This window comes from Lolium rigidum, chromosome 7, assembly GCF_022539505.1.
Source record: "Lolium rigidum isolate FL_2022 chromosome 7, APGP_CSIRO_Lrig_0.1, whole genome shotgun sequence".
Taxonomy (NCBI): domain Eukaryota; kingdom Viridiplantae; phylum Streptophyta; class Magnoliopsida; order Poales; family Poaceae; genus Lolium; species Lolium rigidum.
The window spans coordinates 37,027,892-37,099,980 of NC_061514.1; the positions used below are offsets into that span (position 1 = coordinate 37,027,892).

General features: G+C 42.5%; 1 protein-coding gene across 1 annotated transcript; it reads left to right on the top strand.

Annotated features, from left to right (window-relative positions):
- The first annotated feature begins 28,659 nt into the window (after window positions 1–28,659).
- LOC124676889 (achilleol B synthase-like) lies at window positions 28,660–52,178 on the top strand. The gene is made up of 18 exons (XM_047212905.1): window positions 28,660–28,863; window positions 33,975–34,157; window positions 37,035–37,124; window positions 37,212–37,406; window positions 37,571–37,655; window positions 37,762–37,928; window positions 45,167–45,355; window positions 45,431–45,544; window positions 46,032–46,154; window positions 46,249–46,368; window positions 46,496–46,594; window positions 46,917–46,973; window positions 47,483–47,529; window positions 47,622–47,765; window positions 47,843–48,020; window positions 51,406–51,480; window positions 51,606–51,689; window positions 52,062–52,178. The coding sequence occupies exons 1-18, from the start codon at window positions 28,660–28,662 to the stop codon at window positions 52,176–52,178; spliced, it is 2,271 nt and encodes a 756-aa protein (XP_047068861.1).
- Window positions 52,179–72,089: the final 19,911 nt, after the last annotated feature.

Here is a 72,089-nt window from a genome sequence, read left to right on the forward strand (position 1 = left end):
AAAGCTTCATACATCCCTAGGAGCTTACTAGGTATTGGCGCCTTAATTTCTCTACCATCATTAAAATTATTAGTATACTTAATTCTATCCATATCCATCTTTTTAAGGATACCAGCAAATTGGTGTAAGAACCAAGCATTTTATATTTAGTAAAGACTTTTCTAGCCTCTCTTGCTACACCACCAAATTCTTTTAGAAGAGTTTCTAAGACAAAATCTTTCTTTTCTCCTTCCTCCATATCAGAGAGTGTAAAAAATATGTGCTGAATTATAGGATTAAGATTAAAAAATTTAATTTCCAACATGTGTACTAGAGAAGCGACAGCAATTTCATAAGTAGGAGCAAGTTCTACCAAGTGTCTATCTTCAAAATCTTCAGCTATACTAACATGAGTGAAAAAATCTTCTATATTATCTCTTCCAATTATAGACCCTCGGCCTACCGGTATGTCTTTTAGAGCGTACTTAGGAGGAAACATGATGAAATAAACAAAAAGTAAACTAAACAAGTAAAGCAAAGACAAGTAACTAATTTTTTTTGTGTTTTTGATATAGAGAACAAGACAGTAAATAAAGTAAAACTAGCAACTAATTTTTTTGTGTTTTGTTTAAGTGCAGCAAACAAAGTAGTAAATAAAATAAAGCAAGACAAAAACAAAGTAAAGATATTGGAAGTGGAGACTCCCCTTGCAGCGTGTCTTGATCTCCCCGGCAACGGCGCCAGAAAAGCAGTCTTGATGCGCGTAGATGTACACGTCCGTTGGGAACCCCAAGAGGAAGGTATGATGCGCACAGTGACAAGTTTTCCCTCAGAAAGAAACCAAGGTTATCGAACCAGTAGGAGCCAAGAAGCACGTGAAGGTTGTTGGTGGAGGAATGTAGTGCGGCGCAACACCAGTGAAACCGGCGCCAACGTGGAACCTGCACAACACAATCAAAGTACTTTGCCCCAACGTAAAAGTGAGGTTGTCAATCTCACCGGCTTGCTGAAAACAAAGGATTAAGCGTATCGAGTGGAAGATGGTGTTTGTTTGCAAAGAACAGTAAAAGCAGTAGAATGTATTCAGATGTAAAAGAATGGACCGGGGTCCACAGTTTACTAGTGGTGTCTCTCCAATAAGATAACTAACATGCTGGGTGAACAAATTACAGGCGAGCAATTGACAAATAAAGATTCAATACATATCAACGATGATTACTATGTGATTTAATCAGGGCATTACGACAAAGTACATAGACCGCTATCCAGCATGCATCTATGCCTAAATAATCCACCTTCAGGTTATCATCCGAACCCCTTCCAGCATTAAGTTGCGAACAACAGATAATTGCATTAAGTATGGTGCGTAATGTAATCAACACAAATATCCTTAGACAAAGCATCAATGTTTTATCCCTAGTAGCAACAGAACATCCACAACCTTAGAACTTTACGTCATCGTCCCAGATTTAATGGAGGCATGAACCCACTATCGAGCATAATTACTCCCTCTTGGAGTTACAAGTATCAACTTGGCCGAGCCTCTACTAGCAACGGAGAGCATGCAAGAACATAAACAATACATATATGATAGATTGATAATCAACTTAACATAATATTCTATATTCATCGGATCTCACCAAACACAACATGTAGCATTACAATAGATGATCTTGATCATGTTAGGCAGCTCACAAGATCTATAACAATGAAAGCACAAGCGGAGAAGACAACCATCTAGCTACTGCTATGGACCCATAGTCCAAGGATGAACTACTCACGCATCAATCCGGAGGCGGGCATGATGATGTAGAGCCCCTCCGGTGATGATTCCCCTCTCCGGCAGGGTGCCGGAGGCGATCTCCTGAATCTCCCGAGATGGGATTGGCGGCGGCGGCCTCTCAGTAATGTTTTCTGTATCGTGGCTCTCCGTACAAGGGGTTTCGCGACGGAGGCTTTAAGTAGGCGAAAGGGTAGGTCAAAGGGCGTCACAAGGGCCCCACACACCAGGCCGCGCGGCCAGGGCTTGGGCCGCGCCGCCCTGGTGTGTCGCCACCTCGTGGCCCCACTTCGTCTCCTCTTCGGACTTCTGGAAGCTTCGTGCAAAAATAGGACCCTGGGCGTTGATTTCGTCCAATTCCGAGAATATTTCCTTACTAGGATTTCTGAAACCAAAAACAGCAGAAAAACAGCAACTGGCACTTCGGCATCTTGTTAATAGGTTAGTGCTGGAAAATGTAAAATAACGCTGTAAAGTATGTGTAAAACACTCAAGTATTGTAATAAAAGTAGCATGGAACATAAGAAATTATAGATACGTTTGCGACATATCAACATTCATCCACAATCTCTTATGAGAATATTATTTGTTGTTGAATGCTTATGCATTAAAGAGGAGTCCATTATCTGTTGTCTATGTTGTCCCGGTATGGATGTCTTAAGTTGAGATCTATTAAAAACGAGAAATCAAATGCAATTGATCTCCTTGGACCTTTGTACAGGCGGCATAGAGGTACCCCTTTGTGACACTTGGTTGAAACATATGTTATGCAATGATAATCCATGTAAATCCAAGCTAATTAGGACAAGGTGCGAGCACTATTGGTATTCTATGCATGAGGCTTGCAACTTGTAGGAAGTATTATGCATAACACATATGAATTATTACTACCGTTGACAAAATTGTTTCTATGTTTTCAAAACAAAAGCTCTAGCACAAAAATAGTAATCCATGCTTCCCTCTGTGAAGGGCCATTCTTTTACTTTATGTTGAGTCAGTTTACCTACTTCTTTCTATCTTAGAAGCAAACACTTGTGTCAACTGTGTTCATTGATTCTTACATGTTTACTTATTGCACTTGTTATATTACTCTATGTTGACAATTATCCATGAGATATACATGTTACAAGTTGAAAGCAATTGCTGAAACTTAAACATCCTTTGTGTTGCTTCAATGGCTTCTACTTTGAATCTATTGCTTTATGAGTTAGCTCTTATGCAAGTATTTTTGATACTTGTATTGAAAGTACTATTCATGAAAAGTTTTGCTATATGATTCATTTGTTTAGTCATTATCTCTTTGTTAGCAATCTATTGCTTCAGATCACTCCATTCATCTCATATGCTTTACAATAATGTTGATCAAGATTATGTTGGTAGCATGTCACTTCATAAATTATTTGTTGCTATCGTTTACCTACTCGAGGGCGAGTAGGAACTAAGCTTGGGGATGCTTGATACGTATCCAACGTATCTATAATTTCTTATGTTCCATGCTACTTTTATGACAATACTCACATGTTTTATACATACTTTACATCATTATTATGCATTTTCCGGCACTAACCTATTAACAAGATGCCGAAGCCCCAGTTGCAGTTTTCTGATGTTTTTGGTTTCAGAAATCCTACAAAGGAAATATTCTCGGAATTGGACGAAATCAACGCCCAGGGTCTTATTTTTCCACGAAGCTTCCAGAAGACCGAAGGGATTACGAAGTGGGGCGACGAGGCGCCGCCACCATAGGGCCGCGCGGCCATAGGGGGGCCCACGCCACCCTATGGTGTGGGCCCCACGCTCCGCCTCCAACCCTACCCTTCCGCCTACAGATGACCCACAAGTATAGGGGATCGCAACAGTCTTCGAGGAAAGTAAAACCCAAATTTATTGATTCGACACAAGGGGAGGTAAAGAATACTTATAAGCCTTAACAACCGAGTTGTCAATTCAGCCGCACTAGAAAAGCACTAGTAACAGGGGTGATGTGAAAGCAGCAGTAATATGAGAGCAATAGTAACAGCAAAACAGCAGCAGTAGCAGTAATATGAGAGCAATGGCACCAGAAAATAGTTGACACTACTTCCAATGACATGTAGAACGAGTATATGATAATGAGAGATGGACCGGGGTTCCCAGCTATCTACACTAGTGGTAACTCTCCAATAACAAGTGTTGGGTGAACAAATTACGGTTGGGCAATTGATAGGATTGAAATAGCATTAAGACAGAACATCAAGTCTATTAATCATGTAGGCATGTTTTCCATATATAGTCATACGTGCTCGCAATGAGAAACTTGTACAACATCTTTTGTCCTACCAGCTGGTGGCAGCCGGGCCTCAAGGGAAACTACTGGTAATTAAGGTACTCCTTTTAACAGAGTACCGGAGCAAAGCATTAACACTCCGTGAAAACATGTGATCCTCATACCTACGCCTTCCCCTCCGGTTATCCCAATTTCTGTCACTTTGGGGCCTCGGGTTCCGGACATAGACATGTGCAAACAACTTGTAGATACAATCTAAGCAATAAGCATAGAGCTTAAATCTAAGATCATGCCACTCGGTCCCTAGTGACAAGCATTAAGCAAAACAAGATTGCAGCAACAATAACTTCACAAACTTTATAGATAGAGTAATCATAATGTAACAATCCATCGGATTCCAACAAACACAACACCGATTACATCAGATGAATCTCAATCATGTAAGGCAGCTCATGAGATCATTGTATTGAAGTACATGGGGGAGAGAATACCAACTAGCTACAGCTAGAACCCGTAGTCCATGGGGGAACTACTCACGGAGCATGATGGAGGCGGTGGCGTCGATGGAGATGGCTTCCGGGGGCACTTCCCTGTCCCGGCGGCGTGCCGGAACAGAGATTCTGTCCCCCGAATTGGAGTTTCGCGATGGCGGCGGCGCCCCTGGAGTCTTTCTGGAGTTTTGTCAATCCATATCGCGTTTTTAGGTCGAAAGGGGTCTTATAGGCGAAGAGGCGGCGCATGAGGGGCACCAGGGCGCCCTCCCCATAGGCTGGCGCGGCCAGGCCTGAGCCCGCGCGGCCCTATGGTGTGGGGGCTCCAGGCCTCCCCTCTGACTCCCCTTCGGTGTCCTGGTCTGTCTCGGTGAATTATGATGTTTGGTCTTCGTTTCGTCGAATTCCGAGAATATTGCCCGAACAGCCTTTCTGGAACCAAAAACAGCAGAAAACAGGAACTGGCACTTTGGCATCTTGTTAATAGGTTAGTTCCGGAAAACTCATAAAAACATTATAAAGTGTGAGCAAAACATGTAGGTATTGTCATAAAACAAGCATGGAACATCAGAAATTATAAATACGTTGGAGACGTATCAAGCATCCCCAAGCTTAGTTCCTGCTCGCCCTCGAGTAGGTAAACGATAAAAAGAATAATTTCTGAAGTGACATGCTACCAACATAATCTTAATCATACTATTGCAAAGCACATGAGATGAATGAAGTGACTCAAGGCAACGATCTATATTTGCTAACGAATAGATAACATATAGCAAAACTTTTCATGAATAGTACTTTCAAGACAAACATCAAAAGTCTTGCATAAGAGTTAACCCATAAAGCAATAGATTCAAAGTAAAGGCATCGAAGAAACACAAAGGAAGATATAAGTTTCAGCAGCTGCTTTCAACTTTCAACATGCATATCTCATGGATAATTGTCAACACAAAGTAACATGATGAATGCAAATAAGCAAGTATGTAAGAATCAATGCACAGTTGACACAAGTGTTTGCTTCTAAGATGGAAGGAAGTAGGTAAACTGACTCAACATAAAGTAGAAGAAAGGCCCTTCGCAGAGGGAAGCAGGGATTAAATCATGTGCTAGCGCTTTTTAAGTTCTGAAATCATATAGAGAGCATAAAAGTAAAGTTTTGAGAGGTGTTTGTTGTTGTCAACGAATGGTAGCGGGTACTCTAACTACCTTATCAACCAGACTTTCAAGAGCGGCTCCCATGAATGATGTTATCTCTACCAGCAAGGTAGATCATCACTCTTCTCTTTTGTTTACACATGCATTTTAGTTTCATTATTTATGGTTGACACTCCTCCCAACCTTTTTCTTACACAAGCCATGGATAACCGAATCCTCGGGTGCCTTCCAACATTCACATACCATGGAGGAGTGTCTATTTGCAAAATTAAGTTGCTTACTGATAGATCAGGGCAAAACACGTGAAGAGAATTATTAATGCAAGTTAATTAATTGGGGCTGGGAACCCCATTGCCATCTCTTTTTGCAAAATTATTGGATAAGCGGATGAAGCCACTAGTTCATTGTTGAGAGTCTACCAGAAGTAAATGACAAGATCGAAAGATAAAACACCACATACTTCCTCATGAGCTATAAAACATTGACACAAATAAGAGATAATAGCTTTTGAATTTTTTAAAGGTAGCACATGAAGTATTTACTTGGAATGGCAGGAAATACCACATAGTAGGTAGATATGGTGGACACAAATGGCATAGGTTTTTGGCTCAAGGTTTTGGATGCATGAGAAGCATTCCCTCTCAGTACAAGGCTTTGGGCTAGCAAGGTTGTTTGAAGCAAACACAAGTATGAACCGGTACAGCAAAACTTACATAAGAACAAATTGCAAGCATTATAAAACTCTACACTGTCTTCCTTGTTGCTCAAACACTTTTACCGTAAAATATCTAGACCTTAGAGAGACCAATCATGCAAACCAATTTCAACAAGCTCTACGGTAGTTCTCCACTAATAGGTTTAAACTACATGATGCAAGAGAAACATGATCTACTTGAGAGCTCAAAACAATTGCCAAGTATCAAATTATCCAAGACAATATGAAGCATTTTCTGTTTCCAACCAAATAACAATAAGTGCAACAGTTTTCAACTCCGCCATGAACATTAAAAATAAAACGAAGAACACCAGTGTTCATATGAAAAAGCGGAGCGTGTCTCTCTCCCACACAAGGATTGCTAGGATCCGAATTTATTCAAACACAAACAAAAATAAGGATGCCCCAAGTAAAGAACATATGATGTGACCGAATAAAAATATATTTTCAATAGAAGAAACCTGATAAGTTGATGAAGAAGGGGATGCCTTGGGCATCCCCAAGCTTAGACGCTTGAGTTTCCTTCAAATATGCAGGGATGAACCACGGGGGCATCCCAAGCTTAGACTTTTCACTCTTCTTGATCATATATCATCCTCCTCTCTTGACCCTTGAAAACTTCCTTCACACCAAACTTCTCATAAACTTCATTAGAGGGGTTAGTACTCAAAAAACTTTAATCCACTTTATTCCTGTAGTGACACATTGCAAGAAATCAATAAAACATTAGCTACAGCTCTCCACGTCTAGAAAGCCTCACTTAAAGTCCACAAGAGACAATGCAAAAAACAGAGACAGAATCTGCCAAAATAGAACAGCCAGTAAACACGAATTTTTACGAGGTACTTCCGTTGCTCAAATCAGAAGACTCAAAACTAATGAAAGTTGCGCACATATCTGAGGATCACTCACGTAAATTGGCAGATTTTTCTGAGTTCCCTACAGAGATTTCTGCGCAAATTCGTGACAGACAGCAATTCTATTTCTGCGCAGCAATCCAAATCTAGCATCAACTTTACCATAGAGACTTTACTTGGCACAAAAACATGATAAGGAGAGGTTGCTACAGTAGTAACAACTTCCAAGACACAACAAAACAGTAGCAAAATAAAGACATGGGTTATCTCCCAAGAAGTGCTTTCTTTATAGCCATTAAGATGGGCTCAGCAGTTTTAATGATGCTCACATAAGGATGAGAGTTGAAGCAAAGAGAGCATCAAAAAGCAAGTATGAAACAAATTTAAGTCTAACCCACTTCCTAAGCATAGGAATCTTGTACACAAATAAATTCATGAAGAACAAAGTGACAAGCATAAGAAGATAAAACAAGAGTAACTTCAAAATTTTCAGCATATAGAGAGGTGTTTTAGTACCATGCAAATTTTTACAACCATATTTTCCTCTCTCATAATAATTTTCAGTAGCTTCATGGATAAATTCAACAATATAACTATCACATAAAGCATGCTTTTCATGATTCACAAACACATAATTTTTATCAAGCTCAGAAATAATAGGATTAAAACTTTCAAACCCACTTTTATCAATAATATAAAAAGATGATTGATCAATCTCAAAAGATATGGGACTCATAGATAAAGTCAAGAACTCTCCAATCCCATTTTCATTAGTAGTACAATTAATATTATCAAGTAACATAGGACCATCATCTAGAGATTTATCATAAACATTTGCCAAGCAAAACTCTTTAGTACCATGCATTTCGACATCGGGCACAAACAAAGCATTATCATAAGATTTATCAAAGTAGCATGGATTATCATAAATGACGAGTAGCATAATTATTCTCACAAGTTTTACTCATAGGGAATATTTCAAGAGAATCCACAGGAACATAACATTCATCCTCTTTCGGTAAGCATGGAGGACAATCAAATAGTGTAAGAGATAAATAGTTACTCTCATTAGAAGGTTGGCATGGGTAGCTAATCCATTCTTCCTCCTTTTGTTCATCACTCTCCTCCTCTTTTTCATCCAATGAGCTTTCAGGTTCATCAATTTCCTCCTCTTTTTCATCCAATGAGCTTTCGAGTTCATCAATTTCTTCTTCCACGGGTTCCTGCAAATTGTGAGTGCATTCTTGTGCATTAATGAGTCTCTCTTTATAATCAATGATATAAGGATTATCGCTGTAACTTTCTATGCAAAAATTAAGGATAGAAGAGACATAATCTTTAAGGTCCTTACAAACAGCACAAGTTTCATAATTTTTAGACATGAATGATTCTATCTCAGAGGCTCCCATAAATAAGACAAATTGTTCTACCTCTTCGAACCCAAAATGAATATAGCTATTCCAATTATAGTTCTTAATTAAAACTTCCTCACTAAAGCCACATTGAAATTTAAGATGTTTAGTATCCTGTTTAGAGCAACAGTTTATATCATGACGTTTAAGCAAGATTTTAGCAATTGTATTTAATTTTTCTATCACATCACTCATAACTTTTCCCGTTCTTGATTCTCTTAAATTATTATATAATGCTATAAGCTCCAAATAGGTTGTGGGTTCTCCCATAACAACAGTTTTTAATTTTTAGGTTTTTCAAATTTTTATGGATTTTCGGGTATATAGGGAAAATAAAACAAGACATAAATAAACTAGACAAAAGTAAACTAAGAAAAACAAAATAAAATAAAACAAAAACAGAGAGAGAGGTAGAGTGTACTCCCCAGGTGAACTTATGAGTAGAGCTATGCCTCCCCGGCAACGGCGCCAGAAAATAGTCTTGATGACCTACAAGTATAGGGGATCGCAACAGTCTTCGAAGGAAGTAAAACGCAAATTTATTGATTCGACACAAGGGGAGGTAAAGAATACTTATAAGCCTTAACAACTGAGTTGTCAATTCAGCTGCACCTGGAAAAGCACTAGTAAGATGATGTGAAAGCAGCAGTAATATGAGAGCAATGGCACCAGAAAATAGTTGACACTACTTCCAATGACATGTAGAACGAGTATATGATGATGAGAGATGGACCGGGGTTCCCACCTATCTACACTAGTGGTAACTCTCCAATAACAAGTGTTGGGTGAACAAATTACGCTTGGGCAATTGATAGGATTGAAATAGCATTAAGACAGTAACATCAAGTCTATTAATCATGTAGGCATGTTTTCCATATATAGTCATACGTGCTCGCAATGAGAAACTTGTACAACATCTTTTGTCCTACCAGCTGGTGGCAGCCGGGCCTCAAGGGAAACTACTGGTAATTAAGGTACTCCTTTTAATAGAGTACCGGAGCAAAGCATTAACACTCCGTGAAAACATGTGATCCTCATACCTACGCCTTCCCCTCCGGTTATCCCAATTTCTGTCACTTTGGGGCCTCGGGTTCCGGACATAGACATGTGCAAACAACTTGTAGATACAATCTAAGCAATAAGTATAGAGCTTAAATCTAAGATCATGCCACTCGGTGACAAAGGATTAATTTGTCAATGCCTACAGATTGTAGACTAGGGTTTTGCTGGAAGTAGAGGGCAAGTAGATCTCGAAGGTTTCAGCCGAAAAGTACTCGCTGATTTTAAAGACTAAGGTTCTGTTGACAATAGATTCGATCCTTTCTTCGTCCCTCGACTCCCCCTTATATAGGAGGTGGAGCCGAGGGTTTTCGTAATACACAAGTTACAGAGTTCGGAGGGTTTCGTACCCGTCCCGTAAGATTACAAGTTTCTATATTTCCTAATACAATCTATCTTTCCTTAACACTAAATGGGCTTCCGAATCTTCTTATTCTTTGAGTCCTGGGCCTTCAGTAAACCCCGGGTACCATCTTCGGCAAGCCTATTGGGGATGCCTATGTCAGTAGCCCCCGAGATTTTTCTTGAATCGAAGAATCAGGGAAAATCTCCAACTTTAATCATTCAATAACCTTGTCGAATTTAATGCATAACTTTTCGATATGCAAATATTATTTTGTACAGGGATAATGGTAGTTGGGGCTAGTTCGTCTGACGGATTAGGTACTAGTTAACTGCTTTAGTGGCAATCCGCAAAAACCTACTTCAAGATCACGTCCCTGGACATGATCTCGGGATACTGGTGTAAACTTCGACAGGTGCCGCTTAAGGTCTTACCATTCTGTCGAGTCCCAGTCATATTTTATCGGGTACCTAACGCGTCCGTTAGGATTTTTTTTCGTATATGTTGATACGGAAAAAAGTAGCAATCCGCCGTCAGAGACGGTGCCACGCCGCTCAGAACGGATCTGGGGTCTTACCTTCGCAAAGTTTTGCGGCATTCAGAGATTTATTCGCGACTTCTAGCGCTCTGAGAATATATTGTCGAGTGCTTTTCGGCTGTTGGAATAGCACATTTTATTGAGTCATATTTGATGACTTATTTTGTCTTCCCGATGGGAGTATATGTAGAGTTATCTGTATATCTCGAAATATACTCACTTCTTTTTCTTTCTTTTTGTCTAAATTCATCGGGCACGCGAACAGCGTTCCCGATGGGAGTAGCCCCCGAGGCTACAGCCAAGGACTTGTGCTTGGTTGTAGGCTCCACAGATTAATATCTTCTGCCACTATATTGGTAATCCTTCCCGAGCTTTTCATATCTATCGGGTGCGCGACCAGCGCTCCCGATGGGAGCAGCCCCCGAGGCTATGAACAAATGCTTGCATTTGGTCATAGGCTCTTGCCATTTCTATTTTGTCATACTGGAAGTTTTCTCTTTTTCCAAAGTAGCCCCCGAGCATTTGGGCAAAAACTTGTATTTGATCAAAGGCTCTGGAAATAATCTTATGTTTTCGATATTCTCACTAAGCTTCATAGTCGAGTTTTTCTTTTGGCAAGATGACATCGTTGCTGATGATAGCCATGATTACTGTATTGGGAACATGCGAAAACTGCTTCTCTCGCTGCCTCGTGGGTCCAGATTCCCTATCTGATGGACACGTTGTGCAAGTGGGGGACACACGTCCTCCACTTTTTCCGGCGCACGCACTGTACCGCATGTCTCTTCTTTTCTCAGTGAAAATCCGTTTTTACCCTTTGTCCACGTGTACTCCATCTGCTCCATAACATTTCCATCCAACGGTTGCGTCGATTCACCGCACCTCTATTTAAGTCCATCGTCTTCTTCCTCTGTCACTTTTGCTCGCGCCGCACATCTGCTATTCCTCTACAAAAGCTCTCCATTGCGCCCTAGAGTTCCTTGTGCTCCACCGCTCGTGCGCTCTTCGCCTCCATTCTTGTTGATGCCACCACGCAAACTCACCAAGCACAGCGCTCCTGAAGCAAAGATGGCCACCGAAGATCTGGGGAACTTGGAGTGGGAGAGATCCAAGATCTCCCAGCAAGATGTCAACTTGCTGAAGAAGCTTGGCATCACCGGGAAGCAAGACGCACTGCGCTTCCCTAAGGAAGAAAACTACCCAGCCCCGCCGATGCAATATCGGGTTAGTTTCGTCGACCACCTCATCCATGGTCTTTCCACTCCCATCCATGATTTCTTTCGTGGGTTGATGTTCATGTATGGACTGCAACTTCACCATCTTACCCCCAATTCCATCCTCCACATTTCTATTTTTATCACATTGTGTGAATCTTTCCTTGGGGTCCAGCCCAATTGGTCCCTATGGAAACATATCTTCTTCTGTCTCCGTAATGGCTCTTCCAGCGTCGCCTACAACATAGGCGGCGTTGTAATCTGCGTTCGCCCTGACGTCGAATATTTCGACGTCAAATTCCCTGATTCAGTTCAAGGGTGGCGCAAGAAATGGTTATACATCCGTGAGGAAAACCACGGCTCTGTTGAAGACAACATTCCTCCTTTTGACGGTGCCGAGAAAATTTTTCGCCGCCGATCCTGGGATACAGAGGCTACTGACGCAGAAAAAGCGGCGACAGAGGCCCTGATGACTCGCATCCATGAGCTCCAGAATACTCGTGGACAAGAATTGTCGGGTATCCATATCACGGCGTATTTCCTTAGGATTAGGGTGCCGCCTCTTAAAGCTCGTAAAAACCCCCTTTGGATGTACGCTGGCGATAAAGATGTGGATCGCTTGTCAGTTGACTTGTCCGTCAATGACTTGGCGAAACTTGTCCGGAAGATCTCGTCGCTGAACAAGAAAGACAGTGTCCCGACATCTTGCGGTGTGACGCCATATAGCGCCACCAACGCACTCCCGCAGGTAATATTTTTGTTCATGTCTTTATTTTCCTTCTATCTTTTTTCCTTCAAACACTTCATGCCGATATTTTTTCTGTCTTTGAATAGAACCATGCAACTGCGTCACCTCTTCCTCCCCTTCCCGAAGGTGGAGAAGTTGAAGAAAGGGCCGTTGTCACTGACGACAACCAGGGTATGTCTCGCCCTGAGAGTGAAGCTGCAGGTTCTCGAAAATATGCGGCATTCTCTGAAAAGGACGCCGAGGCCGAGGCAACTTCATCGACACGCTCGCCTCCTTCAACTGCTTCTCCTAGGAGCAAAAGTAAAAGAGACGAGGCTGTTGACACTGGTACCTCCAAAGCCGGTGCTGCCCGTGCCGAGGAAACTGTGCCTGATGCTACGAAGGAAGCTTTGGATCTGTACGAAGCTGCTCTTATTAGCTCGTAAGTTTGTAATGCATTAAATTTGTCTCCTTGTCGATATTTTTGAAATTGCTTTTTATCCTGTCGCTGTATTTGTTGTAGTGGCGATGAAGAGGAGGATGCACCTATTGACGAGACTGCTCGAACGAGCACGTCTCGTACTTTAGTTGTCTCAGAAGCTCGTCCTGATGGCGACGAAACTTCACCTCCTCAACAAAACCCGGAACATCCAACGCCAGCTGTAAGCCCCCAGGCTCCTTCCCCGAAGAGAGCCAGGGTGGAATCAACCAAGGAAACAACCATATTAGCTGGTTGTTCCTCGACTCCTTTAATGGAAGAGGTAAGTTATCTTCTTTGTCCTGTATTGGCTTCATTTGTCTGAACTTCCCTCTGTTTCTTCATGATGTCGAACTTTTTCACTTCTTATATTGATCCTCTTTTTTATGATCTTTCTTTAGCCTTTCATGAAGGAGCTTATCCGTTTCGGTACCCAATTTATCGGGTACCGCGAATATGCCGCCAAACTTGAAGGTACCCTCTATATTCTTTGTCGAATATATTCTGTCACTATTTTTTGCTGCAGTACTTCACTCACCTGTTTTATACTGGCAGAAAAACTTGCGGAAGCCAATAAACGTGCTGACGCTCTTGCTGCTGAGCTAGAGCAAAGCGAAACGACACGCATGAAAGCTGAAGCGGATGCTGCTATCGTCGAGGATCTTCAAAAAAGACTCGACGATGCAAAAAATGCTCTGAGTGAAAATGTAGCTCAGCATTCTGCTCGCGAAGAAGAAATCCTTAGTCGACTGGAGTCGCAGAGTCGACGTTTTGTTAGTAAGTGTCCATACTCTTGCTGCTTTCTTGCGTCATGTTTTGGTCCCTTTTTTCCCTTTTAGTAACTCTTTTTTATGTTTTAAGCAGGGAGAACACACCAAGAGTATGAACTGGAGAATCTTGAAGGTGACCAGCTCCTTGATGCGCTTTCTCTCCTTGAAATCCATGGTACTGAAGCTCGTGACGGCCTTGCTGAAGCTGAGATTGGCCTGTCACGGCTTTTCCCCAATTTTTTCAAGAAGAAGGAGGAACCCGCAATTATTATTGATCTCGCCAAGTGCTTCACTTCTCAAGAAGACCTTGGACTCCAACTTCGCCAAGAAGGGTTAAAAGTTGGAGTCGAAGGTACAATTGCCTTGGTTGCTAATAGCCAACAAGACGTCAACTGGGCAAGGGTTGGCGACGCAGAGGATATCGAGATGAAAAAATGGCAGTCGCTGATTAAAGCGGCGAAACCCAACTCGAAGAAGATCCTTACCACCCTTGGATATAAGCCAGCGCCTGCTCCGAGTTCTTCAAAGCCGGAGGTCAAGTAGACCACTTTGCTTGTTTCTTTTAGTTTTTCCCCTCTTTTGGCACTATCTCCGTAGTGTTCTTGGCGGTGGTTGCTTCAGTAGTTGTCTAGAGGTCCTTCTTTTGTAATAGTCATGTACATACTTTTAAGAATGAATGGAAATATATCTTTGCTGAATGATTGATATCGAAAATTTTGTTTTCAGTTGATTTTTGACATCTATACTGCAAATCCTGGTCCTTCCGAAGTTTTCTTTCATCTCGTTCGAAGAAAACGCCTGTCGCTGTCGAATTTGCTGAGGACTCTTCGAGTAAAAACTCAGCACAAGATTTGGAAGAGCTTCGCCAGCAACTCCAATCCACGAAGAGGCAGTCACTTATGCTTATGGAACAATCTCGAAAATCCTCCGAGAGGGAAAAGGTTGCGCTCCAACAGGCTCAAGATGCCATAGCTAAAAAGGATACCGCGATTGCTGAGGCTGCTGCAGCTTCTTCTCGAGAGAATTTTATGCTTCAGCTGCTGACGGATGCTAGCTTGGATATGGCAGGTGTGCTTCGTTAACTTTGCCATGCTTTCTTTTTTACTTGTCTCCTCGTTTCCTGCTGATTTTTTCGAAAATAGGTTCCTTCTTGGATGCTACTACCGAAGATGAACGTGTCGAAGCTCGATCCAATGCACTTCTCAGGCTTGCGCGTGGTCATGGTTCAAATTTTTGGGGCACGCCTGAACGGACTCGCCAGATCGTCAGGTTTCAGGATCGTGCGCTTCAGGTTCGCGATTATCTCGACTTTTGTACAAGGACCTTGTCTTTGGTCTATGGCACCATGTTTCCTCGTAATAAGATGCCAGAGACTCTTCCTGCTTTAATGGACAAATTTCGGGGTGCTCCTCGAATCCACGGCTTTGTGCGGGCCCAATTAGCTGCTGGTGCAAGGTTTGCTATGATCATGATAAAGATCTACTACCCGAAGTTAGACGTGGGTCAAGTTGTTCCAAAGTGCCTGGCCAAGATGGCGAAGAGGAGGAAGAACTTTAGCAAGTATGACGATGTTGTGACCCCTGTTTCCGAAGATATGATGGATGAACTTCTTCGGATGGACGCCGAATTCTTCGTGAAGGGCAGCTATGCTGAACATAGCACTCGCGATATAAATAATGAACGGTTGACGATAGATAATATACTTAGCAACCCTTGAAGTTTTGTTGCTCCAAGGATTGTATCTTGTATGTAGTAAACATAATCTATATTGTAAGGTCACTTTGTTTTTCAATGCCAAGCCCCCGGGCGTTTTGATGGCGATGTTTTCTTTTTATAATGCGAGGTTGTCCCAAGGCAAGATAAATTATATTTGTGTACTATTTTTGCGGGTGCGAGCCCCCGAGCTTTTAGGTTGACCGCTATTTGGCGACACCTTTTTATTTTGGCGAGGTACTTTATACCAAGGCGAGATATTTTGCAGGTTGTATTTGTCGGCATTGTGTATATATATATTGTATCTTCTGGGTAAAAGCCCCCGAGCCTGTCGGAAAGATATATAATTCCACTATCTTTATTATATTGCAGCACCGCGAGCCCGCCTCATTAAAAACCTTTCCCGGCCCCACTCGGTGCCCCGAAAAAGGAAAAGAGTGCGTCTGAAAACTCGCGGGCGTTTCAGTACATTGTATGTTTACAAAGGAGACTATATTTCAGCGTCTAAGCGTAAAAACGCCTGAGCTGCGCCACGTTCCAAGGATTTGGCTCAGCAATCCCCGTCTTCTTGTCCTTGATTCTGTATGCTCCTCCTTCAATTACTTCTGTGACGATGTAAGGTCCAAGCCACGGTGACTCGAGTTTTTCATGGCTTTTTTGATTGAGTCGTAAAACCAAGTCCCCGACTTGAAAAGATCTTGGTCGCAATCATCGACTGTGGTAGTTTTTCAGATCCTGTTGGTATTTGGCGACTCGTGACAGTACTTCATCCTGAGCCTCGTCAAGTGCGTCGACATCGTCCTCCAAAGATCTTCTCGAAGTTTGTTCATCATATTCTGTAACTCTTGGGGAATCATGCTCTATTTCTATCGGCAGTACTTCTTCAGCTCCATGGACCAGGAAGAACGGCGTCTCCTGCGTCGCCGTATTTGGTGTTGTTCGAATACTCCATAATACACTTGGCAGCTCCTCTGGCCAAGTATGTCGAGCTTTTTCCAATGGACCTAACAGGCGTTTCTTGATACCGTTGCAGATGATGCCATTGGCTTTCTCGACTTGACCGTTGGTCTGTGGATGTGCGACAGACGCAAAACTCAATTTAATGCCCACTTCTGCGCAATACGCTTTGAACTCCTTGGATGTGAAATTACGGCCATTGTCTGTGACGATGCTATGAGGGACCCCAAATCGAAAAACAATGCTCTTCACGAACTTGATTGCCGACGCGCCGTCCGGTGAATTTATCGGCTTTGCTTCTATCCACTTGGTAAATTTGTCGACAGCAACGAGCATATACTAATATCCTCCTGGCGAAGCTTTGTGTAACTTTCCCACCATATCGAGACCCCATTGAGCAAAGGGCCAAGACAATGGGATTGGCATCAATTCTGCTGCCGGAGAGTGAGGTTTTGCGGCGAATCGTTGGCACGCGTCGCAAGTTCGCACTATTTCCTTTGCGTCCTCAATTGCTGTTAACCAATAAAATCCTGCCCTAAAAACTTTGGCCGCAATAGCTCGACTGCTTGCATGATGCCCACATACTCCTTCGTGTACATCTTTCAGGATTATCCTCCCTTCTTCGGGTGTGACGCACATCTGAAGCACACCTGAAATACTTCGTTTGTACAACTCCCCTTTGACCACAGTAAAGGCTTTAGAACGTCTAATTATTCGCCTTGCTTCAACTGGATCGTCGGGTATTGTTTTCCTTAAGATGTAAGATATATATGCCTGCATCCATGGAGTTTGCACCATCATGACTAGCTCATGGTCCTCGTCTTCTTCCGGTGATTCTTTTGTAGCACCCGAGGGTTTTTCATCCTTCTCCTTCTTCTTAGGTTTTATAGGCTTTGTTGATCTCTCGCTTATTTCTTCCCAAAACACGCCTGGAGGAATCGCGAGACATTGCGACCCGATATTTGCAAGAACATCGGCTTCATCATTGCTCAATCTGCTGATGTGATTTACCTCGCATCCATAAAACAGCTTTTCTAGCTCATTGTACATCTCCTTGTATGCCATCATGCTCTCGTTGATTGCATCACATTGATTCATCACCTGCTTTGCTACCAATTGTGAGTCACCGAAAATTTTCAATCGGGTTGCACCGCAAGCTTTCGCCATCTTCATCCCGTGTATGAGGGCTTCATATTCTGCTTCATTGTTAGACGCGTTTGGGAACGTCATCTGTAGGACATACTTCAGTTTGTCGCCTTCAGGTGATACCAGTATCACGCCTGCTCCAGCGCCTTCTAACCTTTTGGACCCATCAAAGTTCATCGTCCAGGTTCTCGATAAATCTGGAGGCCCTGTATTTTGTAGCTCCATCCACTCTGCGATGAAATCTGGTATAATTTGCGACTTTATTGCCTTTCTTTTTTCATACGTGATGTCCCGAGGGGAAAGCTCTATTCCCCAAAGGGAGACACGACCCGTAGCTTCTGGGTTGTTTAATATATTTGACAGAGGAGCTTCGTTGACCACTATTATCGGGTGCGCCGAAAAATAGTGTCGCAATTTTCTTGCCATTGTAAACACTCCATACGCCAGTTTCTGGTACTGCGGGTACCGCTGTTTTGAAGGCGACAGTACTTCACTTATGAAATATACTGGCCTCTGTACTCCATGAAGTTTTCCTTCTTCCTCTCTTTCGACTACCAGAGCCGTGCTGACTACCTGAGGTGTGGCTGCAATGTATAGCAGGAGTGGTTCCTTCTCTTTAGGTGCCACCAAGATTGGTGGTGTCGAAATTGTGCGCTTAAGGTTTTCGAAAGCCCTATCTGCTTCCTCGTTCCATTGAAATTTCTCTCCTTGTTTGATCAATGCATAGAACGGCAGTGATTTTTCTCCTAGCCTGGCGACGAATCTGCTTAAAGGTGCGACTCGCCCCGTCAGCTGTTGTATTTCTTTCAACTTCGTCGGCTTCCTCATTGTTACGATGGCCTGGATTTTCTCTGGATTGGCCTCTATCCCTCTTGCTGATACCAAGAACCCGAGAAGTTCTCCCGCAGGAACGCCAAAGGAGCACTTTGTCGGGTTCAACTTGAGGCAGAATTTGTCGATGTTGTCGAAGGTTTCTTTCAAATCCTCGATCAGTGTTGTCCCCTTTTTTGATGTTATAACGACGTCGTCAATGTAGACTTGTACGTTTTTTCCGATCTGTGTTGCAAGGCACTTCTGCATCATCCGCTGATAAGTTGCTCCCGCGTTTTTTAGGCCAAAGGGCATTGTTCTATAGCAGAACACGCCGTAAGGTGTTATAAACGCTGTCTTAGCTTCATCCTCTTCTCTTAATCTGATCTGGTTATATCCAGAATACGCGTCCAAGAAGGAAAGACGTTCACATCCTGCCGTGGAGTCGATGATTTGATCGATCCTTGGGAGGGGAAAGTGATCCTTGGGACAGTGTTTATTGAGACACGTAAAGTCGACACACATGCGAAATACTTTCGTGTTTTTCTTCGGCACCATCACTGGATTAGCTACCCATGTGGCTTCTGTAGAAATCTGTTTGATAAAACCAGCATATTTGAGTCGATCTATTTCTGATAGCATAGCTTTGCGGTTTGGTTCCGAAAAACGCAGCAAAGGTTGTTTGATTGGTCTCGCGATAGGATCCAAGTTTAGGTGGTGCTCGGCAAGTTCCCTGGGTACTCCTGGCATGTCAGCTGGACACCATGCGAAGATTTTCCAGTGCTCACGGAGGAACTCGACGAGCGCGCTTTCCTATGCGAGGTCCATATTTGTTGCAATGGACGTCATTTTCTTCGGGTCCGTCGGGTGGATCTGCACCTCTTTTGAATCCTTGGCAGCATTAAAAGTTGGTTCCCTGAGTGGCCTCCCTGTGTCTGGCAACACGTCATAATCAGTAAGCCTTGGCGCCATATATTCTTCTTGCATCCCGAAAGTTTCTGATAGTCGATGAAAATCTTTGTCGCACTTATCAGCCAGCGCGAAACTTCCCTTGATTGTGATTGATCCCTTAGGTCCAGGCAACCTCCACAATAAGTACGTGTAATGAGGTACCGCCATAAACCTGGCATATGCTGGTCGTCCCAACAAGGCATGATATTGCGACGGGAAATCCACGACTTCGAACTCCAGGTTCTCTATCCTGTAGTTTTCTCGGGTCCCAAACTGAACGTCGAGATTGATCTTGCCCAGCGGATAACTTGGCTTCTCTGACCTGATCCCGTGGAAACGTGTATCAGTTGGTTTTAGATTTGCCAGGGATATGTTCATCTCACTCAATGTATCTGCATACATAAGGTTTAAGCTGCTGCCACCATCTATAAAAACTCTCGACACATCAAAACCAGCGATTACTGCAGGTAAGATAAGTGCAGATTGCCCTGGTCGAGGGACTTGCTGCGGATGATCCGCAATTGTGAAGCCAATGTCTTGCCCCGACCAATTTAGGTACTCGACTGTTGGTGGAGGCATCTTCTCTGCCATGAACACTTGCCGCGAGATTACTTTCTGCGCCCTGTTGGATGGCCTAGCTTTCTGAATCATCGAGACCGCACCATTGGAGTTGGGGTCAAAATATGGAGGTGGATGTGGTGTTGCCGCTATTCTGAGCTGGTGTCGATTTTCGTCCGTAATTGCGGGAGGAGGTGGAAGGTGGATCTCACTCCTTGGCCCCTGGAGGTTTCTATTCATCGCTTGGGCATTGGCGATCCCTGCGGCTCGCAACATTGCTTGGAAATTGCGACAATCTTTCTGGAGATGACCTGACTGCCTCTTTCCATTATTGTCGAGATAGAAGTGCATCTGACATGGCATGTTCATCATTTGTTCGGGAGATACATAAGGTCTCTGAAACCTTGGTCCACTATTTTGCCTGTTGCTACGGAAATCGCCCCTATTGTCGCCTTGTTGCTCATTACTCCTTTGGTAGTCCTCTCCACTATTCCCTCCAGAGTTTCCTCGGAAACCAGCTGATATGTGACCAGGAGCATCATTATTGTAAAACTGGCGAGAAAATCGCCTTCTATTTTGAAAATTTCGACCGCGATCCTCCTCTGGCGACCTATGTCGCTTGTTGTATATCGCGTCTTCTCCATCTGCCCGCTTGTTTGCCATCTCCATCAGTGCTGATATTGTCTTAGGGTTGGTTCTCCCTAAGTCTTCGACGAAATCTCCCCGTCGAATTCCTTCCACGAACGCGTCTATTGCGCTCTCGTCAGATATATCCTATGCCGAGTTTTTAATAATGTTCCATCTCTGTATATATTTTCTCATCGATTCGTCGTGTTTCTGCCTGCACGCCCTCAGCTCTTCCAATGACGCGGGTTTCTTGCAGGTGGATCGGAAGTTCTTCACGAAGATATCCTCGAAACTATCCCAGCCGTCGATGGAACCTGGGGGAAGTTTCTTTATCCAAGATCGCGCGGCACCGCTCAAGTGTACTTGGAGGCTTTGCATGGCTGTTGCTCTGGTTCCGCCTACCAACTTCACCATCTCGAGGTAATCAACGAGCCAATCCTCGGGATCCTGTAGGCCGTCGAATTTCTTGAAATTTTCGGGTAACTTAAACCCTTTCGGGACTCGAGTTTTTCGAACTCGTCTCGTAAAGCACGGTAACCCGCACATATCTTCATCGGCGACTTCTGGTGACTGCCGATGTTCTCTTCTTTCTTGTCGCGCTCTATCCACCCTTGCTTGTGCTGTCGTATCTCTTGCTCCACTTGTCCTTGGAGGATCTTCCACTGCTGTCGTGGGTCGTGGACTATTTTGTCTTGGAGTTCCTTCGGGAGGTGTAGCTGCAAACGCTGTTCCCATGACTCCAACTCCAGCCATTGCCATATTAAACAATGCTTCTCTCGGGTCCCCAGGGGGTGGTCTGGACGCGATGATATAAGCTTGCGTTGCCATGTATCCAGCTTCTGGTGTTTTCGGGATGATATTTCCCCTTGTATCAATTGTCATGAAGGACATGCCGAGATTTTGAATTATGTTTCCTCTCTCTGCTTCAGGTATATTTTGCAGCCGAGATCTTGCCCTCCTCTGAGCTTCTCTATGACTATCTCCCGAAGTTCCTGATTGTCGACTGAGCTCTGCTCGACGCCTGCTTGACGCGGAGGCTGCCTCTTTTCTTCTATTCAGGGATGTTGTCTGTTTTTCCAGCTCCCTACTCACACGAGCAAGTCTATATTGATAGGCTTGTAATTCTTATGCAGTAGCAGTGGTGGTCATTGGTTCTGAACCATCCATGGCTCTTGCGGCCCTATCCCACGCTGCTTGCGGGAGTTGAACTCTTTCGCGAGGTGAAGACCCGACATATTTAGTGCCTAGGCCTTTTCTGAGATCAGCGGGATCGATGTATGGGTTTCCCAAATCATCGAAAGCCTCTGACGTTTCTGGTTCTGCTCGGCTTGCCTCCTCGATTACATAGACTTGATGATATTTTGAGTATTGGTTTTTGTCGGGATTGGTGACACCATCAAAGAGATTGGTGAAGACCTTTCCGATGGCAGCAGATTTGTCGATGAAGTTGAAGCTGTCGACGCTGTCGGAGTCACTGCTTATAACGGAGTCCGCAGACGACTCGAAGGATGTGTCGCTGAAGATCTTGGCAAGTTTTCCGCTTGCCTTGGTGTCGACGAAGCGTGGCGACAAAAACCCTTCGTCGCTTGACGAAAAGTCAGAATCGATCGCTGAAAATTCCGACGAGATCGGAACTTCGAGACGATAAGATCCTTCCTTATTGACGCCAAATCGGAATTCTCCGAACGTCATGATGACGGGCTCCTCCAGATAAGCACATGCATCCAAACGGCAGGGCGGGTGAGGAATAAAATCGACTAGATCCGTTTTTTCCCGTTTACCTCGATCCATCGCATTGCTTGCCACCGACGAAGTCGACGATTCTGGACGTGCCATCGAGATCAGCTCCTTGCAACCTCTAATCCCCACGGTCGGCGCCAATTGACAAAGGATTAATTTTTCAATGCCTACAGATTGTAGACTAGGGTTTTGCTGGAAGTAGAGGGCAAGTAGATCTCGAAGATTTCAGCCGAAAAGTACTCGCTGATTGTAAAGACTAAGGTTCTGCTGACAATAGATTCGATCCTTTCTTTGTCCCTCGACTCCCCCTTATATAGGAGGTGGAGCCGAGGGTTTTCGTAATACACAAGTTACAGAGTTCGGGAGGGTTTCGTACCCGTCCCGTAAGATTACAAGTTTCTATATTTCCTAATACAATCTATCTTTCCTTAACACTAAATGGGCTTCCGAATCTTCTTATTCTTCGAGTCCTGGGCCTTCAGTAAACCCCGGGTACCATCTTCGGCAAGCCTATTGGGGATGCCTATGTCACTCGGGCCCTAGTGACAAGCATTAAGCATAACAAGATTGCAGCAACAATAACTTCACAAACTTTATAGATAGACTAATCATAATATAACAATCCATCGGATCCCAACAAACACAACACCGATTACATCAGATGAATCTCAATCATGTAAGGCAGCTCATGAGATCATTGTATTGAAGTACATGGGGGAGAGAATACCAACTAGCTACAGCTAGAACCCGTAGTCCATGGGAGAACTACTCACGGAGCATGATGGAGGGGGTGGCGTCGATGGAGATGGCTTCCGGGGGCACTTCCCCGTCCCGGCGGCGTGCCGGAACAGAGATTCTATCCCCCGAATTGGAGTTTCGCGATGGCGGCGGCGCCCCTGGAGTCTTTCTGGAGTCTCGTCAATCTGTATCGCGTTTTTAGGTCGAAATGGGTCTTATAGGCGAAGAGGCGGCGCAGGAGGGGCACCAGGGCGCCCTCCCCATAGGCCGGCGCGGCCCTATGGTGTGGGGGCCCCAGGCCTCCCCTCTGACTCCCCTTCGGTGTCCTGGTCGATCTCGGTGAATTATGATGTTTGGTCTTCGTTTCGTCGAATTCCGAGAATATTGCCCGAACAGCCTTTCTGGAACCAAAAACAGCAGAAAACAAGAACTGGCACTTTGGCATCGTGTTAATAGGTTACTTCCGGAAAACGCATAAAAACATTATAAAGTGTGAGCAAAACATGTAGGTATTGTCATAAAACAAGCATGGAACATCATAAATTATAAATACGTTGGAGACGTATCACCTACTTAAAGCCTTCGTCGCGAAAACCCCTGTACCGATAGCCACGATACGGAAAATCTTCCAGAGACGCCGCCGCCAATCCCATCTCGGGGGATTCAGGAGATCGCCTCCCGCACCCTGCCGGAGAGGGGAATCATCACCGGAGGGCTCTACATCATCATGCCCGCCTCCGGATTGATGCGTGAGTTGTTCATCCTTGGACTATGGGTCCATAGCAGTAGCTAGTTGGTTGTCTTCTCCTCTTGTGCTATCATGTTTAGATCTTGTGAGCTGCCTAACATGATCAAGATCATCTATTTGTAATGCTACATGTTGTGTTTGGTGGGATCCGATGAATATAGAATATTATGTCAAGTTGATTATCAATCTATCATATATTGTTTATGTTCTTGCATGCTCTCCGTTGCTAGTAGAGGCTCTGGCCAAGTTGATACTTGTAACTCCAAGAGGGGTATTTATGCTCGATAGTGGGTTCATGCCTCCATTGAATCTGGGACAGTGACAGAAAGTTCTAAGGTTATGGATGTGTTGTTGCTACTAGGGATAAAACATCAATGCTTTCTCTAAGGATATTTGTGTTGATTACATTACGCACCATACTTAATGCAATTGTCTGTTGTTTGCAACTTAATACTGGAGGGGGTGCGGATGCTAACCCGAAGGTGGACTATTTAGGCATAGATGCATGCTGGATGGCGGTCTATGTTCTTTGTCGTAATGCCCTGATTAAATCTCATAGTGATCATCATGATATGTATTGAATCTTTATTTGTCAATTGCCCACCTGTAATTTGTTCACCCAGCATGTTATTTATCTTATTGGAGAGACACCACTAGTGAACTGTGGACCCCGGTCCATTCTTTTACATATAAATACAATCTACTGCAATCATTGTTCTCTACTGTTCTTTGCAAACAAACATCATTTTCCACACCATACGTTTAATCCTTTGTTTTCAGCAAGCCGGTGAGATTGACAACCTCACTGTTACGTTGGGGCAAAGTATCTTGATTGTGTTGTGCAGGTTCCACGTTGGCGCCGGTTTCACTGGTGTTGCGCCGCACTACACTCCTCCACCAACAACCTTCACATGTTCCTTGACTCCTACTGGTTCGATAACCTTGGTTTCTTACTGAGGGAAAACTTGTTGTTGTACGCATCACACCTTCCTCTTGGGGTTCCCAACGGACGTGTGCTTCACGCGTGTCACTTAGCTAGTCCTCCCCTCCGGCCTTCATGAACTTCCCTTCTTCCGACTTTCATCATGGATCCATAGTCACTTGATGTCAACACAGAAAAGAGCTTCGCGCCGCTCCCTCCAGAACCAATCGGTCGGAATAAAAGCATGGGTGCGCCCGAACGAATACCACCGAACTAGCAAACTCCAGGCAAAAAGCACTGTTACATTCGCCGGCAGAGCCTTCCAGAACTCAACACTCCGACTAGATCACGAGTCCAGGCCTCCAGTAGGTCTTCCTCTTCACGCAAGAGAGACCCTAGGACCACCACCTTTATACAGGTCGGACCCCCACGTCGGCGACCGTCCCGGGCTGGCCATGCCAACCCTCCACCGGCGACTCCGTCGCCGGCTTCCAAGCATCTCCATCTCGCCGCTGGAATGCGGTGATAGATCGATAGATCCACCACCACCAACCGCAGGCCAACCCTCTCCGATGAAGAAGAGGGCCACCTCCACCGTCGTACCCAAGGCTGCTGCCCCGGGCGACCTCGTGTCGTGGGTGAAACCCGAGATCGCCTCCACTCACCGGCAAGAGGCGGCGGCGGGGGGGGGGGGGGATTGGCGCAGGCCATGAGCCTGGTCGCCGCCCACCACCAACCCCTGCCGGAGTGCTGCGGAGCCGACGGGAGGAGGGAGGCCGCAGAGCTGGCCGCCGCCGCCAATCCCACGCGCCGGCCGCCAGGGGAGCCGACGGGAGAAGGGGGCGCAACGCAGGCCGCCGCCGCCCGACTCATCCGCGCGCCCGCCATGCATCGAGGAGGGAGATCCGGCCGCCGTCACCAGGCGTCGACGAGGAGGAGCCCCCGCCGCCGCCACGCCCCATGGGTCTTTGCCCCGGCGGCGCTGCCGGCGGCGGCGGCGGCGGCGGCGGTTAGGGCTGGGGTGCGGGAGGGTTACGGGGGTGCGGTTGTGGCTGAATCTCTCAGCGCTTTCTTCTACCTCTAGCTACCTCTAAACTCACGTAGAAATAGCAATGGAGACACAAGTGTTTTGGGGGTGGCTGCTTCTCACAGCCCAACTTTTCTCAACTCCTTAATCTCTCTTGTCTCTCAAGAACATAGACCAAGGAAGAAGAATACAGACTTTGCCCGTGGCTACATTTTTCTCTGTCTTCACATTTCTGAACACAATACTTACATGGATTTAAATAGGCAGAGCCTGAACGCACTCTGCCCACTACTTCACTAGCTAGCCACGCACTCACGCCACATTGACCCAGCACTTCACTAACTAACTTCAGCACTAACCTAGGCCACTACCGGCCACTAACTTGACCTGGCCAAACACACACACACGCATGCAGCTAACTGACTAAATATCGATTCACTCGGCTGAATCACATGCAGAACTTACTTGCCGGACCAACCGGCTTCACTTGAGCATGCAGGCCATCAGACTCCTTCACGCATCAGTTTCGCATCGCACAGAACTGCAGCATCACGCCTTGCTACAATCTCAGCTTGGCATCTCGCCATATGCGCGTCCACTAAAGTTTCACCTGACTGCATCTCCCAAGCTAGCTAAACTACTTGCAAACGAAATGAACAATGCATATTACATGAATCAAGATTAAAGCTAACAGGTGCGGGGGTGAGACTCAGGTACAAGTTAATTCTGGTTTGGTACTAGTTAATTCCCAAGAAGTAGGATCTCATGAGTCATGACCATGCTGAAGCGATCCGCAACAAGAACACTGCTGCATGACATCGGTCGTCCGATTCACAGACATCACGTGCATGGTTCTGATGTAGATATCGCCACATAAGGGCATCTCCAACCGGGCGACCCATCCCGCGCCCGCGCGTCCGGATGGGTCCAGCCGGACAAAATCGCGGCCCAACTCTGGGCCGGGTTTGCGTGGCCGCGGACGGCACGCGCCATCCGCTCGCGTCCGCGCGCTGGTCGCCTCGTCTCCCTTGGGCCCACCTGTCGGTGACCAGGGAGACTATTAAATGGGGACTGGAGGGGATCTGGCCATCCACTCCAGTCCCCACTCCACTCCCCGAGCAAAACCGCCGCCATGGCCCCGAAGCGACGGTTCGCTCCCGGAGCGAACGACGACGAGGCTAGCAGCAGCCGCCGTCGTCCGCCGGCGTTGCGGCCGTCGGGAGGAAACCAGCGCGGCCTCCACATCGGAGAGGCCGCCCGCGGCGGTGCGCCATTGCCGCAACCGCCGCCTCTCCTCCTCGAGCCGAAGCCGGAGTCCTCGGAGGAGGACCCGGACCTCCGCGCCGCCAAGATGATCTCGGCGGCGGAGGAGGAGGCGCAATGGCCAGACCTCCATGAGGCCATTCGCACCTCCGAGATGGAGGAGGCGGCCCGGCAGGAGGTCGAGGAGGCGGAGGGCTGGGAGCTCTACGCCCAGGCCCGCCAGGCGCGACGGGAGGAGGAGGAGGCGGCGCGGCGGGAGGAGGCCAGGCGCCGCGCCGACGAGGAGCGCCGCGAGGAGCAGCGGCGGCAGGAGCGGCGACGCCAGGCGGCCAGGCGCCGCGCCTGGCAGGAGAGGCAGCAGCGCCTCAGGGAGGAGGCGCTGCTCCGTGCACCGCCGCAGCCTCGGGTGGCTCCGGACCCCCACTCGCCGTGGGAGGAGGCCCTGTGGTCTCCGTGGCCGGAGTCCCCGGCGCGGTCGAGCCACGACAGCGCCTCGCCGCCCTGGGACGACGACGACGTCGCCGACGACGCCCGTGGGGCTAGGCGGCGCACCGGCGGCCACCGCGCCGCCGACCAAACCCTAATAGAGGGTTTTTATATTAGTTTAAATGTAAAAGCCCATATAGGGGCTTCTTTTGTTAGTTTTATTTGCCCAAAATAGGGCTATGTACTAAATTTGCCCAAAATAGGGCGTATGTTAAATGAAATTTCGTTCAAATTAGCCTTTTTTTTATTTTCTTTTTTCTCCGGTTTATGCGATGCGTCCGCGCGTTGGGCGCAGCGCGCGACCCAAACGGACACGCGGACTCGGGGCGCTGTCCGCGTGTCCGGGCGGCGACCCAAACGGCCCAAAACGGACGGCCCAGCGCGTCCGTTTTGGTCGCCCGGTTGGAGATGCCCTAACTACATGACTAAACCGCCTGGTTAATTATAACGAGGAGTGAAGTGTCATCTTCTCTCCCCATCCGCTGCCAATACTCCTTGAAAACGATACCGGCTCTTGACCCAACACGAGCATGCGAGAGTCTATCCAGTTTTCTTAAACACAGCCCCCCATAATATCCCCAAATCAACACCTCGAAATCGTGACCAGAAAAATAAAAGCTGGAACCGCTTATCACCCTAGAAAATGATCCTGGCAGTCTGGCACCCGCGTTGTACTTGTCCTAAGTGTTGAGACTTGAGACTTGCCAGCAGTTGCTTGCAACCACTGCAGAATAGAAAAAGCTTTATTTTTTTTTTGCGAGAAAAGAAAAGGCTTTGTTAACCACAAAGCTAACCCAATCGAAGTTGTAAAGCATCCCATCGAAGTTCTTGCCGCTTCGGCTTTGATCTTCTTGTCTCCTGTCTCTTATACAACATTGATCCTGCGGCTTCAGCTTTCGTTTAAGAGTTATACCGGCCGGCCTTGGAGTACATGCTATGCGTAGCAGTCCACTTGAGAGTTTTTTTAAGTTGGACAGCAATAAGGGATATCCCACTCTCCCAAGAAAAGGCCATTTGGATTCCTTTGGCGGCCTGTTGTTGTAAACGGGGTAGGTGCATGCACAATATTTGTATACACCCTGAATAACAATGAGAACGCTTATATATAAGAAACGATTGCAAGCTTGCCGCCATTATCGTGTGAGCTTCATATAGCTCCCATTTGAGTTGATCTGGGCGTTCATCCATCACCATGTGGAAGCTAACGACCGGTGCGGCTGCGGCTCGGGGACCATGGCTCCAGTCGAACAACGGCTTCCTTGGGCGGCAAGTGTGGGAGTACGACCCCGACGCTGGCACGCCGGAGGAGCGCGCCGAGGTCGAGAGGCTGCGCGAGGACTTCACCAAGCACCGCTTCGAGAGAAAGGAGTCGCAGGACCTCCTCCTCCGGTTGCAGGTATACGTCCCATAGCCGACTTGCATTATCATGCGATGTTTATACTCTTTGCTTTGGAATCTGTATCATATATGAAATTCTAATATTTTCCACGTAGAAACACAAGTCTCCACGCTCGGAGGCCCACCCTTAACTTTACGAATTGGTTCCTTGGAGCCTGCAGACGAGTTTTGATATGTGATTTTTTTTTTCAAACCATGCAGGAGAACTGCATGTATACATGTTAAGAAGGGAGAAAATATGTGTTCTTAATTAGTTTTTTCTAGACTCTAACACATGTAAATTTTTCAGCGTGCAAAGCATGTTTTAGGAAATATTAATAGCATGCAGTAGTAGGTTAAGAAAAAACCTTGACTGCGGTAGAACAAGAGTGGCCAAGTCCGTTCGAAAAAACACAGACATACTAGCTAGCTTAGCCCGTTCACCAAGAAAATGTTCTTTTCGGTCAAAATAGGTACACATGCTGGTCGAGTGGGAAAAAATTAACTTACACTAGCTAGCTAGAAAATAAAAAGTGCGTACATAAGCTTAGCTATAGGTGGAATTCTGAACCCTGCCAGAAAAAAAACACAAAATTTAATGCCGAAACAAGGTTATGGGTGGGAAGATTTTCCATGATTTAACTTATGTAATATTGGAAAAAAGAAATGTACAAATGATAAATAACCTGATTGTATAGATCTATACATATGCATGGTTGAGTAGAAAGAGTAACACATGTACATATTACTTTTACATAAACATTCATGAAACCATTTTTTTGCAAAATAAAAACAAATATATGTAATATTTTGAAAATCAGTTTTGCGGAAGGCTGCAATGCAGTAATCTTAAAATATTAATAGAAAAACTATAAACACATGATTTTTTTAGTTTACGAATCTCATATGTATTGTTGGATCTTAGCAAATTGACTTTTCTAAAGCTAGATATCAAATCAATGTGCATAGTTATATATTATCGACTTGGTCTGTCATTCAATTACAATCAACATAAAGACCAGAAACCACAGATATACTAGAAATTTCTACGAAACTACAAATTAATAGTCATCATGGTTGATCCACATCATTTGAATTATTGTGAAAGTTGGATTTAAAATTAATGGCTAAGTTTAAGGAAAGAATATTACTTACATAACCATGTAGCTTCCTTTTGGCATGTTCAAGATTATGTAGTTTTGATATGTGTCCACAGTTTTTCATTTATACTCGTATTCTGTAAAGGTTTAAACGTAGAAAGTAGGAACCTTGCAAAAATGGCTTTGGCATGTTCAAGATTACGTAGTTCTGATATGTGTCCATAGTTTTTCATTTATACTCGTAGTCTGTAAAGGTTTAAACGTAGAAAGTATAGGAGCCTTTCCTAGCCTTACAAAAATGGCTTAAACGTGCAAAGCATTGACTAGAAAGTTTCACATTTTGAAACTGCATAAGAAATTGTGAGGAAAACACACAAACCGAGGGATTAACTCTAACTACTACCTCCATTCCAATGAATGAGGATTATATTATTTTTAAAATGTCAAACCGTATAAATTTTGAGCAAGTTTTTACAAAACATCATTAACATGTAAAATACAAAATCAATATCATTACATATATCGTGAAACATATTTCCATATGATATCCTTTTGGATGGTAGCACTAGTGGAAAACAGGAATTTTGCACCAGTTGGCAAGGTGCTTTAGCACCGGTTGCCCAACCGGTGCAAAGCATCCCGAGCTAAAGCCCCCCCCCCCCCCCTAGCACCGGCTATGTTACAAACCGGTGCTAAAGGGCCACCACGTGGCGGCTGCTGAGCGCCTGGGCGGAGGACTTGGCTTGACTTAAAAAAACATATTCATTTGAAGGGAGGATGTATTTAGTTTGTCACAAGTATTAGCTTCAATGAATTGCTTTCCTTTACATTTTACCAAGAAAAAATAATAATGTTTATTTACCTTGCATATTGATGTAATAACACACATAGTTCTACTATTGAGCTAATATTATTTCCAAAACGACCCACATGTGTGTTTTGACCAATGACGCAACAATCATAATCCCACAAGTTCAGGTTTGTTAATGTTCCTTTTTGCATAGGTGATACTTTATTACCATAACACTTTTATAGTTCTAGAACCACATTATTTCGTACCAAAAAAATGTGATATCCATTAAACCATAGTATTGTTTCTCAAAAACTTTCCACCCACTAAAATAGTTACCCTAACATTTGCGAGGGTCACCGCGCTAGTTAGGGCAAAAGTAAAAAAACTGAGAGGGAGAAAGAGAGAGATGAAGGTGGGCGTGAGATTGGAAGTAGAAAAATAAACTTGACAATGCGTAAATCAACAGGGAAATTATGCATGTGAAAATTTCATGTAGATTTAGTTACCAAAAAAGAGCAATGGCTATCTGACTTTTACCACACTTTTGATTTATATGACAAAGAGCACCCTGCAAAATAAGAGCCATATATAATTATGAGCCTGGCCTATGTGAGCTTGAGCTACAGATGACTCCTTTTATTTTGACAAAATAATAACGGTGTCTCAAGGTTTGAAAATAATAATAAATGGATCTAGTTATATATGTAAACTATAAGTATGCAAAATCTCAATAGCAAATATTTAATATTCTAGAATAAAATTAATAACAAAACTGTGCATTTAAGTACATTTAAAAGTAATATTTGCAAACCTTCAAAATTAGTCGGATTTTTTTCCGTTCTTGTGTAGTGTAGAGTAAAAGGTTTTTTTGTCGATACTTAAGGACATGTAGTGCACTGTGTACATCCTTATATATATCCAGTTTTTCAACGTTCTCAAATTTAACGTGCTACATGTAGCTTGAACTACAAGATGATTTGAACAATCCAGAGGAGGATTTCACTTGATTATGAAAAATGAATTTAACAATAGTCATTAGTACAACCCCTTAGTCCATGTTTTCAAAAATTCACACGTGTAGATGGAAGTGCTCTCAAGAAGGAAAAAATGATCCGCTCCGGGATTCCCCCGCGGGAGACTATTGGGGAATACCCTAGCCCTTCTGCACCCCTCCTCCTCCCTTACCCCTCTGCCTCCATGGGCTAGGGCCGCCGGGAAAAGGCATCGCGGTGCCAGTGGTAGTGGGACCTTCCCTACCTGCACGCTAGGGTTTTTGTTGAGGCAAGTTCTTAGACGCCGAGAAAGTGAACGGCCCGGATTACTAGCAACCTTGCGACGGCTCTAATGGCGTGGCTTTGTTCCCGGGCGTCGTGGTTATCTTGCTCCTTTGCGGTGGTGTGCGGTCTCTGGTGAGGCCATCTCGAAATTAGTGAGGTAGCGTCCATGCCGCTCATGGCGACATGCCAAAATATGGCGGGTTCGGTTGGTGGTGGCAAGGTTCAGTCCAACACGGAGCGATAGGTGGACAATTGTGGTCTTGACTTAGCAGCGCGGATGCACGGATAATGGGGCATGATCACGCGATCAGGCCTGATCTAAGCCCAACGGGCCCTGCTACTGCATCCGGAGGATGAGCACCTTATTGCTACAAACTCAATAGCTCAATTTTTAATTACATCACTTCATTAGTTTGCTTTTATGAACTAGGAAGCAATTAAAGCCTGTTTTTTGTTGAAAAGAATGATGTTTTGCACTTGCCAACGAAATAAAAGAACAAAGTATATTGAAAAAATTAACCAAGGATATAGGAATAACTACTTTTGCATATTTTTAATTTATTTATGCAAATTTGGTGTCTGTGATGTAAAATATTTTATGTAAATTTTATTTAGGGTCCAATTACTATGATATAAGATGCATGTCCCCATTTAGCATTTTTATGTGTGATATGAGAGATATTTATTTTCTATGTGTTATACAAATGATACCTAATTATATTTAGTAGACCAAAATGGATAAAATATGCGATATATTTTGAATTAAAAATCATTTGAATCTGTGATGCCAAGAGGCCTGACTAAATGTTGTCGCTCATATCACCATGATATCATTTTTATGATCTTTGAAGTTTAACAATATTATTTAAATTTGTGAAAATTAATGTTCTAAAAGAACAATTGAGTCAAATAATGAATGATGTAACAAGCCTCTGGTTATTTTGAGATTTACAATTTGAACTATAGACACTCTAGCTTATGGGGACGTTACTTTCATATAAACTATAAACATGCCGAAGACAAAGCTCCGAACGATGCATGTCTAGTGCAAAGGAAGATTAGTTTTTGCACCACCTATCTTAATCCATAACCTAACTCTATGTGAGCCATAGGAATACATATCCCTATCTTTCCATCAGACTAGCCCAACATTATTGGACCGATTCTTACATGGAGAGTGGAGATGGTCTATGCAGTTAGTATGCATGTAGAGATATGCGATGCCTATAATATATTCCTAACAACTGCATGCTCCATCAAATCAAGTTAGATTTATTCTTGGTTCTACCCACTGGACCTGCATGTAGCTATGGGGTGCACAGGACACCGGGTTGAAATAAAATTCTTTGTAAAATAACAACTTTTCACCATGTATGCACCGTGTAAAAGATAAATTTTATCTAGTTTGGCATCCGCATGCACCCTGGTGCTGAATCTACTAGCTCCGCCACTGGTTCTACCCATTGCATACTTTTGGGGTCAAAATATCAATATTTATGAAACTAAACACATAGAATATAAATATATATTTTATGGTGAATCTAATGATACAAATTTAGTATATATTTTTGATATTTTTTTCTAATAACCCGGTCATAGTTAGGGTAGTTTGACCTTTCGAAAAACTAATAGACCTTATAAGAAGGAACGGAGGGAGTACCTTTGAGTAACCTTTCTTTTACATAGTTTTTTGTTTACTCCCAATGGACAAAAAGATAAAACACACATGCTGCCAAACGTTATATTAATTTCTAAAAATATTAATTCACTAATATGTGGGTTAATTAATGAACTTTCGTGTAGCTAGATTTGATGGAATGATTTATGTATTGTAATAGTATACATATGATTTTCAATTATTGGTCAAATTGAAATATTGGAAACGTGTATGTCATACAACTTGGGGAGCAACATTCAATATATACCATTCGATCCTTACGATGTACATTATTTACTGCAGTATGCAAAACCAAACCCTATGGTGAATATTCCAAGACCGAGTCCTCAAAAGATCACAGATGTCACCGAAGAACTTATAACTACTTCTTTGAAGCGAGCTCTATATCAATATTCCACTCTTCAAGCACACGATGGACATTGGCCTGGTGATTATAGTGGAATTTTGTTCATTATGCCTATTATTGTAAGTATTTAATTCAGAAAATTATGATACATTTGAAATATGAATAGATGCTTAATCATTTTGAACACGAGCACAATACTATTTGGATCCAAAATAACATTCAAGCATTATGATACAATGGTAACATTATTCTTATTTCTTACATACACATATTGCTGGTTGTAAGATCATGGAATAGACATGGTTTCTTGTAAAATTCAACAATCCACATATATTATAGGAATACTTCTAAATAGGTTTAGGTACAATCTTACGCGTAGATTGCCCACAAAACGGAAAGAATCCATGATTTGTAATATAGGAGTGTTGCCAAAATACATAACATTGATGTGGAGTTCATTGAAAAGACTGAAATTACTTCTTGAGACCCTGAATATCAAATTTGTGTGAGAAAGAAAATGTGCAGTAATATGAATGAGTTCACCCGCTTGGCGCTATTCCGTTTATTGCAATGCACCGCCACCGATGCAAGGATTGGTCTAGTCTCTGCACAACACTATGGCTATAGGATTGTGTGATAACAACGTGTGTGGGACCTTGCACCAACATGTGGTTGTGTTCTACGTGGCAAATAATGCAGTTCATGTCACATACATCCTTGGCATTCTGTTGGACCATTATTCTGCCAAGCCGAACAACGTAGACTTTATTGTCTACGGGAAACCATAGTGACAGTACAAAGAATTTGCTTGTACGCACATTCAAAGGATGAAAATAGACTCACATCATTATTGCTCCCTCCGGTTCATATTAATTGACTCTAATATGGATGTATCTAGACACATTTTAGTTCTAGATACATCCATATTGAAGTTAATTAATATGAATCGGACGGAGTACAACATTTAAATAACTAATAAATAGTGAAAGTTTAAGAAAAACCCAAGGCCAAAGTAGCAGCAAAGAATAATTAAAAATAGGTAGCTCTAGTAATTGTGCCACATCTAACCAACAGGTGGTTTACAATCCAAGGAATAACAACCTATCATAGACGATATAATCTACACATGACAAGTAGCAATTGAGTATATTGAATACTTTGCATGTTATTACACCGAAAAATTAACAGACAAGGGAGTAGGCTTTGTGAATTTAATTTTATGCGCACAATAAATACAATTTTCAATATTTCCTTAGTTTTTTTAAAATTCACCTCAACCTAAATTTTTAAAAAATATTAAATGAATGTTTTATAAGGCTAGAAGGAAACTTAAGAGAGTGAGGAACATATGTTTTCTGTCCATCTAACCCATCTACTATAATAGATGGGTAGGATCATAATTTGTTTTCCTTAAATCACTTATTATTGTTGTATAGTACTAGAAGTGCCCCCTCCAAGATCAACATGTGAGAGCCTTACATGATTAGGTTAGTTCCACCTAATAGAGCCCCCTAGGATAATTGGTTGGCAAATTGTCTCAAAAACATGTTTTGATCTGGAAAACAAAGATGAAAATAATAATCTCCTAATGCTATCCCATGACCCTAAGCACTAGTAGTCCATCATTTTACACGCTATGGAGGTTATACACATTCCCACATGACACATCTATTATTTGTAAATTGAAACCAAGTGCATATGATTGACAAAAGGTCTTTCAAATATTTCCAAGGCGGCTAACTACTTATTTTGAGCAAGCTTGCTCAGAATTCACAAAGTCCCCTCCAATTGACAGTTCAGTGAGTAGATACTACTACTTATCATATTAACATGTTGAATATTTCCAAAATTTCCCCTAAACGTACATGTCGAATATTTCCAAGGCTGGAAACTACTTATCATGGTCTATTTTTAGTGCCAACCCATATTTTAGAAATCTCACAAAAGTCTAGTAAGTAGAACTTAACACCGGGTTTAGAACAACTAATTCCCACTCAAATGTAATTTTTCAAATTCATTTTTTTGTAGATGTCCTTTAAGCCTTTAATAAATCTCCAAGAATTTAGTAAGTTACCAATATAGTTGAAAAATTGAGAGATTTCATAATTCATCAATAATAATCACAACCGTTTTCTATTAAAATTGGTTAAGTAATTGATTCCCTCTTTTGATATTGGAATAATATTAATAGGGAAAACCTAAAAATGACTCCAAAATAAAATGGGAGCAAAACAAATGCAATGTGAAAATTTTATTTGTTTAAAAGTTTCCAGCCAAGTTATATATTCTTTGATAGGAATAATAATCCACTCTTACGGAGTATTTTTGTAAGCTAGCTCGGAAATCTTTGAACAAGATTTTAAAAAATTCAACATTGCTAAGGAAAATTAGAAAGACTAGCTCCCAAAATGATTGTACTTACTAATATTCTAAGTAGAATTTTTCTGGATGTCGGACATGCTACTGGAATCTAACTAATACTATATGACATGCACTCTATTTCTTGGCTCAACGACCAAGAAAACCCTGCTACCAAAACTAGGACTCTCAATCAATGACCTTGTGCGTGTGGGCATCACGGACAATATCATTTTACCTAAATCGCCTTCAGCAGCACTTAATCCTTGCAACAGCCCTTCGAAAAACCATTTCCCACTTCAGGCCCTTAGTAGTAGCACCACTCAAATTAGCATTTTGTGATGGGAAGCAGAGTCAACTAGATTGGCCCTTTATATTCAAGTTTTATCTGGATACGAATGTACGCAGCTGAGACGCACGGGACCCCTCCGAATCACCCACGTCGACCCAGCTGCCATGCGGTCACCCTAGCATTTAGAAAATTGATGACACAAAAACATTTACATGCATATAATTTGTTTTGAAATGTACTTATCTCTCCTATACGCCTTTTTTTTGGTATTTTGTTTATTTTGCGGATTTTGGCTCCCTCCATATTGATTTCCGTAAAATTATCAGATATTTTCTTTATCTTGCAGATATTTTCATTATATGTTACGGGATCACTTAACACTGTACTATCACCGGAACATCAGCGTGAGATATGCCGCTACATTTACAATCAACAGGCATAGAATAAACTCTACTATATAATTTTGTGTTGGAAGTTTAAAAGTCTTGCTTTTATCTTATTATGTAATCTCTAATATGGGCAGAACGAGGATGGAGGATGGGGAAAACAAGTTCTGGGCCCAAGTACCATGTTTGGATCATGTACGAGCTACGCGTCCTTAGTGCTTCTTGGTGCGAAGCTGGACGGTGATCAGGATGCATTGACTAAGGCGAAAAATTGGATTTTATCCCATGGAAGTGCAACTGCAATGCCACAATGGGGAAAAGTATGGCTCTCGGTACGTGACAAAACACATGAGATGATGCTCCTTGTTACTTCGTAATAATGTGATAACAAATAGTACAAAACTGACTATCCGGTGTGGTTTTTAGCAACCAGTACTAAGCTCATATTATTTGCTGTAAGCTAAGATTAACGTAAGTGACACGTGTGCCATCCCAGATAATTGGAGTATATGAATGGTCAGGAAATCATCCGATTATACCAGAATTGTGGTTGGTACCAGATTTTCTTCCTATTCACCCAGGTACTTGTTTTTACGGATCACCATAACAATATGTCGTCTTTGATAATTTGGTGTTAACCTAATTACTTCTTGTGTACATAAATGTAAAATAATTCTTCATATGCAGGTCGATTTTGGTGTTTTACCCGGTTGGTGTATATATCAATGGCATACCTTTATGGGAAGAAATTTGTTGGGCCACTAACTCCCACAATACTATCACTTCGTGAGGACCTATATAGTATACCTTACGAGCAGATTAACTGGGACAATGCTCGTGATTCTTGTGCCAAGGTTTGTCAACTGGTTCCTATATTTCCAACCGGTTTATATATTTTACTCTTTTGTATTTGTTAATTTATCACGTATCATTAATCAAGATCTACATATTCTTTCCCATGAAATAGAGAATATATCATTGCATAAATCTAATGCATGCATTATTATTTATATATTTTTAACATTCATTGTTTGACAACTCATAAATCACTCCCTGTGGATATACACGACAATACATGCGGAACAGAAAGAGTTCAAAGCTCCCACACATCATGGATTTGTTAGTAGCCTACAATCTAATGTTCTGGCACATATCCCGTGTTACTGTCTAGGGGCGTTGCATCCAGAACGCCACTCAAGAGAAAATACAACAACTAGATCCAATGTATAGCATTATGGATAACCTGTATACATTACTAGGAATTTTCTTATAGGTGAACATATACTAATGGTATGCCCTTGAAGTACAACAAAACTTGTATATGTTATCTTGTAAAAATTGTTATAAATGGAGATGCACAATAAACGAAGAACGAAAAAGAAAACACTGTAGGGGACACGAGATTTAACGTGGAAAACCCTTGCAACACACAAGGGAAAAAACCACGGGCGCCAGCCAGCAAAACTTTACTATTTTGGTGGTGTTTACAAACGCCGTGGGTGTACAATGATGCGATGATAACCCTAGCGGCGGCTTACAGGGAAAATATATAGACGGTGGCAACGATCCGTACCGCGGGGGCTTCGCCCCCCGCACCCCCAAGGTGCACCTGCTGGGCCTCGGTGTGGGCTAACTTCAGACTCGCTTCGCTCGGCCCAAGCCTACCGCCGACGGGCCTCGCTCCGCTCGTCAGAAGTTAGCCTTTTCTTGGAATTTGGATCACAATATAACAAACTCCACCTTGAGACAAATTCCTTGTAGCATGAACTTCAACAATCACCTGAATCAACAAAGAGAACACTTGCTGGCGCCAACGGCCACTTGGGCTAGACAAGTTATACCAACCAAGCTTGAACAAAGTTCAAACTTGGACACCGGGACAGAGCTTAGTCATCATATCAGCAGGATTATCATGAGTACTAATCTTGCATACCTTCACTTTACCTTTTGCAACCACATCTCTGATTGCGTGGTACTTAATATCAATGTGCTTTGTCCTCTCATGGAACATCTGATCTTTAGTAAGATAAATAGCACTTTGACTGTCACTGAACAACTTAATGCAAGAATTATCACCACAAAGCTCAGCATATAAACCTTTCAGCCAAACAGCTTCTTTACCTGCCTCAGCAATAGCCATGTACTCAGCCTCAGTAGTAGATTGTGCAACAACATCCTGCAAAGTAGCCTTCCAGCTAACAGCACATCCACCAACAGTAAACACATAACCCGTGAGGGACCTTCTCTTATCCAAATCGCCAGACATAATCTGAATCCACATATCCGGCGAGCCCCTCACCAATCCTGCCAAACCTCAAGCAAGCTTTTGATGTGCCGCGAAGGTACCTGAAAATCCACCGAACAGCTTTCCAATGTTCTTTACCAGGATTAGCCATGTATCGACCGACCAAACTCATAGCATATGACAGATCGGGACGTGAACAAACCATGGCATACATCAAGGAACCAACGAGCACTAGAATAGGGAACTCGAGACATGTACTCAATATCATCTTCGAGCTAGGACATTGCAAAGCCGACAACTTGAAATGAGAAGCAATAGGAGTAGTAACTCGACTTTGCATCATGCATATTAAAACGATGAAGAACTTTCTCAATGTACTTTTCCCGACTAAGAAACAACAAACTAGACTTTCCGTCCCTTTTAATTTCCATGCCTAGTATTTTCTTAGCGGGACCAAGATCCTTCATCTCAAACTCACTACTTAATTGATTCTTTAAAGTAGTGATCTCTTTCATGCTCTTGGCAGCAATCAACATATCATCAACATATAGCAGCAAATAAATAGGTGATCCATTAACAAACTTGATATACACACAACTATCATACTGAGATCTCTCAAAACCATGTGTAAGCATAAATGAATCAAACCTTTTATACCACTCGTCGTGGCGACTGTTTCGGACCATAAAGGGACCTCTTTAACTTGCAAACAAGATCCTCCTTACCGGGCACAACATAACCTTCGAGGTTGGTCCATATATATCTCCTCCTCCAACTCACCATGCAGAAGCTGAGTCTTTACATCTAGCTGCTCAAGCTCAAGATCATGCATAGCAACAATACCAAAGAAAGCACGAATAGAACTATGCTTCACAACCGGGGAGAAAACATCATTATAATCAACACCTGGAATTTGACTGAAACCTTTTGCTACTAACCTTGCCTTAAACCGTGGAGGCTCATTAGGAGACAAACCTTCCTTTCTTTTAAATATCCACTTGCAGCGGACAGCCTTCTTTTGTTTAGGCAAGTGCACAACATCCCATGTGCCATTCTTCTCAAGCGATTGCATCTCTTCTTGCATCGCACCTACCCACTTCTCTTTATCAACCGAAGCAATGGCTTCAGTATATGTAGCTGGTTCAATATCATGCTCCACCTGTTCAAGCACAACTCAAAGCATAATCAACAATATCACATTCTTGAATTAATCGGGTAGGAGGTGCAATATTTCTCCTAGGGCGGTCAGCAGCAATAGACCGTCCTTGTCGCCGAACAAAAGGTGGTGAGGGTGGAACATCATTATCATCATTGTTGGTTTCAGGAACCACATTTTCATTCTCCTTTGCGTGCTCCACCTGCACGCCAATTCTGTGCTGCTCATCATCAGAAACATCAGGAGAATCAATAGCATCAGAAATATCAGTGGACGGACTACCATTAAACATAACCGCCTCATTAAAAACGACATTCCTGCTCAACACAATTTTCTTAGTTTCAGGATTCCATAATCTATATGCCTTGACTCCTGAACCATAACCAAGGAAGATGCACTTAACAGCCCTTGGCTCCAACTTTCCATTATCAACATGAGCGTAAGCGATGCAACCAAAAACTCTCAAATCTGAATAATCGGCAGGCGAACCGGACCATACCTCAATTGGAGTTTTCTTATCAAGTGGAACAGAAGGTGACCTGTTGATGAGATAACAAGCGGTGGAGGCTGCTTCAGCCCAAAAACCTCTATGCATCTTTGCATTAGACAACATGCAACGAGCCCTCGAAATAATGGTCCTGTTCATGCGTTCGACCACGCCATTCTGTTGAGGGGTGTACGGAATGGTATGATGTCTTACCATCCCATCATTGCTGCAAAACTCATCAAATTCATTTGAACAAAATTCCATACCATTGTCGAGTACGGAGTATCTTAACCTTCTTTTCAGTTTGGGTTTCTACCATAACTTTCCACTTCTTAAAAGCATTAAAAACATCAGATTTATGTTTCAGGAAATATGGCCACACTTTCCTTGAGTAATCATCAATAATAGTAAGCATGTAATTAGCACCACCATTAGAAGTTCTACGGGACGGGCCCCAAACATCAGCGTGAACATAATCTAAAATGCCTTTGGTGGTATGAACGGAAGCATTAAATTTTACTCTTTTATGCTTACCAAAGATGCAGTGCTCACAGAACTCAAGCTTACCAAAATCGCAGCCATCAATTAGCTCTCTCTTTGTCAATTCTGCCATGCCAAGCTCACTCATATGTCCAAGACGCTTATGCCAAAGGTTAGTCTTACTGGATTCATCAGAACTAACAGCAGCAGCAATACCAGGCAAAGTGCTACCTCTAAGGACATATAATTTCGCAGAATTCATATCACCAATCATAATAATGAGAGAACCTGATGATACCTTCAAAAGTTTGTTCCCACCTTTGTACTTGTACCCGTCACAATCAAGGGTACTCAAAGAGATCAAATTCCTCGCCATGGAGGGTATGTGTTTCACTCCTCGTCAACGTGCGTGTCATCCCATCATGGGTCTTGATCCGAACAGAACCAATACCAACAATGCTCGCACTCGGTTGTCATTCCCCACACGCACAAAATCTCCACTCTGCACGTGACTCATAAGAACTCGAACCAATCTTTGTTACAGCAAATATGAAACGAACATGCAGTATCAAGAATCCATTCATCATCACGTGAAACACATGCAGCCAAGACAGCTAAGCAATCTCCATCAGAACTATCATTACCAGCAACAACAGCAGCCTCACTCTTACCGGTGACAACGGCAGCCTTACCATTACCATCATTATTTTTCGGTTGGTAAGTTCCGTTCCTTTTCTCCTTGTTCTGCAGCTTCCAACAATCATCAATATTGTGGTTAGATTTCTTACAATACCTGCGGAACTTGTCACGTCCTTTGGACTTTGAGCGACCTCTCGTCGCCCTTGCTCTTATCTCTGTTGTTGTGGTAGTAGTTATCTCGCTGCTCGGGCCCTGCCACGGACCTCTAATGCCTCCGCCTTGGAGGACGAACTTTCAGCCTCGCACCATAGATTTCATTTTCTCCTTTTGTTGGAGAGCATCATAAACTTCCGCGAGAGTTAGTTTGTCGCGGCTCAATAATATGGTGTCACGAAAATTACCGAAAGAATTAGGCAGCGAGCATAAAAGAAGAAGACCTAAATCCTCATCCTCATACTTAACTTCTATAGACTGCAAATCAGAAACAATCTCTTTCCAGGAAGATAGGTGATTCATTACCGAACCTCCCTCTTGCAACTTATGCGAGAACAACTTCATCTTCACGTGCAATCTGCCCGTGAGATCCTTGGACAAACAGATCTCCTCTAGTTTGACCCATAACTCGGCGGTGGTTTTCTCCTGCAACACTTCCTGCAGAATATTATTGGACAGATGGAGTTGAATCAACGATAAAGCCTTACGATCTTTCCGCTTCTCCGCATCGGTCCAGGTATCCTTTGCTTTCTCGCCGAAAGCATCGATCGCTTCATCCAGATCTGAAGATTGGGCGAGAATCGCCCTCATCTTCACTTGCCACAAAGCAAATCTCGTGGTGTAGTCCAACTGCGGTAGATCGAACTTCAGTGACGACATCTCGAAAACCCTAGATCCAAATAACACGGGCTCGATACCACTTGTTATAAATGGAGATGCACAATAAACGAAGAACGAAAAAGAAAACACTGTAGGGGACACGAGATTTAACGTGGAAAACCCTTGCAACACACAAGGGAAAAAACCACGGGCGCCAGCCAGCAAAACTTTACTATTTTGGTGGTGTTTACAAACGCCGTGGGTGTACAATGATGCGATGATAACCCTAGCGGCGGCTTACAGTGGAAAATATATAGACGGTGGCAACGATCCAGTACCGCGGGGGCTTCGCCCCGCACCCCCAAGGTGCACCTGTCGGGCCTCGGTGGGGCTAACCTCAGACTCGCTCGCTCGGCCCAAGCCTACCGCCGACGGGCCTCGCTCCGCTCGTCAGAAGTTAGCCTTTTCTTGGAATTTGGATCACAATATAACAAAAATACCAGTAACGTGTCAAATTAAGCTTATGCCACTAGTAAATAACAACCACTATTATATCAAGCCACCGCTCAAACCTTCCATAATTCACCATTATTGTGGGATATTACGAGAACAAAACTAGTATAGCACTTACTAGTGGCGTAGGCTAGGAACTATACGCCACGAATAAATCCACTGAAAACGCACGGCCCCTTTACACAAAATGTAGCCCACCTAATCCCAAACTGTCCCCTTTGTCCTCTATCCAGATATCTTCAAGTACTAATAATACCACACAACACAACACGAGACCCTTAACTCCCTCTCCTCCCCATTTCTTATCAGAAAATTGCTTGAACTTCCCATATCGCCATCCCTCTTCTCTTATCGTCCCCCTCCGCGCCACAACTCATGATCTTGCTGCACTCACTTCTCCATGACCGAGTTCAACCTCCGCTCCTCTCCATGCCATTACTGCTCCTCCTCCTAACCACCGGCTCCAACACCCGCTATCACGAGGCAGGATAGCTGCAATGGTGGGATCCTATTTCGGCATGCCGTACAACACCTGGAGGCCCTATATCGATTACGTCATCGTCAGGGACCGCATCCTCATCCTTCGCCTCCAAGTGCCCAGTGCTCCCCACTGAAATCTGTTGTGTCCGTACACGCCCCTCCTCCCGTCAACCCTCATGCCCATCCCCAGCCAGGCGCCACTAGGAGGTCCAGAGCGTTGACGCCAAACGTAATACTAGGATTTTCGCGGCCTGGAGTATGTGCTCATCCAATAGTTCATCCATGCGTGCTAGCTTGATTACTCTCCAAGCACTCAGGTTTTGAATCATGTTATTTCAATCGAGTGATGCAACTGATGCCTACGACCTCTTCTATTTGTTTTCCAAGAACAATTATTACTATCGTGGGAATCAGACTAAACGTCGCTAGTATTTTGTTTATATTAGCGACGTGTAGGATAGGAAGAATGCCACTAGTATCATGTTATTATTTACATGGGGACGAAAAACCTATAATAATTGTTACGGGTGGCTCCCCCATGCCACTATGACGTTTTCTGACACCCCAAAAATATTTTTTTATGTGAAAACTGATTAAATCAGTTAAATGCATCATCATTTTTTTAGCTCCATATAGCCCAAGCTAAAGAATAACCACCCACACTAATATGAGATTTCGATTTACAACAATACCAGTTCTGAAATATGTTAGTGTATTGGGGGTGAGGAGGGATATTAAACGTAACATGATCTACCATATAATACGAGAAAAAAGGTGTGGAGTATGCCATCAGAACCTATCATCTCGCAGAAACGGGCATGACGTATCCTGCATATTTTTTACGGAAATTGAAATTAGAAAGGTTTGCCTCAATGAAAAATATGAGAGGGATATTAGGTTCGAATTAAAGTATCCAAAACACGATGTAGTTTTCATAGGTTGGGGTATCTCAATGACTGGCACATGTAATTTTTCTTCCAGAGAGGACCATTGAACATTGAAAGTATCGTTATTTGTGTCTTCTTTTCGTTGTAAAATACTGGTATCACCCCCGACAAACATATGGAGGGACTAGGATTCAAGGATTCACAATAATTTGGCTAGGAACTCGGTTTTTAGGCCTCTTGAGCAACCCCATAGACTGCCATCAAAACTCACCCGATCAAGATTGACCTAATTTCAATTTGAATGAAATAATTGCACTAACTTGTAAAATCTCAAAAAGATATTTCAAGATTTGAGAATCCTTGTTTGATCTAGATTTTTTATGTTGTTACAGGAGGACCTTCTCTTTCCACGTTCATATGCACAAAACCTTGTATTTAGTTGCCTGAACAAGTTTGTGGAGCCGATGTTGAATTGCTGGCCAGCAAACAAGCTAAGAGAGCGAGCTCTGAGCAACATCATGAAGCATATACATTATGATGATGAAGCAACTAAATATGTTAACATTTGTCCTATTAATAAGGTTCAATCATTTGTAATGTAAGTTTAATTTTATTTTACTAAAAAATATGTTAAGTTATAACTTTTGTTTTCTTAGGCATTGAATATGATTTGTTGTTGGATAGAAGACCCAAACTCGGATGCATTCAAACAACATCTTCCTAGGTTTTTCGACTATTTGTGGCTTTCAGAGGATGGAATGAAGGCACAAGTACGTACTAGTTTACGTTTTATCTAGCATATATTGTTGATCTTATATGTTTCAATGTCTTGCAACTTCTAACTTGTTTAATGAATTCTTTGTGCCTCAAATAAAGTGAAAATAGCTAGTCTTATGAGGAATTGATTTTAATCTCTAATTAAAACTCCTCCAATAGGCATTTGTAAGTGATGTAATATTACGAGAGGTAATAGTTTGTGATAATAAAATGTATGTCTAGTTTTATTAGCTAGGCCATTTAAATCCCAAACTAACTAGAACACAGTCTTTTCAGGATCATGTATTATGTAAAAACAATGAAATCATATTTTTTCCTCTTTTGATTAGAGTTAATTCAAATGGTAATATATGGATATATATAAATATCTATATATTTCTATGTAATTCCTAAATGCGTAACATAAAATCATTTATAAATTATGCAATGAGGTATTTCAGTTGGAAACTTTGATGGAGTCATGTGGCATATGATAATCAGGTGTATGATGGTTGTCATAGTTGGGAGACATCATTCATAATCCAAGCATATTACTCCACGGGTCTTTTTGCTCTGTTTGGGCCAACTCTGCAAAAAGCTCACGAGTTCATGAAAAACTCACAGGTTTGTTGTTTTGTGAGCTATATAAAAAGTTTGAGAACAAGTCTATATTACATGCCTTTTTTACCAAGCTAACATGTCTTTCTTATATTTGAAGATTCTTAGCAATCATCCAAATTATGAAAGTTATTATCGCCATAGATCGAAAGGTTCATGGGGTCTTTCAAGCGTAGACAACGGTTGGTCCGTGTCTGATTGTACCGCAGAAGCTGTTAAGGTTAAGTATGATATACTTTTCCTCGTGTCCTTAAATTTGAAATCTAATAAATTTTCGTTGTAACATCCATTAAACCAGTTACCAACTACAAATTCAGTAACAATGGTTTTAACGACATTTCATCCAGGCACTGTTGCTGTTATCAAAGATTTCACCTGATCTTGTTGGAGACCAAATTAGACAAGATAGGTTGTATGATGCCATCGACTGCATCATGTCTTTCATGGTATGAACCTTTGTGATAAATCAATTATCAAAAAACAAGCATAGTCACTATATATGTTTTCCAAGAAAAATGTAAAGATACACGAGCTACAAAATGTCACCACATAGAGATATTTGATATAAATAATGCCAACAGTAATAGTTTATAGTCTACATCACTAACTTACTATAATATATCATTGTAATCCACAGTCCAACTTAATTTAATCAGTATATGTTGTCTAAGAAATTCGTAAGTCGGCCTTGAGTCATTTATTTTGTTACTCTACAAAGATCATCAAACTAATAGCAGGTTCTCTTTTTATATTTTCACTATGTTAAAGAATAAGGATGGCACCTTTTCGACTTATGAATGCAAACGGACATTCTCGTGGTTAGAGGTAAATAATGCTATTTTCTAATTTGATGAATTTAAACACTTGAAATTATTTATTAGTTTATATGCTAGCTTTTGTTTTTTTAAATGTCCATGGTAGGAGAGGCAACAAAACATTTGGTTTTAAGAATAAGAACCCAAATTTCCATCCATGCCGGTTTAAATCCCAACATATGTACAACCACATTCCCAGTCAAATGAGTTAGGGTTAATCAGTTTATAGCTTTGGAACATGTTCATCAGCATAGTTGGGAATGTATTATATTAGCCATGCTAGAAACATGTCTAGGTAGGCCAGAAAGAGGTTAATCTCCATAGGCTTTTGTTATTTCTCCTGTCATATCATATTCTGAAAGTTAATTTTACCTTAAGTATTTTGAAAATTAGTGAAAAGGTGGGCTGGTTTTTCTGGTTATGGTACTCTACCTCCTATCCAAGAACTTTTACTTACAAACATTGTATTTCTGATCAACCTTCTCCACCCTGACAGTAAGGTTTTGTTTGTCGATCTAGGTTCTCAACCCTTCTGAGAGTTTTCGCAACATTGTCTCCGACTATCCGTAAGAGACCCAAATTTTTTCTTAGTTGAAAAGTATATTTTATTCCATATTCATATTGGTGAACTGACTCGTGGCCCATGAAAAAATGGCAGTTCTGTGGAATGCACATCCTCGGTTCTTGATGCTCTTGTACTATTCAAAGAATTATATCCAAAATATCGTGCCAGCGATATTGAAAAGTGTATTAAAGCTGCTTCTTTATTTCTTGAGAAGACTCAAAAGAATGATGGCTCATGGTATGTAATTAAGATGCGCCAATTACTTTTAACACCTAATCTGGAATTCGTAACTATCAATTCTTTTTACCTTGTAGGTACGGTTCTTGGGGTATATGTTTCACTTATGGAACCATGTTTGCAGTAAGGGGATTAGTTGCTTCCGGAAGAACTTATGAAAATAGTCATGTCATCAGAAAAGCATGCAATTTTATGTTATGTAAGCAACAAAGTACAGGTGGATGGGGTGAAAGCTATATTTCAAGTGAAATTGAGGTAATGAATATGTTTTGTTTATTACAAGAGATGTAACATGCTTAAACACGTTTCTTCATCAACCAATTTTTATAACTAGTAAGTTTAAATTAGCTATCTTCCTACAAGTATAGTGGTGATTTATAGCCACTTTTATAAATAAAGTGCAAACATACGACCATCAATAATTAATTGGTTGCATATATGAATACCAGATATTATAATATGACACATAGGTAGATTTGTAATAGGAATTTTTTTGATGAAAAGCTACAAAAATAAAGTAGGTAAAGATCAGGTTTAGAAGTATTTTCGAGATAATCTCAAGGTCAAGCTAAAGCTTTTATTTGTAAGACTGTCGTGCTTAGAAGAAAAGTGGGATCCAATGCTAGTTAATGCATCACTTAACCCTCAATTATTTTGCTCAATGCGCCTGACCATTATACTACTTATGTTTAAGTTCCCTATAAAGATACTTCAGGTAATAAAAATTAATTAATGTACCTTATGTTCTACGCCCCCGGCTCTCATATGCTACTAATTTTAAAAAATAGGAACCCATTTCTTATCATGTTTCCATTCCCCTATCAATTGAAGGTAAACATCTATGAGATGATAAATGTGAAGTAAAGGTAAACAATAGTTTATTTCAAATTAAAATGAAACCAATCGACTAGTTTTCTTTTACATATTTACTATATTATGACCCACTCACAATTCCCACGTATGGGTTATGAGAAGGGCTATAAGGAGATGTATTACAATATGAAACTCCATATACTTCGCCATAAAACACCATGATCGGATGAGGTATGGGCACCAGTATATAAGATTACACATATAGGAAAAAACTTAGTAAGTGAAGAGATGTTGATGAATAAGACAACAAAGATCCCAGGTGATATGTAGAAAATTTTGATTTCAACCCAGCATTGACTAATTCCACATGAAGGGTTACTTCACTACTAGAAAACAACTTATCAGTGGCGCACCTGTTTTGCTTATCACTGGCGCACTAGTGGTGCGCCACTAATATCACGCCACTGCTAACTTTTAGCAGTGGCGCACCTACAAGTGCGCCATTGGTAAGTTATGTAGTAGTGGCGCACTAGGAGGTGCTCCACTAGTAAGCAGTATGATGCGCCACTGTTATAAAAACGAGGTGCGTTGCTGCTGTAGCGTTATGGTGCGCCACTGTTATAGGAATGAGGTGCGCTGCTGTAGCGTTAGGGTGCGCCACTACTACAAGAATAAAATTAAAAAATTAAAAAGCCCACATGGCCTGGCTGTGGCAGGCGGTGGACCCGAACAATAAAAAAGACAGTGCTTCAGTGATCCTGAATAAATAAGAGTTTTTACAAGAACAAAATAAATACAACCATAGTTTCTATAATTTGCAGCTAGGACCCTAAAAATATAAAAAAAGCAATCAAGTCCTTATATGCAAGGGCTCGTCCTTGATCTGGTCAACGCCGGCGTTGTAGTAGCTGCCGACGAGGTCCTCGATCTGAAACTTCTCATGGCCGCGTCGACGCACTGGGGCACGATCTGCTCCTCGATCTGGTACTCCTCTTGATCCTCCATCTGGCCGCCCGGGAGCTGCGCCTCGATCAGGTCCTGCAGCGCGCACAGCCGCACGAGTCCGCGGGGCACGGCGCCGGAGAAGGCCTTGAGTTGGAGGTGGAGCTGCGCAAGGAGCTCGTTCGGGAAGGCTGTTGGCGCGGAGGCTGAGCACCTGCAGCGCGGCGAGGCGGCCGAGCGTGCGGCGCGGAACCGGGCCCATGAGGCCGAGCCCCGGCAGGTGCAGCTCGATGATGCGGGCGTCGTCGATGCTGCAGATGACCCCGTCCAGTTGGCGCAGACGGGGAGGGAGGCGGCCCAGTCGATGCGCGCGCGGATGGCGCCCACCCCTGTGAGGAAGTCGAGCAGCGCCGCCCTGTCGGTGTCCGGCTCGGGCGCGGCGGCATCGTGCTGGCGTGCGGCGTGCGGCGTGCGCGTGGTGGAGACGTGGTGGTTGGAGCTCTGTGCGCCTGTGGTGGGTTGGGTGGCGACGGTGGCCGGAGGGGCCAGATGGCCAGACGGTGACGCGCGGGACCAGCTGCTGCCCCGCCTCGACGTCGTAGTGCAGGATGGCGGAGGAACAGAGGCGGTTTGGATCTGAGGGAGTGGAGGAAGGGTAGATGCGGTTTGGATCTGATAGGATCTAGTGGGTGCGGTTGGTGGAGAAAGGGGAGATATGCCCGAGGAAATTTGGAGAGAGGCGTGGTGTGCGGTGGGTGGCGTGTGGCGTGCGGTGGGGCCGCGTGGCATCGGACTAGGTGGTGCGGCCGGTGGGATTTTGGTGCATAGTGGCGCACCACATATACATGCCCCACTGCTATTTGAGGTCGCAGTGGCGCACCTATATGTCTATATATGGTGTGTTACTGCTAACCGTAGACCATGTCTATAATTCTGCCTCACACTTACCAATGGCGCACTACGTATTGGTGCGCCACTGCTAGCTGAGATAGCAGTGGCGCACCAAAAAAGTGGTGCGCCACTGCTAAGTTTGGGGGAGGGGTGGGATCTGGCTGACCTTTAGTAGTGGCGCACCTCAAACAAGGTGCGCCACTACTACTTTTCTAACAGTGGCCCACCATTTTGTGGTGCGCCACTGCTAAGTAGTAGTGGCGCACGGCCATCATGGTGCGCCACTGCTGGCAGTCTTACGGCTAGGCCTTTTCCTAGTAGTGCTTTGTGTTAAAAAGTGTTCCATAAATAAAGCTGGCCTGGCCTTTGGCTTCATCCCATCAACTAACTAAAATAGTTCTACGGAAAAACCGATTTTCAAAAAGAATCTTTGTTGTAGATTAAAAAGAAATTAGAACATGGCAACTCTACCTTCTTGATGGTGGACTGGAATAAAATAAATATAACTATTGCATATAATTTTTTTCATACTTCATGGAATACAATGTAGAATCTGATACCAACTTATAGTTTAGTTGTTAAGGCACACAGTAAGAAACATTATAATAATATAGAATGATCCATTTGGTGGGTAAGAAAAAAATTGTTGAAGAAAATACAAGATCCTAAGTATAATTTTGACATGTATATCAAATATTATATATGTGCGAAAAACATTAAAGTGTACACACCATAGTACATACAAGCTATAAACATGTTGTGTTCAACATCTCTTGTATGTTATTATATTGAAATGCTTATAATATTCGTGATATTAGTAAATAGGATTGATTTCTCATACTTTTTATGTTATTTCACCTATGAATCTGAATTTAAATCACCATTTCACGATATTGTGGACAATTTAGTCAGCCAACAGTGAAAGTTGAAGTTTATTTCATATTTATGAAAGATTATGTTCTTTTATTATGTTTTCTAATAAAATTTTGTACAGGATTATGTTGATAGCGGTAAGCCTAATGTTGTGAACACTTCATTTGCAATGTTGGCTTTAATTCATGCTGGGCAGGTTTGTTATTTCTTCCTTAAAAGTGTAAATTTGAAATTAGATGAAGATATTCTGATAACATGACATAATTGTGAGACCAATGCATTATCTAACTCTAAACATTAATATATTGGTTTTCTAAATAGGTTGAACGTGATCCTATACCTATCTATCGTGCAGCAAGACTATTGATCAACATGCAACTAGAAACAGGAGAATTCCCTCAACAGGTTATTATGTTTTACCTTATAATTTCTTAAATAAACACTTACATTTTGTGACAAGGATTTTTTGGATGATAACTGCAACACAAAAGACACACATACTGAAATTTAAGCAACATTTCTAGGTGCAGCAAGATAGTCTCACTAACAAAGTCAGGATATTGTATGCATTCAATCACTATTAGTCCAAATGGCAATTATGATAGTGTATGCGTTCAATCCCTCTTAGTCCAAATGTGCACTTGCATTGATCAACCTGCACTTTACATATATACAATAATTTAATTGATATTATCCTCACCAATTCACTGATATTACGTACACAGTATCAGAATTTAGGCTCCCTCTGACTTTATTGTATTTTTCCTTTGATATCAGGAACATATGGGATGCTTTAACTCTTCCTTCTACTTCAACTACGCTAACTACCGCAACTTATACCCTATTATGGCCCTCGGGGAGCTTCGTCGTCGACTTCTTTTAGTGAATAGCTAGTATGGATACAAAATATTGCAATACAAATAATACAAAGGTTTAAGATAGGTTGTAAGCAAGAGTAATAGTGCTCCCAACAACATTTTTGTTATAATTTTTGAGAATTAAGATCTCTCCGAAAAGATATTATGATGTAACTATTTGGATTTTTTAATTCTTCAACTCAACTTGTACATATTAGCCATGAATGTTACACCCTCCCTGTTGCAAAGATACTCGGTATATGGCATGATCTTTGATTCCTCCACGATAGTAATCTCATGGAGGAAAAATAGAAACCTCATTGTGCCCATATGCGTGGTGGCGGGGAACATAGTTTGTTGACATAGTGGCGGGATACGTCGATATGAAAGGATAATAGCAGATACATTTGAGGTCACAATTGTCTATGTGTCATGAAGGTATACTTTTTCACCTATGTGACTGATATTCTTGGTTTTCAAAAATCGTCCAGTAGGACGTGAGTTTAGGTTTTATTGCTTATGTGCTGTCTACAGCCTACTCATGGATTCCTAGTAACGATTTTTGGCACTTAGGCCGGAGGACCTAGTTTCTGAAGTTTTTGATGGAGTGCCATTAGGCCTTCTCGCTTCAGCGTGTTTTCTCCAGCTACAAGTTTTCCGACTAGCAAACAGTGTAACAAGTTAAGTCGGAAAACATGGAAACCAGCACTTGCTTAAAATTATCGTCCAAAAGTGCTTGAAAACAAACATTCAGTACTAGGATAAGTTTTACTTTTCTGCCATGCATAAGTTATCGCACGGCAGGAACATAGCCAAAAGCATATGTTTATGATAAGTCATATTACAAACCCACTACGGGGCCAAAAAATGACGCAACTTAGTGTTTTTCATCAACAAGAACGTTTGAAGATTCCGACTTATCATCATCATAGGAAATGTACCTGCTGCCCTTGTCGGAATCGGTGATCGATTTATCTGAGCTTGCAGGAGACTCCACCTTAACGTCGCCTTCATCATACGAAACCAGACCCAGAGGAATTTCAAATTTCTCAAACCAGCTGTCATGGTCGATCCGGGAGGCGGAGATTGATTCAAATCCTTGAATACTTTTGATCAACATCTTCACCTTGGTACCCTTCAGGATGCCGCTGGAAACTTCCATCAAGTCCATTTTGGGATAGTGTTCTTTGCACATTGCCAATGCACAACCTGCTGAACCGCGGGAGGAAGATTGCTGCCAATGCCCGATAAGTTCTGCCACAAGTTACATAAGATTCGACATCTTGTCAGCAACTTTTGTGCCAGCCCTTTTCGGAGAAAGCTTCTTAGCCACTTTCCGGCATGACCCCATCAGGTCTGTAATGGAAGTTCCGGCACAGTCATAAGCTTCTGTCCGAGGGATACCGTCCAAAGCGTTTTGAGCATAGCCAAGGGCAGCTACAAAACACACCAAGAAACAACCTTGATTAGTTTCCGCCTGCACTCCTTTGTTGAGAAAATTCGAGTAAAGTGGAACTAAGGAAGAAAACACTTACGAAAGATGATATTTTCGATTGCTTTTGGTTCCGCATTAGCATCGTTTAGTTGTGATGAACGAGATTCAACTTTTTCATTGCTTTCCGACAATTTCTTCTCCAACTCTACCATGGCCAATGCATGTTTTCCCTCCAACTCCTTCTTGAGGTTTACCTCATGTTCTTGAGATTCCTTCAAAGTTGCCTGGACGGACTCATGCTCCGCTTCGAGCGTCTTGCGCTTGGCAGAGATATAATTAATTGAAGGCATGTTGTTTAGCAAGTCCGGTACATGGAAAAGATAGGTGAAAAATATCACTTCTACGCTAAAAGGTACGCAGAGAAAAGGATGAGTCCGAGGATTACCTTGGCTAGCTTTCATCCTCTCCGCTAGAACCTCAACAACCTTGCTTCTTTCCGCCTCCTTGGCACTTAGCTCTTCAATTTTGTGTTTCCGTTCCAACACCGCATTTTTTCATTTACACATGAAGTGTTCAGGTGCTCTGTAAAAAAGTTTGTCAAAATGTTAGCCGGAATCCAATCCAGGGGACTAGGTGCCAAGTAATTCCTTTGAGCCGGAAATCATGAATTTTTGCCAAAGCATTCAAGAAAAAAATGGAGATATGAATCTAAGCATTGGCCTAGCTATTTACCCAGATACATGAAGCGTCCTTGTTCTATTTGTGTCTAGTTTTGTTTTGTTTTATGAGAGGACCATCATATTGAGTATTTATAACGCATATGCATGAGATACTGGACCAAACTCTTTATCTCTGAATGTTCAAAGTAAAATAAGTTGCATGCTTATAAAAGAAAAGAAGGAATGACTAATAACTGAAATTTATTTTGTGTATTGTATTTCTAGTTTCACATGCTCTATTGAGTGATGATTTTTCATGTGCCTTATTCAGTGCTACTTCTTGCTAGTATACTGTAGCACCCTACCTTTTAATAAAGGCAAGATACCTGTGTATAGTGCTATTTCCGAGATCACTGATAGCACACACATTACAAAATATAGTAATCATTGCAATAGTATCAAATTACTACATCGTTGATTCAAAGGGTAATGTAAAACCTTACAAATTTCATAGTCACATGGACTAGCTCAAATATTCAGAACATACACAGCGGAAATATTAATCATCAATGAGCCTTCATCATCTTCATGTGCCACAGGCAGTCATGTTGGAATGTAGACTCGAGATCCTACCACGTACTTCTCCTCAGAAAATCCTGCATGTTTGAATATGCAGCCCCTCGAATGGAGGTCAGTACAGTGATGTACTGGCAAATGACACTTATATGGTGGCAGTTTTGGGCATGACTATCTACATGATATTTGGCTAGTGGAGTTTAGGCAAATTTGCATAAAGCAAATTTTATCCTACATTTTATTTAAAACAAAACATTTTACAAAACTTGTAATGATGTCATAAACAGTATCATGGTTACATCTCCCATGTACTATCCGACAGTTGCTACTCAAATTTTTAACTCATTCAGAAAACAATGATGAGATTCTTCCGTACATTCCCTGCCTAGAAAGCTCAAATTGTCCGTAACCGGGGACACGGCTAAGATCTTAGATTTACTCTCGAGAGGTTGTGCACTTTCACCTTACGACCCACCCTTCCCAAGAGAAGAATGAGACAAGATCTTTCAGAAGGAGGTTTCAACCATAACTAGCTAGACCCATTCCCGTTTGGTTGCAAGCCATATCATCATGTCTAGCAACAAGTTGGACCTCACAACATACTTAATCCTGGCAGAGCCCATAATACCATAAGGTTGCACTGGAAGCTATCTAAAACATGGACGACATAGTAATCTCTTTAATCCTGAGTGGCCATCCACAAGTGCACCCTCAGGTGAAGACAACCACAATGTGGCCCTGAGTAGCCAGTCAACATATGCGCACCATCAGGCGAAGACAACCACCAAGTGGCCCTGAGTAGTCGCCCACCAATCAACCAATCCACCCACGTGTTTCATTTAGGGTTGTTAATTTTGATTCCCAATACTCACAATCCAGAATAATCAAAACAACAGTGGCATTTTGTTATTGCTAGGCAAACTAACAATCCTAGCAAGGGTTCATGGTGGCTACACACTATTGGGATTGATAAGCATAGCATAAGTTTCGAAAACAAAATCCTACCATGCATACTAGTTTGAAATAAACTCTAATGCATAATAAAATAGGTAGGAATTGAATGTCACTTGCCTTTTTGGCTACCGTCTTCACTTCTCTTAATCAAAATACGTGCCTCTCCGTACAAACTATAACATAGAATATAGCACAACATAAACACACCATTCAACAACAATAACAACAAAATCAAACAAGAGAACAATCGGAAATCGCTCTATGGTACTAAGGTGTGGCATGAGGTTTGGCTTGCAAGATATGGCGGTGAGAGTTTGGACGGAAAGTCACATGATTAGAGTGTAATGGATCATCCAAGATATAAATGAAGAATATTTATGCTTTACAAAAGCATGAAAAGAATTCGGAATGGTTTATGTGAATTGAATCACATAAATGACAAATAGTGCAACTACAATACTATTGAATATGTGTGACAACAATTACTCAATAGTATGAATTACACATAGACTTGGGTATGGACCAATGACATATGAAAGTACTCAATTTACTCATTTGTAGGTTGAATAGTTTTAAACTAATTCAAATGGGTGAATGAAAAAGAATTCGGATAGACACGATATTGGTTCAAGGTAAAGTGTCTAGTGGTATTGGTGTGTAGATGCGATCATAAGTTTCACCTTCACAAAAAAATCATGTTGAGAAAGGCTTATAGAAATCGATAATGGATATATACTCAAATTCTCATATTTGAATTTGAATATTTGCAAAGTGATTCACAAGACTTATGCAATTGACATAGCGTGACAACACTTATCAGAGTAGCACAAGGTCATACATAGCATTGGATATGAACTAATGATATATTGAACTACTCAAGTAATTCATTTGAAAGTTTGAATAGTTCGAACTAAGTGGAAGGGTTGAATGGCATGAGGTTGTATAGGCATGAATGATATCGGGATTTGGTTCGCGGAGCCTAATGTATGACAAAGGTTCATCACATGTGATATGGGGTAAAGTATCTCCACCCTACTAAAGCAAGGTAAAATCTAAACAGAACATGTCACACTTTTACTCAAATAACTCAATTTTTATTTGAATAATATGGACTAGAATAATGTGTTGTGGAGTGATATGATCATGGAACATGATAAAGAATTATAACTGGTCCTGGAAGATGGGTATGATCATAAGGATCATTTTGGCTAAATGAACTATGTCGAAACCAGTTATAGGACTGCACTTTTCGCGGAAAGTCATTAGAAGAAGTTTTCCGGATGGAAGAACTTTCTACATGGAAGTTGTAGAGAATTCCATTACAAATGTATCGCCAAAAGAATCTCTCGGAAAAAGTTTGTAGGATTTATTTCATAGACGATGTTGCGGAACAAAGGGGTACCACGAAAATAAAGTGGGCGAAACTGCTACACAAAATATCTAACATGATCTACATGATTTGCTGATTCCAACGGTATAGGGTTTGTCAAAATCCGACAGATAGAACTTAAGATATGAATTTTATAAAACTAGACAGAAGTGGTTATAGTTTTAATGGTGTACGAAAAGTTGTCCGAACAAGTTGCTCGGATGGAAAAACTTTCTAAATAAAACTTATAGAGAATCTAATTACAAACTTCTTAACGGAAGAACATTCTAAACGGAGGTGTAGATCTAAAGAAATAAAATTGTAAAACTACGTATCATAATCTACGAAAAAGAGCTAAAATAAAATTATTACCGGACGAAGGATCCGTGGAGTCGCGGCATTTTGACAAATACCGTTGCGGATATTGCGCCGCGAGCTGAAAAAGAGCAGCTTTGGGCCGCTGCGGCACGCGAGAGAGGAGGAGGCGCCGGACGCTAATGTGCTTGGAGGCTGCCCCTTGAGGTATTTATACAGGCTATAGGCTGAGGGAAATTTAGTTAAGGAAGCGAGGTGGGACTAAAGAAAGGAGAAACGGAAAAGGGGCAGGGCGTGCATCGCGCGCGGAAGCTGGGCTGCGGCCTGCGGGGTGGCCTCGCGCGTTGCTGGGCGCTGGCGCGGCGGTAGCTGGCCGGGCAAAACCTATACACCGACCAGGTCGGTGGCTACCAGCCACCGCACACTTTCTGGTCGGGTATGGGCCAGGCCCATTTGGATCTGTTTAGCCTGTGCAGTTCGTTTTTTGTTTTTTATTTTTTTCTTTTCTGGTTTCTTTTTCTGTTTTCTGTTTTCTTTTCTTTTTTCTGTTTTCGGTTTTGTTTACATTTTTTTAGATTCGAAAATTTTAATTTTTAAAAATTGTTCAAATTAAAAAAATTAAAATGTTCAAATTTGAAAACCGTTCAAATCTAAAAACCGTTCAAATTTGAAAACCGTTCAAATTTAAAAACCGTTCAAATATGAAATTTTTAAAATTCAAAAAAATTAAATTTTTAAAATGTTCAAATGTAAAATTTGTTCAAATTAAAAAAATGTTCAAATGTAAAATTTGTTCAAATTTAAAATTTGTTCACATCGAAAATTGTTCAAATCCAAAAAATGTTCATATAAAAAAATAAAAAACTAGAAAATAATGTTTTCAATTTTTCGAAAATATACAAATTTTAAAAAAATTTGTTTTTCCAAAAAAAATTTCACATTGGCATTTTAAATTTTTAAAAAAGAAAAGAAATGAAACAGCAGAAAAGGAAAAAACAGAAAAAAACAAAAACAAACGAAAACAAAGGTTACTGGGCCGGCCCAACAGGCACCCTGGGGGGTGCGGTGCCTGGTCCGCACCGACCAGGGTGGTGTATAGCACCTCCCAGCTGGCCGGGGGAGCTGGGGCTGGCCGGGTGGAGTGTTGGGCTGGGGGCGGCCTGGGCGCGGGGCTGGCTGGGCCAGTCGGCCGGGTGGGCCGCGCGAGCTGGGCCGGTCGGCCTGGCCGCGCCCTCCATTTTTTCTTTTTCTTTTTTTACTGAAATTGGAAATACATTTTCAGAGGCCCAAAAATAATCGGAAAAATGTAAATGAGGTACCGTTGGATTCGTTATGAAAAATACTTCAATATGAGACTAAATTTGGAACAAAAATATAAATTTTATAAAACCAAAATTTGACATACATGTCTATGTGGCTATAGTGCCATTTTAGGGTTTAGTGTTTTCTCAAATAAAATATTTTATAAGTTTCAAAACCTCTGAACAAAATAGAGGTGTTAGAAAATCTTTTGAAACTAAGGTTTATAAAAACTCTATATTTTTACCAAAACCTTTTTAATATCCATTTGTGCAAATAAAATAATCATTATATACACTTGGCCTATATTGCTACTTGGGCAATACTTTGCAAATAGAGTTTTCTCGGTTTTGGTTTTCTCAAATAAAAATGCATCAAGGATTTGAAAACCATGAAAGCCAAGATATGTTTGGTTTTGAAAATACTTTGAAACTAAAGGTATTTGGAAACCAACATTTTGGAAAAATAATTTTGAATAACTCCAAAAAGTTTTAATTCCTTGTGAAATTTCAATCAAGTTCAAACAATCAAGCATTAAATTCATTTTTATTTTACATTCCAAAATTTAGAAAATTTCGGGATGTGACATATACATAGATGTTTAATTTTAAGTATCATTGTTCGATGATGAATGAATAGCCTATGGATACTATCGTATGGTTTAGACCTCTTGCTAGCCAAAAGATTTGAATTCTTACAAAAGCATAGACTTGTTTCTAAGCTCAACTCAAATCCAATGTCTAGCATACATACCTATATATCACTTGCTATTACAAGTATAATGTGTGTGTTTTGCCTCCAACCTTTTCAAAATTTTATTTTTGTGTAATTTAAAGCTCATAAGAAAGTAAGGTTTGTTAGGAAATACCAGTATGCATGTTGTTGGTTTGACTGATTATGAGTAATGAGCTAGACCGTAACCATGTTTACTGGAGAAGTCTTTCAATATTGCACTTTTGGGGTATTGCACCCTGCGTTGATCAACATTTATTTGTTTTGTTGATGGCTATCTCTTGTGAAATAAGTAGAGGTTATTTAAGCAACTAAGCATGCATACGTTGTTAGAGAAGAACAATGGACCGCTAACCGAAGCCATGCTTAATAATGGTGGAAGTTTCAGCAACGATCATCCTCAATAGGAAGAGTGAAAAAAGAGTTGTGTGAAAAAGATTTGTGTTAAAAAAATTGTGTGAAAAAAGAGTTGTGAAAAAAAAAGAGTGAGAAAAGAAACAAAAAGAGTATGAAATAAGTGAGAGAGAGTTTCAGCAAGGATGCTCAACGTCTGTTGTTCATGTTGTCCCGGTATGGATGGCCTATAGTTGAGATGCACATCTCCTTTTATCCTTTGTACATGTGGCATGAAGTTACCAGATTGTGATACTTAGTTAAAACATGTATGTCAAAAAATCTTGGTAACCCGAAGTTGAGTAACAAGAGGTGTAGTCCTTAGCATTCAAGAAAGTGAGGCAACACTTACTCATAAGAGGTCAAACTCATGGCACATAGATATCCTTATACATGAGATACTTCGTACCCCATCCTTGTCATTATTGTTGACATGAATTGCATAGCTCAAAACCATGTTTTATTATCTTTACTTTTTATTTTGTTGGAGGTTTAGAACATGCATTCCCTGCTTACTTTCTTGTGCTCAAGAGTCAAAAGAAATATTCCTGAAAAGAGAAGATAAAGAATCTTCCAAAAATTCCATAAGATTCTTCCAAGCATTCTTTATGATTCATAATACTTATCATTCATGTTTCTTAAAATGCTATTTACTAATACACATGCTTTGTAGAATGTAAGAGTTATCACTTTATTAGTTCATGTTACTTATTGTCGTTCTTTATTAATTGAACATTGTGATACTTTGCATGATTATTTAGAAGCTATATATCATAAACTCCAAAGTTCATGTTAGTTTTGTCACCTTCATGCTCGGGACGAGCATAGGTTAAGCTTGGGGATGTTGATGCATGTAAAATGCATACATGAACTTTGTCCTTTATCATATTAAATTCCCACATATTTGCAACAAATATGATGATAATACCATGTTTTACATTTATTTATGGGTATTTACCAATGATCCCCTTTATTTGGGCTATAACGCTACAGAACAGGAAAACCCTGTTTTGTGTATTTCTCACTTTCACAGACCTATAAGAAGTCAAATTGAGCTGGGATTTTCGGAGCATCACTTTTTCATCGGGAGAAGCAACATGGGCTCTGGATGCTCACTTGCAGAGGCATGAGGGCCGAAAGAGGCCAGGTGGCGCGGATAGGAAGCGAGGGCACGCCACCCCCTCTTTCAGCCATCGATCGCCCGTTTTCCCTGATTCTTTAGCGAACCGACGTATTTTCCCTAAAAACGACTGTATATATGACCCCGAAGAGTTCTCGGGAGGAGAGCTCTGCACAAACACAAAAACATGGAAACGGAGGCTGCTGTAGAGAAGATTGGAGGGGGAACTCCGGCGGGATCACCGCTGGAGGGATCTCCACCTTCTCCAACGTCTTCATCATCATCACCATGAACAAGAGGGAGTAGTCCACTTCTGGACTACGGGTTTGTGGCAGTATCTTGATCTATTTCTCTCATGTTCTTCATAGTTCTTAGTGCCATACGAGCTGCCTATCATGATTATGGCCATATTTGTAATACCTATGTGGTGGATCCTTATTCTATGATATTGTTTTATGGGATCTGATATTATTATATTGTGAGATGTATTGATTAATGCATATTATGTACCATGTTCTTAAGTATTTTTTATGATCAAAAATATGTGCAAGAGCGTGTGTGGGGTGATGTGTGTATTAGATGTAGTAGCATGATTTTAGTGATTGGATAGTGACAATTAATATGTTCAAGATCTATTATGGCTTTGCCTTTCTTTTGCTATCTCACTAGGGATAAAGTGAATGCATGTGCTATGTTCATCATGTGACAATAGTGGTGATCTTGTTTGTTCAAGGTAGCATATTTGATATTCAAACTTCATGTCAAAGTACTTATTGCTATGCTCTATCAATTCTTAATACAAGATTGATGAAGTTTCCTTCTTATGGAGTATAAGAGTGGTGTGTTGCATCATCTCTATGTTAGGACGTGATGCAAATTTTGATCTTACATATAGTATTATCTGCACCTTCATATCTCATTGATGAATAGCTTTTTGTCCACCACAACTTTAATATATAGTGAATAGTCAAGTGAATCCATGAACCCCAGTCCACTTTTTTATCATAAGAAACACCTTTATATTTCATTTACCTTGTTTCTTTTTGCTGCACTATTTTAACCCTAAAATATAAAAATATTTAATTTTCTTATTTGCATCCAAAACACCAAAAATAATCAACCTCTTTATAGTTTTTACTTAGTTATTTTATCTAGTTTAGTTTTTACTTGTTTTATTTCTACTTGTGTTATTTACTTACACGAAACCTTGTGCTTGACAACCACACGGTGGAGCTGGGGACACACGACATTTACTTTACCTGCAGGATTTCTAGAAGAAGAAAGAGGAAAATACTCTTTCATCCAGTTCCCGAGAGTTTGATATAAACACTCGAGTCACCCTTGTGGGGAAAATACTTCGCTGATGCAACACTCTGCACTTGGAGTCCCAACGTCATTAAGATATATTTTGGCGCCATTTCTGGGGAACAATCAAGACACTCCATCAAGCCCGTCAACCGCCATCATTCATGTAGAGAAATGTTGGTACCACGGCGAGCTCCTATAACTGGTGAAGTTCCCACTCCTTCCGCTTGTGTGCTTGGAGCCGCTTTCTTGGCGGCTAGGACATGTCGTTCCGCTCCTGCCTGGGCTAGCCCTGGTGGTGGTGGTAAGTCGTGCCCCCCTGGGCTACTGCTGCTATGGATGTTGATGTTGTCGGGGAACTTGACGGTGATGTTGGTCGAGATTTCCCTTTGGGTGCGTGATGAGTGCATTTTAGCATGTTTTGCGTTACTATTTCATCAAGTTATCATCAAGTAGTGGTAGGATTTCTGTATTTCACTGCGCTACCGTGCCCTTTTATGCTTGTCTACGCAAGATCCTAAAATAATGAGTCCATAATGAAATATCAATGAAAACTATCATTTTCTGGCATTTTGACGTGACAGAAATTATTTGCACTTAATAATGCGCATGGGTGAAAGGACAATGCGAGGATAACTTCTAGGGAGTTTACCGGCAATCGGTACGGGCAGGGCCCGACCGTACCGTCCACCTGTACCATCCTCCAAAAGCACCGCCTCATCAAATACTTTCACCTCCCGCATACGGATCTGAGATCAAAGTTGAGATGCGGCCAGAAACTCCAGAACGCCGCCCCAGAAGAGATCTAAAGGAAGATCAAGAAGGGACCTAATCCACGTTGCTACCCGGATCATTGGAGGACAAGGCATCATCACCTTCATCATCATCCACAACGAATCATCATCTCCATTCTCTCCATTCCATTAGATTGTAATCTCCATTACCATTGTGGGTTCATACTTGGATTCATACCGTTATCCTTTTTCCATACGCAAGTTTATGATGATGTTCTTGATTGTCTCCATGTGGGAGTAGTTCATCGAGTTCTTGGGGGAGATGGAGAAAACCTAGTGGTACTATTATATGAAGTAAGATGATTTATACCTTTGCACTATGATTGTATGCTAGTTTTCTCTTGTAATGTTGCATGATGTCGACCATGTAGTATTTTCCTAAGGGTCACATGAGGGAACTACCTTTGGAAGTTCGGTAGTGCATACGGCTGGAGGTGACATCCCGTGGCAGCGCACTATTGTATGGAAGAAGGGGATAAGAAGGGACTCGCAACGCTTAACAAATAACCATGGGGGTAACACATTATTTGTGATAGATCAATAGGTGACTTGCCGAAGGTCATTGTAGTGGTTATTTAGGGATACGTTATGAGATATATATTCCAACTTTGAGCCTTTCCCACATACAACGAGACCAAAGATATGGAATACTTAGTTTCTGTCTTTCACTACAAGAGAACTGCCCCATAGAGACATTATTTTAGTCATGTAGAGACACTTGTAATGCCTTTACATAATTGTAGAGGCATTTTCCACATTGTCTCGAAAGTGCCACTACATGCAGTGTGTCTTAGACTGTAGAGTCATTTTGTGAAATGTCTATATGTGACATAATGTCACTTTGTAAAGACATCAGATTGTGTACCTACACGCATAGAGGCACTTCAAAGATACACCTGGAATGTGTATGTATTGGTATAGAGGCATTTTCATGCAACATTTTAGTTTGTCTCTAATATCAATAAACACATTTTAGTTTGCCAATGTATTCACATCTAGAAATGTAGAGACATTTACGCTAGACGTTTTATTCGGTCTCTAAAAATATAAAGGCAAGACGTAGAGACATATATTGTCATTTCCAAATATGTAGCGGCACCTTGTTATGACATTTTGTTCTTTTCTTGAGACATTTATATTGTCCCGGCATCTTGGCATGTCTCAGGAGGGATATCATAGAGGCATGATTTTATTTCATTCCTAAGATGAAGACGCTTGCTCTCTAGAAAATATATACTATCAATATTCAATAACAACATAATACTTATGCAAACTGATATTATGGTATAGGCAAAAGATAATTGGATACTCGTTCATAGAAACGGTCAATACAAATACACTGAGAAATCAGTAATTGTAAATAAAAACATAAGTATGAAAAAATTTACATTGACACGAGTGTGTGTAAGCTAGATGCCCATTATGAGAAAAAAAAACAGAAAAAATGCACAAATAACAACCTCCTTGCTGGACAACATCACAAAATCCAAACAAAATATTCTTACAAATACTGACACCACTAGACCATATGACCAAGCACTAGAGTTCCCTTTGGGAGCTATTGTTGTCAGCCACCATATTGAGTAAAATATGAAGACCTGCAATCACCGAATTACAAACCAATGTCACAAAAACTGCTATTAGTAATTATCTTATCAGATACGCCTATGGATGAACTGCAGTAGTAGGATGTACAGTAGTAATAAATCTACATTTCTACCAGCACATAAGATATTTGCATACAGTAAACCTTCTGTTTGGAAATGCAACAAGACCTATTGAAGTGGATTATAAACGCACGAGCGCAAGAGTCAATTATAAGAATATGACATAGATGTATGACTATTTTGAATTATAAGAAAATGTCTAATAGACAACATATGAACCAGAGAAAGATCTGCAGGTTGATTGGACTTAGACCACATATGATACATGACTGCAAGTTTTTTTAAATGCAAAACAAGAGGAAAATTAAGTATATCATACCTACCTAAATAAGCTGACTATGACCAATCTAATATCATAGACAATCCATAACTCTTTTCTCGATCAAACAAGTTCTTGTATGCAAGGCAGTTGAATATACCTCCAACAGAGAACATCATAGGATTTCAGGTTCAGTAAGTTGTGTTGTAGCTATTCAAATTGAAGATACCTGCAAAGGGAATTTTACTAACTCTAATTACAGATGGAATGTATGACCAGCTTGCTGAACCACATAGATCGGAAGAATGCATGAGTAGGAGTTAGTAACATTCTGTCAATTCAAGCCGGCACTTACCTCGGGCGCATGCATGACTGCCCGTATATTTTTCCCTTCCTTTTTTTTCTGCTACCTACAGTAGTCTACTACTCATGTTTTCTTGAGGCTACAGGGCAAGTTAAGTGCAACAAAAGGTGCACGAAACTCAGGTTTAGTAGTAATACTAAATTGGAATATTTCCTTTTTCATTACTCAGCTGCCAGTGTGTCCTAGTGTAATTTGGGGAATTTATGACTAACTTAAATATTGAGCTTAGACATGAGGGCTTGACCACCGTATGTACTTGAAAGCTAACAACAGATTTTTCGTACTGAATATGTAGAATCTAGTCTTAAAGCCTCTCGAGTTTTAATTCCGGGATCTTAGTTGCAACCAATTCACTACAGGAATGGTCGGAGACGCCGACGGCCAAACCCTACGCCGAGGGCGTTTTATCGGGGCCGTCGGCGTATGGCCTCGCCGGGGCAGCGCCGGAAGCCGACCGTCGGCGTCTAGATACCGTCGGCGTACAGGCTCCTATGCCGAGGGCCGCCGTCGGCGTCTACCAGCCCCTCGGCATAGGCAGTAACATGGTGCCTGTTCCAGCGGCGACATGACGGCCCTCTCACGGCGTCTCACAGACGCCGAGGGCTACCCTCGGCATAGGGCCTGGCCCCCCTATGCCGACGGCCACCCTCGGCATATAGAACCTTTTTTATTTTTTTTCTTTTTTCTCCCTCTCATATTACTTTATATTATGTTTCTATTATTTATTTACTAGTATGAATTATGTAAAAAAAGGTTCTATTTTTTAAGAATTCGACGATGCATTGCATATATGTAGGTCCCACGGGTGACGCTCTTCGCGGACGGGTCAACCGGAGCCACTAGGCCGAACTTCGCTATCTATGTACATATGTCCTTAAACATTTAGGAAAATTCCATTGCTAACCCTAACTCCAACCCTAACCCTAACCGAGGCCATTCCCGCCCTAGGGTTTCCCGCTTCGCGGGCCAACTTTCTATTTTGCGAACATTTTGGTAACCCTTAACCTCACCCGGATGCTATCCCTAACCCTAACCCTAGGGGTAGATCTGCGGGGTCACCGCCCTAGGGTTTGGCTAACCTTGCATGTACCCGGCGTTGACGATTTCCGCATACATGGGCTAGCACTTGGTAAAATACAGGATCTGTATGTGGAAACTCCCGCCACAGCTCAAACGGAGTCTATTTTATGGTAAAGTATGCCCAACTTATGGTTTCCATGTACATATGTCCTAAACAAACCAAAGCAAGTAAAAAAGTCCATTTGTAAACCCTAGCACGGAGAAAGCTATAGGGGTAGATCTGCGGGATCCTCGCCCTAGGGTTTTCCAAGATACGTACCACTCGGAGCGTCGGAATCCCCGGAAAACTTGCATATGCCCATAACATATGTGTAAAATTGTGATGTAAGGATTGGCTAACCTTGCATGTACCCGGCGTTGACGATTTCCGCATGCATGGGCTAGCACTTGGTAAAATCCAGGATCTGTATGTGGAAACTCCCGCCACGGCTCAAACGGAGCCTATTTTATGGTAAAGTATGCCCAACTTATGGTTTCCATGTACATATGTCCTAAACAAACCAAAGCAAGTAAAAAGTCCATTTGTAAACCCTAGCACGGAGAAAGCTATAGGGGTAGATCTGCGGGATCCTCGCCCTAGGGTTTTCCAAGATACGGACCATCGGAGCGTCTGAATCCCTGGAAAACTTGCATATGCCCATAACATATGTGTAAAATTGTGATGTAAGGATTGGCTAACCTTGCATGTACCCGGCGTTGACGATTTCCGCATGCATGGGCTAGCACTTGGTAAAATCCAGGATCTGTATGTGGAAACTCCCGCCACGGCTCAAACGGAGCCTATTTTATGGTAAAGTATGCCCAACTTATGGTTTCCATGTACATATGTCCTAAACAAACCAAAGCAAGTAAAAAAGTCCATTTGTAAACCCTAGCACGGAGAAAGCTATAGGGGTCGATCTGCGGGATCCCCGCCCTAGGGTTTTCCAAGATACAGACCATCGGAGCGTCGGAATCCCTGGAAAACTTGCATATGCCCATAACATATGTGTAAAATTGTGATGTAAGGATTGGCTAACCTTGCATGTACCCGGCGTTGACGATTTCCGCATGCATGGGCTAGCACTTGGTAAAATCCAGGATCTGTATGTGGAAACTCCCGCCACGGCTCAAACGGAGCCTATTTTATGGTAAAGTATGCCCAACTTATGGTTTCCATTTACATATGTCCTAAACAAACCAAAGCAAGTAAAAAAGTCCATTTGTAAACCCTAGCACGGAGAAAGCTATAGGGGTAGATCTGCGGGATCCCCGCCCTAGGGTTTTCCAAGATACAGACCATCGGAGCGTCGGAATCCCTGGAAAACTTGCATATGCCCATAACATATGTGTAAAATTGTGATGTAAGGATTGGCTAACCTTGCATGTACCCGGCGTTGACGATTTCCGCATGCATGGGCTAGCACTTGGTAAAATCCAGGATCTGTATGTGGAAACTCCCGCCACGGCTCAAACGGAGCCTATTTTATGGTAAAGTATGCCCAACCTATGGTTTCCATGTACATATGTCCTAAACAAAGCAAAATAAATAAAAAAGTCCACTGGTAAACCCTCGCACGGAGAAAGCTATAGGGGTAGATGTGTGGGGTCCCCGCCCTAGGGTTTTCCAAGTTACAGACCACCGGAGCGTCGGAATCGCTGGAAAACTTGTGTGTGCCCACATGGCATGCACAAAAGTGATTTGAGATGGTTTTATATCCAAGGATACCCCCAAGGTGTGTCCGGCTTCTCGGACAGGGGGTTCCTACACTTAGTGCGATTCCGGATGTATAGGGGAACCGCCTCGTACGTGAACCGGAGAGAAACTTGAGATCATATGGGATGATCCTTGTTTTACCATGTACCTATGACCTAACCAAGCTCAAATGGAGGCATATGCCCACCGGGGACCCCCGATGGGATGCGATCAAAGGGGTATCTCCAACCGGATACGCCTTTTGGTCAACGTAACTAGGGTTTCGTCGGAAATCTAGCATCGGATCTAGGGAATGTCCCCGTAACTTGTGTGTGTCCACATGGAATGCACAAAAGTGATTTGAGATGGTTTTATATCCAAGGCTACCCCCCGTGTGTGTCCGGCTTCTCGGACGTGGGGTTCCTACACTTAGGCGGATTCGCATGTATAGGGGGACTCCCTCGTACGTGAACCGGAGAGAAACTTGATATCATATGGGATGATTTTTGTTTCCACATGTACCTATGACCTAACCAAGCTCAAATGGAGGCATATGCCCACCGGGGACCCCCGATGGGATGCGATCAAAGGGTAGACCGCGCGGTCAACGGAACTAGGGTTTCATCGGAAATCGAGCATCGGATCTAGGGAATGGCCCCAAAACTTGTGTGTGTCCACATGTAATGCACAAAAGTGATTTGAGATGGTTTTATATCCAAGGCTACCCCCTGTGTGTGTCCGGCTTCTGGACAGGGGGTCCTACACTTAGGCGGCATTCACGCATGTATAGGGAACTCCTCGGAGGTGAACCGGAGAGAAACTTGAGATCATATGGGATGATCCTTGTTTCCAAATGTACCTATGACCTAACCAAGCTCAAATGGAGGCATATGCCCACCGGGGACCCCGATGGGATGCGATCAAAGGGGTAGAGCGCGCGGTCAACGTAACTAGGGTTTCGTCGGAAATCTAGCATCGGATCTAGGGAATGGCCCCAGAACTTGTGTGTGTCCACATGGAATGCACAAAAGTGATTTGAGATGGTTTTATATCCAAGGCTACCCCCCCGTGTGTGTCCGGCTTCTCGGACGGGGGTTACTACACTTAGGCGGATTCCGCATGTATAGGGGGAACTCCCTCGAGTTGAACCGGAGAGAAACTTGAGATCATATGGGATGATTTTTGTTTCCACATGTACCTATGACCTAACCAAGCTCAAATGGAGGCATATGCCCACCGGGGACCCCGATGGGATGCGATCAAAGGGGTAGACCGCGCGGTCAACGTAACTAGGGTTTCATCGGAAATCGAGCGTCGGATCTAGGGAATGGCCCCAGAACTTGTGTGTGTCCACATGGAATGCACAAAAGTGATTTGAGATGGTTTTATATCCAAGGCTACCCCCGGGTGTGTCCGGCTTCTCGGACAGGGGTTCCTACACTTGGGCGGTTCCGCATGTATAGGGGGAACTCCCTCGTACGTGAACCGGAGAGAAACTTGATATCATATGGGATGATTTTTGTTTCCACATGTACCTATGACCTAACCAAGCTCAAATGGAGGCATATGCCCACCGGGGACCCCGATGGGATGCGATCAAAGGGTAGAGCGCGCGGTCAACGTAACTAGGGTTTCGTCGGAAATCTAGCATCGGATCTAGGGAATGGCCCCGGAACTTGTGTGTGTCCACATGGAATGCACAAAAGTGATTTGAGATGGTTTTATATCCAAGGCTACCCCCAGGTGTGTCCGGCTTCTCGGACGGGGGTTCCTACACTTGGGCGGATTCTACATGTATAGGGGGACTCCCTCGTACGTGAACCGGAGAGAAACTTGATATCATATGGGATGATTTTTGTTTCCACATGTACCTATGACCTAACCAAGCTCAAATGGAGGCATATGCCCACCGGGGGACCCCCGATGGGATGCAGCCAAAGGGGTAGACCGCGCGGTCAACAGAACTAGGGTTTCGTCGGAAATCGAGCGTCGGATCTAGGGAATGGCCCCAGAACTGGTGTGTGTCCACATGGAATGCACAAAAGTGATTTGAGATGGTTTTATATCCAAGGCTTCGCCCCCAGGTGTGTCCGGCTTCTCGGACAGGGGGTTACTACACTTGGGCGGTTCCGCATGTATAGGGGGAACTCCTCGTACGTGAACCGGAGAGAAACTTGATATCATATGGGATGATTTTTGTTTCCACATGTACCTATGACCTAACCAAGCTCAAATGGAGGCATATGCCCACCGGGGACCCCGATGGGATGCGATCAAAGGGTAGACCGCGCGGTCAACGTAACTAGGGTTTCGTCGGAAATCGAGCATCGGATCTAGGGAATGGCCCCAGAACTTGTGTGTGTTCACATGGAATGCACAAAAGTGATTTGAGATGGTTTTATATCCAAGGCTACCCCCGTGTGTGTCCGGATTATCGGACAGGGGGTTCCTACACTTGGCGCAGTTCCGCATGTATAGGGGGAACTCCCTCGTACGTGAACCGGAGAGAATCTTGGGATCATATGGGATGATTTTTGTTTCCACATGTACCTATGACCTAACCAAGCTCAAATGGAGGCATATGCCCACCGGGGACCCCGATGGGATGCAATCAAAGGGGTAGACCGCGCGGTCAACAGAACTAGGGTTTCGTCAGAAATCGAGCGTCGGATCTAGGGAATGGCCCCAAAACTTGTGTGTGTCCACATGGCATGCACAAAATTGATTTGAGATGGTTTTATATCCAAGGCTACCCCCAGGTGTGTCCGGCTTCTCGGACGGGGGTTCCTACACTTGGGCGAGATTCCGCATGTATAGGGGGAACTCCTCGTACGTGAACCGGAGAGAAACTTGATATCATATGGGATGATTTTTGTTTCCACATGTACCTATGACCTAACCAAGCTCAAATGGAGGCATATGCCCACCGGGGGACCCCCGATGGGATGCAGTCAAAGGGGTAGACCGCGCGGTCAACTGAACTAGGGTTTCGTCAGAAATCGAGCACCGGATCCAGGGGATGGCCCCAAAACTTGTGTCTGTCCACATGGCATGCACAAAATTGATTTGAGATGGTTTTATATCCAAGGCTATCCCCCAGGTGTGTCCGGCTTCTCGGACAGGGGGTTCCTACACTTGGGCAGATTCTGCATGTATAGGGGAACTCCTCGTACGTGAACCGGAGAGAATCTTGGGATCATATGGGATGATTTTTGTTTCCACATGTACCTATGACCTAACCAAGCTCAAATGGAGGCATATGCCCACCGGGGGACCCCCGATGGGATGCAGTCAAAGGGGTAGATCTGCGGGGCTCCCAGATTAGGGTTTCTTCTACCGGTGGGAATATTGATGCGCCGATAGGGTAACTATTGATACTACATGTTCCGATGACCTAACACAACACAAAGGAAGAGAAAAGTCCATGGGTCAGCTGTCATCGGAGGTCGGTCAAAGGGGTAGATCTGCGGGGCTACCGGATTAGGGTTTTGTCTACCGGAGGGAATAGTGATGTAAGATAGGGTAATTATTGGCACTACATGTTCCGATGACCTAACACAACACAAAGTAAGAGAAAAGTCCATAGTTCAACTGTTATCGGAGGCCGGTCAAAGGGGTAGATCTGCGGGGCTCCCGGATTAGGGTTTCGTCTACCGGGGGGAATATTAAGTTAAGATATGGTAAAATTATTTATGCGCATAGCTTGAGAATGTAGAAGATTAAAACAGAAAATAAATATATAATTTGCATGGACATATATAATTTAATAAATATAATTGACATTAATAAAATTTAAAATAGAAAATAAATTGAAAAATAAAAAAGGGGCTATGCCGAGGGCTGCCCTCGGCATATGCCTGGCCCTCGGCATAGCGTGAGGGGTGGGCGCGGTCGGCCGGATCTGGTCGAGCCGGACCTTATCTGGTCCTCACGCGCACCTGTTCCGCACGCG

Bases quoted from the DNA above. Each gene is read 5' to 3' on its own strand.
- LOC124676889 (XM_047212905.1), top strand. From the start codon at position 28,660: ATGTGGAAGCTAACGACCGGTGCGGCTGCGGCTCGGGGACCATGGCTC. The intron at 37,125-37,211 runs GCATAGAATAAA...TAATATGGGCAG, and splicing joins GCTACATTTACAATCAACAG to AACGAGGATGGAGGATGGGG. The intron at 48,021-51,405 runs GTAATGAATATG...AATTTTGTACAG, and splicing joins ATATTTCAAGTGAAATTGAG to GATTATGTTGATAGCGGTAA.